This window comes from Xenopus laevis, chromosome 1L (assembly GCF_017654675.1).
Source record: "Xenopus laevis strain J_2021 chromosome 1L, Xenopus_laevis_v10.1, whole genome shotgun sequence".
In the NCBI taxonomy this organism is placed as follows: domain Eukaryota; kingdom Metazoa; phylum Chordata; class Amphibia; order Anura; family Pipidae; genus Xenopus; species Xenopus laevis.
The window spans coordinates 141,146,078-141,218,166 of record NC_054371.1 but is presented as its reverse complement, the minus strand read 5'-3'; the positions used below and the strand labels follow the sequence as shown (position 1 = coordinate 141,218,166).

The 72,089-nt window shown below is 38.9% G+C and overlaps 2 protein-coding genes across 3 annotated transcripts; one reads left to right on the top strand and one right to left on the bottom strand.

Moving 5' to 3' along the window:
* Positions 1 to 20,550: 20,550 nt before the first annotated feature.
* c9orf85.L (chromosome 9 open reading frame 85 L homeolog) lies at positions 20,551 to 44,523 on the bottom strand. Its single transcript, XM_018258796.2, has 4 exons — positions 44,147 to 44,523; positions 41,006 to 41,112; positions 24,025 to 24,138; positions 20,551 to 21,999 (listed from the first exon to the last, which is right to left on the bottom strand). Exons 1-4 carry the CDS (start codon positions 44,246 to 44,248, stop codon positions 21,798 to 21,800), a joined length of 525 nt encoding a protein of 174 aa, XP_018114285.1. The 5' UTR covers positions 44,249 to 44,523; the 3' UTR covers positions 20,551 to 21,797.
* Positions 44,463 to 69,667, top strand: abhd17b.L (abhydrolase domain containing 17B L homeolog). 2 transcript variants are annotated; one of them, XM_018247207.2, is made up of 5 exons: positions 44,463 to 44,546; positions 44,701 to 45,036; positions 58,575 to 59,049; positions 65,315 to 65,494; positions 67,458 to 69,667. In XM_018247207.2, the coding sequence occupies exons 3-5, from the start codon at positions 58,583 to 58,585 to the stop codon at positions 67,675 to 67,677; spliced, it is 867 nt and encodes a 288-aa protein (XP_018102696.1). In that variant the 5' UTR covers positions 44,463 to 44,546; positions 44,701 to 45,036; positions 58,575 to 58,582; the 3' UTR covers positions 67,678 to 69,667.
* Positions 69,668 to 72,089: the final 2,422 nt, after the last annotated feature.

Sequence of the window (72,089 nt, the reverse complement as noted above, 5' to 3'; positions counted from 1 at the left end):
TGTGGTAAAGTTAGAAACGGTAGAGGATGGGGTGTGCTGTGTAAGCCAGTCAACTACCTCTTCAGCATTTTGGGAGTTCAGGGTCATTGGCTTTTTAAAACTGGGCAATTTGCTAGGGCCACAGGATTGCATAGCAGCACGGCCCCTAGCACGGCCTCTGCGTGGCGGCCTGCCTTTGCCTGGCATTATTTTTAAAAAAACAACAACAACAAAAACTCAGTTGGTTTTTCTGGAAACGATAATACACACAGCTAGATGGCAGTTTGAAGAAAACAGTGTGCAAATAATGCCTACAAGATCAACGTATACACTACTACAGCGGTGGATACGGATTACGTAAAATATATGAATGCTGCTTGAAAAAAAGTAACTCAAGTGGTTTTTCTAGAGACGATAATATTATCAATATTTAGACAAAATGTGAACAAGCTCACACAGCTAGATGGCGGGTTGAAGAAAACACTGTGCAAATAATGCCTACAAGGTCAACGTATACACTACTACAGCGGTGGATACGGATTACGTAAAATATATGAATGCTGCTTGAAAAAAAGTAACTCAAGTGGTTTTTCTAGAGACGATAATATTATCAATATTTAGACAAAATGTGAACAAGCTCACACAGCTAGATGGCGGGTTGAAGAAAACACTGTGCAAATAATGCCTACAAGGTCAACGTATACACTACTACAGCGGTGGATACGGATTACGTAAAATATATGAATGCTGCTTGAAAAAAAGTAACTCAAGTGGTTTTTCTAGAGACGATAATATTATCAATATTTAGACAAAATGTGAACAAGCTCACACAGCTAGATGGCGGGTTGAAGAAAACACTGTGCAAATAATGCCTACAAGGTCAACGTATACACTACTACAGCGGTGGATACGGATTACGTAAAATATATGAATGCTGCTTGAAAAAAGTAACTCAAGTGGTTTTTCTAGAGACGATAATATTATCAATATTTAGACAAAATGTGAACAAGCTCACACAGCTAGATGGCGGGTTGAAGAAAACACTGTGCAAATAATGCCTACAAGGTCAACGTATACACTACTACAGCGGTGGATACGGATTACGTAAAATATATGAATGCTGCTTGAAAAAAAGTAACTCAAGTGGTTTTTCTAGAGACGATAATATTATCAATATTTAGACAAAATGTGAACAAGCTCACACAGCTAGATGGCGGGTTGAAGAAAACACTGTGCAAATAATGCCTACAAGGTCAACGTATACACTACTACAGCGGTGGATACGGATTACGTAAAATATATGAATGCTGCTTGAAAAAAAGTAACTCAAGTGGTTTTTCTAGAGACGATAATATTATCAATATTTAGACAAAATGTGAACAAGCTCACACAGCTAGATGGCGGGTTGAAGAAAACACTGTGCAAATACTGCCCACAAGATCAACGTATACACTACTACAGCGGTGGATACGGATCTCGTAAAATTTATTATGGCTGCTTGAAAAAAGTCACTCCGGTGTTTTTTCTGGAGACGGTAATATTATGGATATTTAGACAGAATGTGAACAAGGTCACACAGCTAGATGGCAGTTGGTTGAATAACACACTGGGCAAAAAATGCCTACAGGGCAAATAATGCCTAAAAGGTCAACTTATACACTACTACAGCGATGGATACGGATTACGTAAAATATATTATGGCTGCTTGAAAAAAAGTCACTCCGGTGTTTTTTCTGGAGACGGTAATATTATGGATATTTAGACAGAATGTGAACAAGGTCACACAGCTAGATGGCAGTTGGTTGAATAACACACTGGGCAAAAAATGCCTACAGGGCAAATAATGCCTAAAAGGTCAACTTATACACTACTACAGCGATGGATACGGATTACGTAAAATATATTATGGCTGCTTGAAAAAGTCACTCCGGTGTTTTTTCTGGAGACGGTAATATTATGGATATTTAGACAGAATGTGAACAAGGTCACACAGCTAGATGGCAGTTGGTTGAATAACACACTGGGCAAAAAATGCCTACAGGGCAAATAATGCCTAAAAGGTCAACTTATACACTACTACAGCGGTAGTAAAATAAAAAAAAGTAAAATAAAAAAAAAATGAATATTAAAAAAAAAAAATTAAAGTTGGTGCTGCTGAACTACTAGGAGCAGCAGATTAGCACACCAGTCCCACTCCCCAACACTGCTAGACTAATAGCACTGGGCTCTTATAGTAGTAGTAGTAGTAGTAGTAGTAAAACAACAAAAAAATAAATAAAAGCAGTCCTTACAAGGACTACTGTTATTGCAGCAGTCAGCAGATGAGATCAGAAGCAGGACAGCTGCCCACTGCAGCTACATACAGAGCACTGCAGTAGAAGGTAGATTACTAGCCAGCAAAGCTACCTAAGCTTAAATGTCCCTCAAACCCCTGCAGACTTCTGTCCCTCCAATAACAGAGCAGTATCAAAACGATTACTAGCCAGCAAACTTTCAACTGTCCCTGAAATCACTAACAGGCAGCAGCTCTCTCCCTACACTATCTCTTCAGCACACACAGGCAGAGTGAAAAAACGCTGCAGGGCTTCGGTTTTTATAGGGAAGGGGAGTGGTCCAGGGGAGAGCTTCCTGATTGGCTGCCATGTACCTGCTGGTCTGGGGTGAGAGGGCAAAAAAAAGCGCCAACAATGGCGAACCCAAAATGGCGAACGTCGCGCGACGTTCGCGAACTTCTGGCGAGCGCGAACACCCGATGTTCGCGCGAACAAGTTCGCCGGCGAACAGTTCGCGACATCTCTACCAGCTAGCTTGCTGCCTGCAGCACGATGCAGTTGACATCTGAATGTATAATGAATGTAATGTTTTAGTTCCCAACACTGCAGCTGATCTGTGGAAAGGTAAGGCCCAAGTACTGGACATTTTCCCCCGTTCACTGTTTTGCAGACCTAAGCAACTGGAAAAGTACAACGCTAATTTAAGAGAGGCAATTACAAAAGCACAAAGTTATTGCAACTTTAGGAATCTGACTTTCTAAAAATCCATCAATCATTACATAATTCACCAAGCATGAAATCTCATGAACGTTGAATATTCACTGTACTTATTTCACAGAATTATAAATTCAGGTTCACTTGTTTATGCACATTCGCATTACAGTTATAGAGCATCATCGGCAGAAAAATAAAGCACTCCTTTATTTGCATATTGTAAACCTGTTTATTAATAGAATTGCAACATGGTTTTATTTTACATCCTTGGATTAAATGATATAGATAAGAGTATGTGTCTGGGCATGAATGTGTAATGGGATGACATTATCTACAAACAGTGTGGATGGGAAGTGAATTGTAACTGTTCCACTCATGTAGCCACAAAGATATGGCTCCAGGTAGAGGCTATACAGGTAGACGCAGACAGCATAAAGAGTTCTGATAGGTGGATTGTCTGTGCTTGCCTATGGATTTGCTTAAAAGAGAACTAAACCCTAAAAATGAATATGGCTATAAATGCCATACTTTATATACTGGATTTATTACACCAGTGTAAAGTTTCAGCTTGTCAATAGCAGCAATGATCCAGGACTTCAAACTTATTACAGGGGGTCACATCTTGGAAAGTGTCTACGACACTCACATGCTTCTGTGGGCTCTGAGCAGATATTGATAGCAAATTATCAAGCAGATTATCAAGCAGAAAATCAAGTTTGTCTGTAATATAAGATGATGCTACAGGGTTGATTATTAAATTCTAATGCAAGTTGCACTGCTTTCTGTGCTGCCATGTAGTAATTAACTGAATTAATTACTAATCAGCCTTATATTGTAAAATTTATATTCTGTACTGTATATTATGAGTTGGTCCCTAAGTTCAGTTGTAAGGGGCCCTCCAGTCATTAAAGGCACAGTACACTAATTTCTTAAAAAGAATTTCAGTTTTATTTGACAGATGTCACAAATTACTCACCAACCAGCATACAGAACAGTTTCGCTTACAGATTTACAGGTGATTCACATTTCCCACATTGCACTGGACTTGCGAACCCCTACCAGTCAGGCAGTCCACCATTCTATGAGCCCTCCACTTCGCCCTGGTAGGATTTTCCGTTGTGCCACCTCCCTCCTTCAGCCAGTGGGCCACCACAGCAGCGCCCCCTAGCTTTTCCAGGTAGGATTTTCACCTCGGCCTGGGTTGTCCGCACTGTCCTGACTACCACTTTTCCCTATCTGTGGCTGAACCATGGCTACTAAGCCTCTTACTCATTGGTGGGGTGCCAGCTGGCTATGGCACCTAGTGCCCCATTTAAGATCTATATACCTATACCTCTCAGAACCGACTAACCACGCCCTGAGTGGAACCATCCCTTTTATACCTTTTATACCCTGTCTCACTGCTTCCCTCTAGTGGCCGTGCAGAAATTACATTTTACTTAACATTCTTATATAAACCTTATATAACTAATGAGAACCCATCTAGTGGCCAAATCCTGTAAATACACCTTTTAACTTTTCAACATCAAAAATCACAAATACACAAGAGAGGCATTTTCTTACAGTTACACCATCATTCACTGTACTTTTCGCATAACACCATTTTTATCCACCTTACACAGTAAGTGACAGCAGCACAGAGCATGTGCAGAGAATCAGCAGAAAAAAAGATGAGGAGCTATTGGGACTTCTTTGGAGGCACAGATCTTTAATGCTAAAGGACTGTGGTTGCCTTGGGCTGGTACAGAAGCTCAAAACATAATGTACAACATTTCTAGCTACTGCTTTAGTAAAGCTTTAGTTCTCCTTTAAATCAGGAGGTAGTGTGAGCAGTGGAATCACAAAAACAGATTTTATCCCCTGCTTGATTAACCTTATAATAAATAACAACAAGGTTTCGAAACATAGTCAATACTCTGAACAAAGAGACAACCCCCACATCATTGTCAGGTGTGCCTTGGCCATGCAGTGTTATACCCCCATACAACTTTGGGGGTGTGTGTGTGTATATATATGTATATGTATATATATATATATATATATATGTACTTTGTAGAAACGAAGATGCACACCAGGATTTAGCAAACAGGTTAAAATTACATTTTTATTAATTTACATTAAAAAAGAGCTGGTCAACGTTTCGGTCTAAATCTAAGACATTTATCAAGACCCTGTTCACAGTAAGCCCTCCATGATTAAATAACTAAAAACATGTCACTCACCAATTCGTGCACGCCCACATGATCATGTGCAGGGTTGGACTGGGGGGCCCAGGGCCCACCGGGACTTTCTGTCCCGGGCCCCCCTCCTGACCCCCTGGCCCCCCAAACATGACGGTGCACAAGCACGCAAGAAGTCGCACGTGCGCACAAGAAGCAGCATGGTGCGCATGCGCACATGGAGCTGCACGGTGCGCATGCCGCAAATTTTTTTTTTTTGGTTTTTTTAGGACCAGGAGATAGGGGGTCTGGCCCGGTGGGGGCCCATGAGGGCCGGGGCCACTGAGTTTTTTCCCGGTATCCCGCCGGGCCAGTCCGCGCTGATCATGTGACTGAGAAGAAACCCAACACCAGAGTATAGGAACAGATAGTATCTTGTTACTAGAATATATAAAAACAAAAATGTTACATATAAACATGTTAAATGAAACATCCAGAATCCTAGACATTGAAACATGCTAGTGCTGATTGGCAACATAGTATATATTGAAAAGTAACAGTTAACGTTGATTTAGAAAGCATAGATAAGAGCAGTATTCATTTAGAGCCAAAGGAGCAATAGTGTTTAATTTACCTATCCAAAACGTTTCACCTTGCAACAGTAATTTCGATCTGTCACCCCCCCCCCCCCCGCCTCAAAGGAGGGATGTGGTCTATGGCTATAAATCTAAACGTAGGTAATCTGTGCCCCTTTTCTAAAAAATGTTTGGCAACTGGTTTGTTAGTTGTGTTGTCTCTAAAGGCCGTACTGATTGCGGAGCGGTGCCCGTCCATCCGCAATCTTAATGTTTGGTCAGTTTTCCCAACATACGATAGCCCACAGGGGCATGTTATTAAATACACCACATGACTGGTGGTACAGGTAATGTGGTGTCTAATAGAAAATCGTTTACCTGTTTGGGGGTGGATAAACGATATTCCAGGTGTCATGTATCTACAAGATGTACAATTTGGGCATCTATAACACCCAGGTTTCCCTCCACTTAACCATCCTCTCAAAGTCTTAGAATAACATTTTACTGGATCACTTTTGACAACATCTCTCAAATTGGTCCCTCGCTTGTAACACATCATCGGGGGTCCCTTTAGAATTTTCCCCAAAGAATTGTCCGCCTCGACAATCTTCCAAAGGTCCCTAACACAATTGTTAGTAATCTTAGCACAGGTATTGAAGGTAGTGGTAAAAGTAAGTGTTGGTTCTCTTTTCACTTGTATAGCCCTCTCACTCACCCTACACGTGGCAGTCTCTAGAGCATTTAGTAAAACTGTTTCTGGGTATCCTCGCTTTTTAAAGCGGGACCACATCTCATTCAACTGATATTCTGCACATTTTTTATCAGAATTATTACAGAGTACCCTGCAAAATTGCGAGATGGGCAAGGATTTCCTCATTGGGTCTGGGTGACAACTATTAAAGTGCAGAAGCACATTTTTATCCATAGGTTTTCTGAATAGGGTATAATCCAGGCCCCCATTATGTAATACCAATTCAATATCCAAAAACTGGACTCTTTCAGGGTGAATCACATACGTGAATCTGACCGGACTATTCAATGTGTTAAGCTCATCAACCATTTCGATGAACTCCTCATATGTGCCCTGCCAAATAATAAGCATCGATATAGCGTTTAAAGAAAAACAGTTTATCGCTAAACTGGGGCATAATATGGCGTTGCTCGTATTGGTGCATAAAGAGGTTGGCATATGAGGGTGCCATGGCTGCCCCCATTGCTGTCCCTGAAATCTGTAAGTAAAAATTATTCTCAAACCGGAAATAGTTTAAAGTTAAGGCCAATTCTAATAACTCTAATACAAAGGAAATCAGTGGACCACTATATGACAAGGACTCTTGGAGGGATTAGTTAATAGCTTCTATACCCCCCAAATGTGGAATTGCAGTATACAGACTAACCATATCCATACTGGCCAAAAAATATGTTGTATCTAGTGCAAAAGGCAAGTCCTTAATACTATCTAATAGGTGTGATGTGTCACGTAAGTATGTAGGAGTCTCTCTCACTACAGGTTGCAATAGCGTATCTAGATATATGCCAATTGGATGCAGAAGTGAATCCCGGCCCGAAACAATCGGTCATCCTGGGGGCAAGGCTAAGCTTTTATGAACCTTAGGTAATGTATACAAGACCGGGCACCTAGGGAAATCTTGTTTCAAAAAATCATATAAGTCAGTATCAATAAAATTTGCATTTAGTGCCGCAGTAATCAATGCATCTAATTTAAATTTAAAGGTAGTTTTCACCTCACCAAATCTAGCCCTCGTTGCAAAAAGTTTGGGCACCCCTGCCCTACAGGTTGGAAATCCCCTGGTGTGGCCAGCTAAGAGTTCGGTCTAAATTGGATATGGGAGGGGAGTGAGAGCTTTTTCCCCAGTGAAGTGTGCCCTGTCAGTTCCAGATTTGGCCAGGAGGTGTCACTGTAACATAATTCTTTATAAAGGAGAGCTGCCATGTGCTCAGCCTCTTTTTCCTTCCACCCAGGAGGGATTGGATGCTGCTGGGGCTCATGCTGTCTATGAAATTAGAGTATTTATTAATTACCTCATTTTTGTAGAAGTCATTGTACCTCTGTTTTTTTTTTAAAGTTCACTGTTTGTTTGTGGATTCCATAACTGTCATTCTGGTTTCCACCTGCCTAATGGTTATGTTAAGGACTGTGAAAGAAATGGTATATGCAAAAGAACTGGCCAAAGAACTGTAACCCAACAGACATTTGCTCCTCCAACCACTGCCTGACCTAAATGCTGTACCTTCCCCCAAGGTCTCAGGCCTACTTTGCTAATCTCATAGATGTTGTACTACTTTGTCACAACCGTAACCTTTTATAGTAGAGCACAGGGTACACATTCATATACTGTAGAGTAACTAGAGGAAGCAGACCGTGGTCGCGGGTGGGTCCAAATCATGTGTTATGCAGAGAGCATCATTGTTATTATAACTGGGTTATTTCATTTAAAGGGCAAGTCAACCCCAAAATAAAATTTTGCCTAATAAAAGAAAACATAGTTCTAAACAACTTTCCAGTGTATATTAATTACAAATTGTCAGTGCTTTTGTTATTTGCTTTTTGTTATTTGTAGAAACAATTGCTGTTGAAAGCAGCTTTGGCTTAATTCCTGGTTGCTACTTTTTAAACAATATTGCACATTTCTTAGTTCACCCACATAGACAGGTCTGTTAATCAGCTGCCTTGTCTTACATTGTATCAACAGTCTGAGCCACCAGGACAGAGAATAGACAGGGACAGACAAACACTGCTTTCACTAGTAATACATATACAAACAACCATAGAAATTAGCATTTTTAATACTATGTGTGCATTTTACAATCTGTTATTTCCCTTTTTTCATTAGAGAAGTACAAACCCCAATTCTTGACAGATTATGAAAGTTTACCTATCTTGACTCAGAGTGCTATGGAAATCTACTGACACCTAGTGTCCAGAGTGTGCATTGTTAGGGGCTATCTTCCACGTACAGAATAGAACATTTAGGGGGAAATAAATAAAATTCACAAAGAGCAAAACTTTGCGGATAAAAGTTTGCATGTCGCAATGTAATATTTTTTATTAGGCTTTTATTGCATTGCGATTGCACATTGCGAACCTTTAACTCCTGCTCTGGAGTTTCGTTAAATATTTTGTCACAAACTGGCTAAAAGATATAAGGGTGTAAGGGGGTGTGAAGTGATGAAGAGTGTTGTGTGTGGGAATGTTGTAATCTTTTTGTGTAACAAAAATGTGCATGTATGTAAAATGTATATATGTTTAAATTAGTTGAATGTAATTTCTGGAAATCACCATTAGATGGCAGCAGAGTTCTTTCATTTAGATTAAAGGAACAGTAACACCAAAAAATTTAATTGTTTTAAAGTAATGAAAATATCATGTAGTGTTGCTCTGCACTGGTAAAATTGATGTTTGCTTCAGTAACACTACTATAGTTTATATAAACAAGTTGCTGGGGAGCAATGGCGGAAATTGAAAAATGGCTATATGGCACAGGATAACTAATGGATAAAAGATAACACCATTAGACAGACAGAGCTTATCTGCTGTGTAACCTGAGCCTTTTATTTTTTGACATTACTGTTCCTTTAAGAGTAATTTAAACCCCAGACACCAGAGGGTGCAGTGGGACAGAGTGGTCTATAAAAGGAGGTGCACCGCCCAAAAAACGGTTTGCGATTGCAAAATTATATGACATATATTGCGAACATTCAAAAACGCTAACATTTGCAATTGCTATCCTACTGTTGCATGGGGGCATAGTCTTCTCAAAGGCCACATTCTTCACTTTGCGACCATTTTTTTCGAACGGATGGCGAACTATTTTACATTAGTGACCGATATTACTTTTTCCCTTAAGGCTTTATCATCCCTTGTATTATCACTTAAATGAAACTTTTTAAGAAGAGTAGCACATTACATTAACTATGTTCCCATTACAGCATACAGTAAAGCATACACAATGTCTAAAAAGGTTACAGTATTAGTGCTTTTAGTTAAAAATCACAAAATGGAGTTTCCAAAGGACTCAGTTAAGTGTTAATTCAACTACTTCTGAAGGGTTAAAATAAGTGAATCCTTGATTTACAGTACATACAATTGTGTTATTAAAGCTGGTTGTTGGGAAACAATCCCTTCTGTACAGCTCATAAGAGCTTGTTGCTGTAAATGCATTCTCTATAATGCATAAACTGACTCTAAGAGCTTCATTTATCAAAATTCAGATTTTTTTTATACCACGAAGAAACTGACAATTTAAAAAAGCACGAATGTTGCCTTATGTATTAAAAAATTCAAACAGAAAAATCACTAATGAATAATATTGAGGAAAAAATTAACACACACAAGAATACAAATCCCTCAAATTTGTTGTTTACTAAGCTTTTTTTTGTGATTTTACAAGGGCTTAAAAAAAAAGAAAAACACTAAAACCTCAAATTAGATAAATATTTTACAAAATTTGCTAAGGACAGACCCCAATGACATATACGACCTCAGCAGCTTTGAAATGCCGAAGTTTATATTAGAGTTTTTCTTTCATAAATATAATGTGCTTTTAACATCATCATTTAAATGCAAGATTGATAAATCAGCCCCTTCTTCCATGATTTTATTCCTTTGTGATTTTTAAATTCCGATTTTTTTAATAAATAAGGTAACATTCGGGATTTTTTGTTAGTTTATTCATGGTAGGTTGAAACCTAAATGTCAGATCAGACAAATGTTCCACAAGGTGCAAAAATTCTCCCATAAAATACAATTGTTCTTGATAAATTTATCAGCATCTCATCACTATGGTAACCTTCTTCCCCATCATTATATGCAGCTGGATGTATTCATAGATATATAAATTTAGCATAGTTCTTACTGTTGAGGGCATCAATAAAAGACTATTTACAGTATGTGACTCCTGTCTCCATACCAAGAAATGGGCTAATTTAACGTGTTGAATAATGTGCCCTTTAATTGCCATTCCCATTGCATGGTTTTTAATTGGTAAATGATTTCTACAGTTGGAATGTTTCATTTATTTATAAATAGTTTTCAGTGTTGATTAGTTTTTTTAAGGTTTGTGTTGGATCAATTATTTATGAACGCACCAAGCTGCATATAAAGATGGCAAACATGGTTGCCATAGTACTGAAATGCTGCTCAATTTAACAAGAGAGATTTTGATATGTTCATTTCATAGTAACATATGAATGATTCTGATGCCCTGTTGTATGTTTTTTAAAGGGGTAGTTCAACCTAAAACAATTTATAGTCTTATTTTATTGATGATAATGCCTTCCTTATTAAGACACAGATTTGTCGGGGCTGCTGCATAGTTATAGTATGGATCTCGCAAAAATCTATCCTTGATGCCGAACGCACATGCCTTGATTTGCTTCTGACGTCTTTCTGTATATAGAATAAATGCCGCATGAACATAAATCTCAACACCAGGAAAACCAGGCTGCACCTGCATCGCTGTGCATTTGTGGAATCTGTAAAGCAGAATTTTTATATAAACATTTCTTTCACTCATATGTATCCCTGGATAAATATTATTCTACATATATCATCCTTTTTGGTTCTGTAAGAAGAAATGTATGCAGTTGAATACTTGCAGGGGAAAATGTTTATTCAAGTCTTATTGTCCAAATACAATGAATGATCAATAACAGCCCATTGTCTCTCCTCCCTTTTCTTGTTTAATTGTGTCTGTATGTGCCACTGAGACAGACAGCAAGTAAGGGTATGGTACAGGTATGGGACCTGTTATCCAGAATGCTCTGGACCTGGGCTTCTCCAGATAAGGGATCTTTCCATAATTTGGATCTTCATAACTTTAGTATACTAGAAAATCATGTACATACTAAATAAACCCAATAGGCTGGTTTTGTTTCCAGTAAGGATGTTATTATATCATAGTTTGGATCAAGTACAAGGTACTGTTTTATTATTACAGAGAAAAAGGAAATCAATTTTAAAAATTTGGATTATTTGGATAAAATGGTGTCAATGGGAGATGGCCTATTCTGGATAATGGGTTTCCAGATAACAGATCTGTTGTGTACCACTATAGGGAGCTGCTGATCAAAATGTTCTTTCTCTCTGCTAGTTTTTCTAGCTTCTTTTTCTCTTTTGTTCTCTATGGTTTGACATACTTCCTTCTTGAAATGCATGTACAAAGTTAGCCATGTTGGAGCTCTAATAAACCAGTTGTAAGCATAACTAGTGAGTCCTGCACAACTTCCACTGTGAATACAACAAGATCCCATACATGTTCCACTTAGAGGGGCTGGCTTTGGTTTCTATATCTGATTTGAGATGTACAGCAATACTTTACCAGTTTGTTATTCTTCACAAAATCAAGCTGAAACTTGAACCAAAGTGTAAAGTAAATTGTATTGATACCCTTTTGCCAGTCTAGACAGAAAGGTGGCTCTAATTCATTCATAAAGTAATAATTCCTTGTGCATCATAATAAATGGATATGTTTTCCAGATCCACACATGCTTTAGCAAACTGAAAATGCTGAAAGTGCAGATGGATTTTTATTAAACATAGTTATCATTTATTTGAAAGCCAGCAAAATATTTTGCAAGGTATGTATAATGACATAGGTTATTTACATAATTTCAGTATAGAACAGTTCTTGCTAAAGCATCTGTCTTCCTGTATAGTAACATTGTGTGCGTGAATATAAAGTTCATTCCAGGACAATGTGCACAGAATGCTCTAAATTGAATAATCAAGTCTTCCCAGCATGTGCAGCTACAGAGTAAAGACCTACAGGACATGATTCTGTGTGAGTGGATACATTAGGGTTTAAGTGGAATCAGAAGAAAGTAACATTAGCAATTTGTTCTGCATACAGACCAGTCTCTGTCCTGTTCTACTTCACCTTGAATCCTGAAAAAGTTCCCTGTTCTGCTCCTGTGCCTTTAATGTGTGCGTATCATGCCCCAAATTAGGTTGGCTACACAGAGATGCAGGTCAGGAGCTGAGATATCTGTGCAGGCAGGAGCAGCAGGTCTGGTATGCGTTTTGCCAAAAAATGTTTTTTTGCAGTGCGCCATTTTATTTGACTCGTGATGCCATACAAGTCTATGGGCGTCATTTTCCAGGCGAAACAAGGTTATTATAAGTTATATAAATTATATAAGAAGAAATGAATTAGCTATCTTTTAGATATTTATTTATTTAGCTTAGTACAAAATATTTTAAAAAGTGTTGTTTAAATTGCTTCCTGGAATCAGCACTCATATGTTGCATGGAGCTGTTTAGGAAGCAGTTTATCTCTAGGACTATGGATTATGGGAATACACAGTACTTGGGTTATTGTTATATATATGGTGTGAGGTGAGTGGGACCAAACATTTCATTTTGTTGTCTTTATTTTTGAAGATGGGGCGCTCACACTCTGTATTACCTTCATGTGCTGTGTGGAGCCTCTGACTTGGCTTGATAAGTTACAATTCCCTACAACTCCCGGTACAGCTTGTGTTAAATGTGACTCTTTTACTCAATTACAGAACTTGATCTCTCAGATAACGTGGACGTCAGTGATTCTCAAAACAAAATGATAACTCTTTATTTACTGGATGTCACACTCCACTCTCTTTGTGGGTTCTAATTGAATGGTACAATCATCATTAATCAATTCATACATGCTTCAAAGACTTTCATGCCTCGGACGGGTGTTCACAGCACCCCAAAGGTAGTACTCACAGGTCAGGGAACTAGTACCCATTGCATGTTAATGCTCACAGTGGTCCCTTACTCCATGAATCTCCTGTATCTGAGCCTAACCGCTAGAGTTCCTATACTGGAAGGTGACATTGCAGGGTACTAACCCTTACTAGTCTCCTTGTTGGAGCCTCTGTTCTGCTAACGGCGCTGATCCTACCTAAGTCCTAGAGCAAGTATGGAGTCTTTCTTTCTAAAGAATACTTTTTATTGTGTTATGTATAACGCAACAAATTATCATGATTATAAATTATCATGATTTATCCTCTACACTTAGCCTCCCTATTTACACAATAATATAATTGATAAACACCTGTTTTTGGGATTTTTCCATAGACAATTTTCCTACAAACCTGGCATTACCTTAACATTGTTATACTGTACATTGTACACCTGCTCAGCCAATACCATGCCTGTGCCCATGTCATGAAGTGAAAGCAGTGTGTATGTTTCTTATAACTACGCTAAAAGAAACTGTTGTGAAATTAATTTTAAGTTTTAAGTATATCTGGCGCCATATCAATTGAGGATCTGTGCAGGTGTGCTTCGCCAATGAGGCAAGTTGAGGCTGTCGCCTCAGGCGGCAGTGCCCCGCTAGGTACCAGGGGCAGCAAAAAAGCTGCTTCTGGTACTTTAAATAAGAGTGAATTTCTGGGGGAGGGGGGGCAGCAGCAACTGCTGCTGCCTCAGGCGGCGAGGGGGCCAGGATCGCCCCTGGATCTGTGAATGAAGTGAGTGTGTGTAATCAGTCAGAATCTCCTTCCACTATAACTTTAGTGAGTACCCATATGAAAGAGCAAGATAAGGAAAGAACTTCTTCATCAGGAAGCTATGGCCACATCCATAAGACCTTTAGGTATAATTCAGTGTTAGCATTAAGCATTCATCAGATAAAACTGTCAATCACAGAGAAAGCTTGCTATGCTAGTGAGACTAGGTATTTGCCCATGAAGGCAGGACACAAGTTCATTGACCCAAAATGTTCATACGATGATTTGTACAACTTGTCATACTTTCATATGATATGAAATCTTCCTTGTTTTCCTTTTCGACTCTTCCTTTATTTAGCAGTGTTATTGGCAGTTGCTGACCCAGAGCAGATGCAGAAGTTACAATGGGTTAAAGGTTGCTTCATTTGAAAATGATTCAAATGATTAACTGTGAGCTTGATTATCTTTCTCTCTAATATGCCAGTTACAGGAATTACATACACTTTGTGACAAGCTAAGCTGCCAGTACACGTAATTTTGGGGAAATTAGCAATGCTAGGCAGGTAAGTTTAGGATCAGGAGCATAAAGACAGGGACACCTCGTCTTCAGGGAAAATACAGGTTTATTTAGGCAAACTCTTCCCAGCATAAAGGCACAGGAACACAGTTCATCAGCATTTCAACAGCACACATTCAAACTTTTCCCCACTCTGGGGTTCTCACCATACAGGGTGGCTTCCACACTCTGAAATATTCTGGGCTTCTCACTAAGCCCCTTTTATCAGCTCACCAGCCTCTGGCCTGTCTCACCTTCTTGCTTTCCTCAATCACTTTTGAATCTCAGTCACCTGGTCATGTCTCCCTCTGATCCTTGCAGTGGCAAGCAGCACCCTCAGCCCCTCTGGGAGTTCCTAATTCAGACATGTAACCTTACTGTTCTGTGCCCTGCTCAGAGAGACCTTCCTAACACTCTCACTACAATTAAATACCAAAGTGAGCTCCAGCATGTGAACTGGACCACTGGAATGGATTGTCTGGAACACTATAGCTTCCAGGGCCAGACAGCAAAATTCTTTAAAGGACATGTAAACCCCTCACACAAAAATGTAATCACTCAAGAGCCTCTTTGAAATCTCTAAATACCTGCCACTCTGGTTGTTCAAAGGTTAATAATATGGCTGCAGCATCCCCTTAATTCCTTCTGCTCCTCTAACCCACTCAACCCCATTCCTCTGGAATTTCCTTTGGCTGTTGGCTAGTGAGCATGCTCAGTTCTTCTTAACTTCCCATAGAAACTCTATTCTAGCAGTCTCAATCTTAATCCTAACCTCCTGAGCTCATCGTAATCATTACAGTGCTTAAACCAAGCAGGATTTGTCATCATTGTAAATTCTGCCTGTGTTAGCCTGTATTATTCAACTGCGTGAACTTTACATCACATCTATATGCTGTTTACAGATATAAATGTGCTGCTGATGTGTTAGAGGGAAAATGGCCCCCGGGTGAAAGTTACTATTTGTTTTAGGGTAATGTGATGGCACTGGCAAATGGAGGGGTATATGCTGTACAAATAATGCCATTTGGGTGGGGGATATGTGCCCAATTTATAAACATGGATGGAAAATGTAGGCTTTACATGTTCTTTAAGTAGAGAAACCATTTTCTGTTTAGTAACATTTCCTTTGCAGCTTTCATCTTTTATTAGGGAGAAACTTTTTTGTGGTCAGGAAAAAAACATATGGCATAAATGAAATTATAGTGAATAATGTACCCCCTCTTTTATACAGGTCAGCTCCAAGGTGACTTTAAATATTCAAAATGATTCTGCACTACAATACAGCCAGCGATGTATTCATGTGGGCCGACACAGGTTTCTGTGCTCCAAAATGGCAATTTGTGAAGGGATGAACACAGTGTACAAAAAATGGCACTTTGTGTCCATTTTGTGCACTTTACATCCTGCCTTCTTGTTGGTAAATAATCCATATTTATCAAACCTTTGAGTCAGAGAGGAAATGAATTAGAACAATTTGCAACTAAGTTAAAAGAACAAGGGGTGGAGGAGCAGATGCTATACAGAAGGTTAGAGCACAGGAAGGAAATAAGAGGCAAGTGATGATTCCTGTCTAGTGCCAAACAAAGCACATGCCCTGTACACCTTGTTCTTATTGCTATTAAAGTTCACTTCTACGTAGATCATTTTGAAATGACACTTGACAGCATCCTTAATAAATGATCTCTATAGAAAAAAATCCTATTTACTTTCTATACATTGTTTTAAATACTGTATATCAGCTGACAAACATAATGTAAAATGTATAAATGGATATGAGATTTTAAAAAAAACAACAAAAAAAAAACACTTTTACATGGAAAATGAGTTTCAGTAGGACACGGAAAATGAAATATGAATCATGTAGCAATATCCTGCGTGTTGAAAGACAGGGCAAAGCAATAAAAATAAAGCAGCTCTGAAAAATACAAAAAGGTTTCCTGTTTTCTATATGCCTTCACGTCATCTATACATTGTGTCCAGCACTGGTTAGATATCACGAGAAGATTAAGTACTGTACTTTGTGTCACCACCCCGCTATTAGCAGAGATTTCAGCAAACGGGCCGGACGACGGGTATCAGTCGCAGACAGCTATGTGACATCACATCCTTCCTTTCAATTTTCTGATGTGCTCTATTATTTCCTCTTCTCCCTGTGGTATAAGGGCTAATCAGCAGCTATTGTATACCCAGACCTGCGCTTAGACGTGGTTTTGCAGATAATATCCCCTTGGCTGGTGCCAATTTCCAAACTTTCATTTCCCCTGGCAATGTATAGTGACACATTAAACGGCCCAGATCTGTGATAAAGCACAGTATGGAAAAAAAGGAAACAATGAGCAACTGCATGCAGACCAAGAAACTACAAGCATGTGTGTTGTATAGTATTAAGATGAAACCAATATAGATCTATCATTATCAAGATACTTTCTATTAATATTTGGATTGCAATGATACACATATACTGTTTTGGTTTTAAGAAAGGCATCTGTGTACAGATGTCACACGGCAGAGCAAATTTTAAAGATTGTTTGTTATAGTATATAGGACAAGCATAGGCTCTCTACTTCTGTTCTGTGTTATACAATGGAATGCAAGGGAACTGTGGCCCCTCTTACTTCAGGAACAAGGCCGGATTTGTGGGACCCAGGCCTAGGGCAACAAAGTTTTAGAGGTGGCATGCCCCTCCGCTACCTACTGATGAGTCCACAGTGCAGCTCCATTCTCCCTTTACTATGCAAAGAGGAGTGGGGGACAGGTTTGTGGAGAAACAAGTGGGATGATGTCTGCAACCAGCAAGGGGGGGGGGTGCTCATGGTCACGTGTTAGGGTTGAGGTGGGGTCACCTTCCTTTACTGGCCTATGGGTGCATCATTTTAAAATCTGGCCCCAGAAACAGCTAATAACAATAGCCAATGTGCTTTTAGTTTTACCCGGGGCCCACTGGGGCTGCTGTCTCAGGGCCCCCCACCGCAAAGCCTACTCTGGACTCCTGCAGTAGCCGCAACCTACCTTTAGCCCGCACACACATGCGTGTACCTTCTTTTGCCACAACCAGGGCTGGAGAAAGTGGTCGGGGGCAGCAAGAGCCGGGGTCCATCTGGTTTTTTACCGGTGTCCCGCCGGCACACTCCGACCCTGGTTTGGACACACCGTGATCTTATGGTATACCCTGTCAACACTGTCTGACAAGGAGCATGTGCCTGCACTGGAAGAGCCACCATCTTTACCATAGCTCTAAAGCAGGGACATTTTTTCCTGCCTGCAGTCTAATAACTCTCTACAGGGGTTATGTATTTATTTATTTATGGAGAAAGAGAGAAAGTTTGGTTCATTGATCCGTGACATCCAACCAGCAGTTCACTTCATCAAATGCATCTAATATAATATAAGCAAACATTTAATAGTTGTTGTTTGTTTTGGACTGGGGCACAAAGTGACTATGTCACTACATGACTCTCTGTACTACCTCAATGTTGTCCAATAATTTCCATGGCAGTTATTATAAAACATTGATGTCATACAAAGATGACTATGTAGATACTATGTAAATACCGTATCGGCATGGGGTGGGGATCACATATGGCCTGTGGGCTTCCTGTTAGACAGCTTTGCTTTACCTAATATTTTGTGAGGAATCAACTCATTTAAATAGAATAGAGAAGATTGTGGCAACATAGTGATTTGTATGAAAAATAAGATTTAGTAATTAGACAGAAAATAAGAGTAAAACAACACCATAGCACCTATTATGCAACAACACTTTGCACTAATACATTTTACCCCTCATTTTATATTGTGTTTTTGTGGTCCTGTCTATATATGATAACGAATACATTTCCTGATTTTTTATACATTTTTTTCTGAAAAATATAAAATGTGGGTTCTACTGTATTTGCTATATATGTAACTTTTCTTATAAAAGAAAATAACCCTTTCTATTAAAACTCTTTCAATAGCGTGTATTACATAAGACAGATATAACAAACCAATTTTTGAATGAATTATGTGTTTTTGACAGGATATTAAGTGCACCTATTTCAAAAAACATTTTCATTTGAAAACCTTACATTTGCCACTAGATGGCACTCACTACTTAGACTAAATGCATTCCATCCATGTCTTAGTATAAAATAACAGCCACATTAAGGGGCATATTTATCAAAGGTCGAAGTTAAGAATACTTCGAACTTCGAATTCAAAAAGACCAATCGAATGGTGGTCAAAGTTTTTTGAGGTCGAAGTGGGCCTAATACGATTCGAAGTAGCGCTACTTCGATTCGAAGTTTTTTTTACTTCGACCTTCGATCTCCCAAACTCCCCCAATTGCCTCCATACAGGTTCTAGGAGGTCCCCTATAGGCTAAAACAGAACTTCGACAGCTTTTAGGTGGCGAATGGTCGAAGTCGAATTTTTAGGAAACAGTACTTCAAAAAAAATTTGACCTTCGAATTTCAAAGTTTTTCAAATTCGAATCAAAGTTGGACTATTCCCTAGTCGAAGTACCCAAAAATTAGTTCGAAATGTTTACTTCTAAAATTCACTTTTAATAAATTTTTTTGATAAATCTGCCTCTAAGTGTAAAACTTCAGGTTTTTGATAAGTATCGTTTAAATCCTTTATTTGACTGTAAATGAGGAATAAATTATAGTTTGCTCAGAGATTCTTCGTTGGCTGAGAATTTGAGTTAACATGCATGAATAATGAGCAGCCTTGAGTTGCATTAGACAATTAAATAAAAAAATTTTTTTTTCTGGACTCTTGGTACATTCATTGGCTATTAATGTTAGTAAAATGCAACCTTTCATGACATTAAACAAAAAGGCAAGGTAGGGTGCGGCTTATATCAAAGGGATTTTCAGACAAGGAAATGGGAAATGAAACCTCCTTAAAAGAATACTCCTTTTATGTAAGCTGCACCCTACCCTGTTCAATTATTAACACAGGTGCTAAAGGTGCCAAAAACAAATATCTTTAAGCAGTGTACTACAAGTAAGAAAACGAAAGCAAAAGCACATTGGTTGATATGGTGCAATTTAGCCCATATGATTGTAAATCTGCCCTGTGGTATGTGTAATATATATTTGCCATCGTATTCTATGGTGTGAGGATATTTAGGGACTCACTGTGCACTCGTTCATGGTTCCGGCACTGGATCAACATGCTTTGACCAGTGCCGAGCCAAAAGGTACTGGCACCCAAGGCAAGTCCCTCCGCTTGCTCCCACGTGTCCCTGCCCATATTGCACTATTATTTGGCTGATCATTCCCATTCCATGTGACATCCTGAGCTGGCTATCGATTGCAAGATCTTGAGTGTGGTCTGATGTCATTGGTGGTCTGAAATGATTTAAAAAAAATAAAAAAAGCTAAACCAGTGGTCCCCAACCTTTTTTGGCCCAGGGACCAGATGAGGGGGGTTGGGTGCAGGGAGGGGTCTGCGTCCAATTCTGGAGCACCAGCATCCAGTTCCGGCACCCGGCGTCCAATTCGGTGTACCGCGTTAATTGTTCCCTAGGCTTGGCGGCCCAGACTTGGTACTGGCAGTTGGGGACCCCTGGGCTAACATAATATTATTGTACGTTTCCCCTGTACTAAATTCATGTTAAAGACTTAACTAACTAGGAATGCAAATTATTCAGCAATTAACAGCTCATTCTAGCCATGCTGTGCTCACCCTGACCATAACAATAAGCATTTTCCCCAAATATAAGACTAATTGTCCTCCAGGTTGGGCAACTTCATCCAGGGGTTTCAGTCCCAAATTTGAAAACCATTTATCAAGGGTAAAAGCAGGTAGTGAATCCACACAAGTGAGATTCGCACTCCACTAACTCACAGTGGTGAAATGAAAACAGCTTTATTTCAAAGGCACATTTCCTAAGAGCAGGTAGTGACTGCACTAAGAACATCACAGAGAAGGCTGCTATATTGGTGTATATTTATAACTGGGCAACACATATTTCCTTTATTTTGGTAGTTATTATAATCAATCAGCACTTTGGTTTTATTTAATAATTTGTAGTTGATCAAAACTATTTGCCCACTGGAATGCTCTTGGGCAATTTAACGCCTATGTTACCAGATCAGCCCGAGAGTTATCATTTATAATTATTAGGAACCAAATCTATAGAATCTGAACAATTTCAACTGAAATTCTCTGTCTGAGTTATTTATAGATTACGGAATGGCAATATATGGAGAGTCACAGGTTGATCATTGTTATGAAAAGGTGGTGACTTTTCAAATAAGCCAAGAGAAGACATAACAATGTGAAAAACTAAAAACAAAGTTGTGCAACTAAACTAGCTGGGTAACTTGTTAGATTATAGTTGATCGTCGGGTTTGAAATGTGGCAAGTATGAGAAAATTGTAAATTCCCGGTGTCAGTGAATTTCAAAATTACCTTTTGTCTCTCTAAGTATCTGGATTTCCCCAAATTTTATACTTGAAAGGAAGTTCAAGAGGTACCTGTGATTTGATGTACTAATGGAACTCTAGCATAACAGTAAGTTCCTTGTGTCCCAGAACAATTCTGTTTTCATAGTACAGGGGTAAGTTGTCTTTTTTTTGTATGTTCTATAAATAGTCAGTTTTTCATGCTAGCATAGAGGAATGTATTTCCTTGTACCTATATTGCTGTGTGTATTTCCTTCCAAGTATATTCTATTTCAGAGGCTCACTGGTGCTTGATCAGAGCTAGATAGAAAAATAAAAGGAGTAACAATTAAACAACAGAACCCTCTCCCCAACCATAGGCCAGCTTTATCAGAAAACTCTCTGCCCTTTACTGCCCATGTGTCCCCATCTTTGTACCTGCTATACAAAGGCAGACAAAAACACATTAATACACGCCCCAGAAGAGCTGCTGTACATATTTTTTAATTATAATTTTAACCTGTAGCCAGCACCATTCATAAGGGAGAGGGGAAATAAACCCAAGTACTTGGAATTTCTGAAAGAAGCATCACTTATACAACAGAGTACATAGGATTAAAATATTAAATTAAGTGATATTTTTGCTGATGGTAAATGTCCACAAAAAGAGCCATCTCGTCAGATCTTCTAAGCATCCCGGCTATTAAAAGATGCTAGCTTCCAGTTGCAGCCTTATTTTTAGATGGCCTTTTGCTTCTCTTCTTTTCTTCTTTGACTTCATCATCAGAAGCTTCCAAATCAATGTCAAAATCTAAATCACTGCCTGCTTCCTCTTCTTCTTCTTCATCACAACTTGAATTCTCCTGATTGTTAGTTGTACACGGACTGTTTGATGCCTCTGGCAATTTGCCAATTCTATATATGAAATAGAAAAAAATTGAAAATATAAATGCAATGCAATATATGTATGAATATGCCTTTATTCATATAGAGCTTATGTATAAGCAGTGCTGTACACATACTTTAAGTGAATGTTCTGTACAGAGTTAATTGTTTAGAGTGGTATTTATAAGCTGACAAAAATATGGCTTCTGACAGTGCATTTTACACAGCAATGTTATAAAGTTATAAAAGATTGAGAAAAAAATATGGAATTTAACAACTATGCAGGTTTACTCGATTTCAATAGACTTTTCCAGATTCCACTGAAGTGTATGATTTTGGTGTATTTTTCAGCCTTGCACTTTTATTAATAGTGCAGCAAGAGCCTTTTTACTTTACTAAAAGGAGATGTTTGGCTTTAGTACATATAGAACTATACAGCCATCACTGTAAAAAGTTATGTGATGAATTCCTTGGCTGTGACGATTTTGTGCCAATATAGTAGCTAGAAATACTTCTGACAGTATGAATGGGAGTTCTGGGTGCATAGGGTTCAATATAAAAAAAAAAAAATAGGAATTTATTAGTGAAAGAGATTTTCTTTGTAAATTACTTTTTCTACAATATTTAAGCCATACAATGGGAAACAAGTTCTGCACATGGCCTGTGTTCAAGAAGTGGATGGAACTATATCTTCACTTTGTATATAAGCTCATAAGCTTCTACAACTCACCTTCACCATACTCCAGATGCATGCAACTTACATCTTTCCAACTTGGAGTTGGAAGCTGCCCTCAACCAGGATAATTTAACAGCCTAATCCTCGGCCTGTACAAAGGCCCTTAAATCTTTGAGCTAGCAGTGTGAAATCAATAGCTCAGGACTAAATGTCTTGTCGGTTGCTTAACTCCATGAGACATTGTGCTCCATCTCACTTGCTGCCATCCACCATTGGAGGTTATCCACTTGGAGTTCCCCAACACTTCCTGTGCAATCCAATCATTTGGCCTGTGTGTCTAGCCACTAGATCAGTAATCCCCAACCAGTGGTTTATGAGCAACATGTTGCTCACCAACCCCTTGGATGTTGCCTTCAGTGGCCTCAAAGCAGGTGATTCTTTTTCAATTCCTGGCTTGGAGACAAGTTTTGGTAGCATAAAAACCAGAGCACCCTGCCAAATTAGAGCCAAATGTAGGCTGCCAGTCCACAAAGTGCTACCAAACAGCCAATTACATTTTATTTGGCACATTTTTTTCATGCTTGTGTTGCCTCCCATGTCATTTTACATTTGGACTTGGTAAAAATGGGTAAAAAAATGGTCGGGGACCCCTGCACTAGATAGATCACTCTCACTATAGAAGAGATATATATACTGCATAGCAGATAAAAAATTAGAGTGAGATACAACTACTCTCTGCCCAAAGACTTGCACCCTACAATGCAAGAGGTGGATGCATAGTGCAAAAACAAACAAACAAACAAACAAATCAGGGGGCTCTATAGTGGGCCTGAAAAAGCTGCTCCTACATGTAAGTTTATTTGTAAAATTGTGAATGACATAAGGTATTACTCTACTGGAAATTTTTGAAAGAATCACAAGAGTTCTGAAACCTGTGTTGAGATCATATGCAGATCATTAAACCCTACTATATATTGTTCGTTAGATTTCTTCAAAGAGTGCATTATCCCTTTTACGACATAAGCTGCTTATTTTGGGAAAGGCAAATAGTATAACATTTTATTGTTTCTCTGCACTATAATATACCCCCCATACTGTTGGTAATTATACTGCACCACTGTCTTTCAGTAAACCCAATGGGAATTCAGTGCACCTTGGACTTTTTCATGCCTCCTTCCTTTATTTATTTCATACTCTAGTTTTTGTTCAAGTTGTGCAATTTTTTTTGCCCTGTTTCTACCTTCCCTTTGCTTAACCATAGCAGAACATATTGAATCACTAACATCTTAAATAAGAGTATAGATCCAGATCAATCTGACTTTGAAACAGCATGCAGCTGCTGCCACAAAAGATATTTACAGCAGGTATCCTTTACTTACGGTAAAACAACCTCCTCCTTTTTTCCACATTTGGCACAAAGTTCGTGCTGCAAGGCACACGGCTTGCAGATAATATGATAGGCGTCCTTAACGGTCTTCTGCAGACATTTGACACTGTTAGAAATAAAGAAGGAATAATAATAAAAGATAACAATGAATGAGAATGTGTAACTTACATGTTACAAAGGTTAGGTTAATACATTATATCACCAAGCACCATGGTCAGGGTTGTTGCATAAGTTGAAAGAATTTGTCGGCTATTTGAAAAGTGTTCACTCTACAATTAAATTCACCTTCGAGTCTGATTCAGCTGTACTGCATTTTCCGGATCATAGTATGCAGGTGATAGGGACCACGTTGGTCACTTCGTTGTATAGTAAACCAACAGATAAAAACAATCTTCTTAGACCAACTAGTTTCCACCCACCGGGCCTTTTTAACCCTTTAAGTGCCACCCCACGTAGAATCTACGTTCTGTGGGAATGACACTTGAAATGCCACAGAACGTAGATTCTACGTTCTGCAGCATTTCAGGGTTAGGGAACGGAGGAGCGGCTTTTCAAGCCGCTTGCTCCGTTCCTTTTCGTTCCCCAGCCCCCAGGCAACGAGCAGGGGCTGGGAACGAGTGGCCCCTGAGGCGCGATCGCCCAGGGGCCCCAAGGCAGCAGCAGGCACGTGCAATATATGTGCCCTGCTGCTGCCTGCACTTTCAGAACGGAGGAGCGACTTGTAAAGTCACTCGCTCCGTTCTAAGTGCTATCCACCGGTTCCCCAGCCCCTAGGCAACGAGCCTAGGTGAAGAACAAGGGGCCCCTGGGTCGCGATCGCCCAGGGGCCCCTAGGCAGCAGCAGGCACGTGAAATCTACGTGCTCTGCTGCTGCCTGCACTCTGTGAACAGAGGAGCGGCTTGTAAAGCTGCTCGCTCTGTTCAGACTCATTCCCCAGCCCCCAGGCAACAAGCCTAGGCAGGGAATGAGTGGCCCCTGAGGCTCTATAGCCCAGGGGCCCCAAAGGCAGCAGCAGCACGTGGAATGGACGTGCTATGCTGCTGCCTGCACTTCCTGGCCGCTAAGCTCCGCCCCTTTTACCGGATCATCAGAAGAGGACGGTGCCAGCTCTGCCTGCAGCTCTGCTGGACGATCTGGACCCTACTACTCCCAGGTTAGTGCCCATCCACACACACAAACACACACAAACACACACAAACACACAAACACACACTTATTTTCCCATTACACACTTACATTCACACTTACACACAATCACATACATTTTTGGGGGATCAGGGGGGTCACACACATTCACAGCACCCCCACACGCTTGCACACGCACACAACATGCAATTGGTCAGTTCTACACACACATACACACTTACACTATGTTGTGTCTTTGTTTTTTTGTTTTTATCGCATCGTCTGTTTTTTTTTGCCTGAAAAAACTGTTTTATTGCCATTGCGAATAGCGTATTCGCTAATTGCACTGCGCAATACCTTTTGTATGTTATTTTGGTGATTATACTGCAATTCTGGTGATTTTTGTGCATTTTTAGCCATTTTATTGCTTGTTTAGCCATTTTATTACATTTTCAGCTGTGCGATGGTGTTGTTCCCCTGTTTCTGTCTGTAAAACTTATTTGGCCATGCTAAAATATTCAACCATTGATTCTGACTGCTGATTACAGTAGGCGGAAAAAAAAAAAGCATTGATTTTTGCGATTTTGTTGGATTTTAGTGATTTTATACCATTTCGCTTTGTTCTTTGTTACTTCATTTTGACCATGAAAATTTTGTCTGCTATATAACCATTTGGAGGTCTCTGTGTGCAAAATAGTTTGGTAAATCTTTTCATACCAGGCATCAAACTGTTCAGTACACCCCTGGCGTTCATATTTAGGATGACTTTTGCTGGTACGTTACAAAATGTGGGGTATATAATGGGGTAAAATGCTTGCTTTGTGACTATTTTCAGAAATTCCATAAAAACTGTTATGTTTAGCATTGCTTTGCGGTTTGGTAGTTTGCAGTAGAAAGATGTAATTACTTGCTTTAGATTCGTCTGAATGTGTACTTTCGGAAAATATATGGGTTTCTAGGGTCTTCATACTGTTAGGGGGTCTTATGGTGCATAATGCACATACCAGGTGCTAGTATTGTAGCAGTCAGTGTGTCATACGTGAAAATTCATATGTACTATTTTCATTTGGGCGTCTCTGTATGCCACCTAGTTTGGTAAATCTTTTCATATCAGGCATCAAACTGTTCAGTACACCCCTGGCGTTCATATTTAGGATGACTTTTACTGGTACGTTGCAAAATGTGGGGTATATAATGGGGTAAAATGCTTGCTTTGTGACTATTTGCAGAAATTTCTTAAAAAGCATTATGTTTAGGATTGCTTTGCGGTTTGGTAGTTTGCAGTAGAAAGATGTAATTACTTGCTTTAGATCCGTCTGAATGTGTACTTTCGGAAAATATATGGTTTTCTAGGGTCTCCATACTGTTAGGGGGTCTTATGGTGCATAATGCACATACCAGGTGCTTGTATTGTAGCAGTCAGTGTGTCATACGTGAAAATTCATATGTACTATTTTCATTTGGGCGTCTCTGTATGCCACCTAGTTTGGTAAATCTTTTCATATCAGGCATCAAACTGTTCAGTACACCCCTGGCGTTCATATTTAGGATGACTTTTGCTGGTACGTTGCAAAATGTGGGGTATATAATGGGGTAAAATGCTTGCTTTGTGACTATTTTCAGAAATTTCATAAAAAGCGTTATGTTTAGGATTGCTTTGCGGTTTGGTAGTTTGCAGTAGAAAGATGTAATTACTTGCTTTAGATTCGCCTGAATGTGTACTTTCAGAAACTATATAGTTTTCTAGGGTCTCCATACTGTTAGGGGGTCTTATGGTGCATAATGCACATACCAGGTGCTTGTATTGTAGCAATCAGTGTCATATGTGAAAATTCATTTGTACTATTTTCATTTGGGCATCTCTGTATGCCACCTAGTTTGGTAAATCTTTTCATATCAGGCATCAAACTGTTCAGTACACCCCTGGCGTTCATATTTAGGATGACTTTTGTTGGTACGTTACAAAATGTGGGGTATATAATGGGGTAAAATGCAAGCTTTGTGACTATTTTCAGAAAGTTAAAAAAAAAGCCTTATGTTTAGCATAGCTTTGTGGTTTGGTAGTTTGCAGTAGAAAGATGTAATTACTTGCTTTAGATTCGCCTGAATGTGTACTTTCAGAAACTATATAGTTTTCTAGGGTCTCCATACTGTTAGGGGGTCTTATGGTGCATAATGCACATACCAGGTGCTTGTATTGTAGCAATCAGTGTCATATGTGAAAATTCATTTGTACTATTTTCATTTGGGCGTCTCTGTACGCCACCTAGTTTGGTAAATCTTTTCATATCAGGGATCAAACTGTTCAGTACAGCCCTGGCGTTCATATTTACGATGACTTTTGCTGGTACGTTACAAAATATGGGGTATATAATGGGGTAAAATGCTTGCTTTGTGACTATTTTCAGAAATTTCATAAAAAGCGTTATGTTTAGCATTGCTTTGCGGTTTGATAGTTTGCAGTAGAAAGATGTCTTTACATGCTTTAGATTTGTCAGACTGTGTACTTTCGGAAAATATATGGTTTTCTAGGGTCTCCATATTGTTAGGGGCTCTCATTGGGTGCTTATGTTGTAGTAGCCAGAGTGTCATACGTGAAAATTCATATCCCCTATGTGGATTTGGGGGTCTCTGTATGCCACATAGTTTGGTAAATCTATGTTTATTGGGTATCAAACTGTTAAGTAGACCCCCGGCATTCATATTTAGGATGCTTTATGCTGGTAATGATACATGGACGATACAATGCTGGAAAGTTTAAGCTTTGAGGCAATTTTCAGGTATTTCACCAAAACTGCCATTTTTGGGAAAGCCTTGCGACTCAGTCGTTTGGAGCAGAAAGGCATGGGTACCCATTTTAGATTCGGTAGAATGTGTCCTTTCCAAAAATATATGGTTTTGGGGGGTAAACCAATATTTCTGTGTTTTTACCCCACAAAAAATGCAGTCAATGTGTTGATTTTTCATTAGCTGAAGTTACCCACAGGACTATTTGTATGAGCTAACTTCATTTTGGGGCCTCTAAATGCCAGATACTTTGGTAAAACTATGAACAATGGGCACCAAACTGTTTGGAGGAACCCTGGCAATCATATTTAGGGGGCTTTTTCTTGGCACCTAATGATACATGGGTGATATGGTGCTGGGAAGTTGAAGCTTTGAGGCAATTTTCAGATATTTCACCAAAACAGACAATTTTGGGAAAGCCTTGCGACTCAGTAGTATGGAGCAGAAAGGCATGGGTACCCATTTTAGATTCGGTAGAATGTGTCCTTTCCAAAAATATATGGTTTTGGGGGTAAAGCTATATTTCTGTGTTTTTACCCCACAAAAAATGCAGTCAATGTGTTGATTTTTCATTAGCTGAAGTTACCCACAGGACTATTTGTATGCGCTAGCTTCATTTTGGGGTCTCTAAATGCCAGATACTTTGGTAAAGCTATGAACAATGGGCACCAAACTGTTTGGAGGACCCCATGCAATCATATTTAGGGTGCTTTTTCTTGGTACCTAATGATACATGGGTGATATGGTGCTGGGAAGTTGAAGCTTTGAGGCAATTTTCAGATATTTCACCAAAACCGACAATTTTGGGAAAGCCTTGCGACTCAGTAGTATGGAGCAGAAAGGCATGGGTACCCATTTTAGATTCGGTAGAATGTGTCCTTTCCAAAAATATATGGTTTTGGGGGGTAAACCTATTTTTCTGTGTTTTTACCCCACAAAAAATGCAGTCAATGTGCTGATTTTTCATTAGCTGAAGTTACCCACAGGACTATTTGTATGTGCTAACTTCATTTTGGGGCCTCTAAATGCCATATACTTTGGTAAACCTATGAACAATGGGCACCAAACTGTTTGGAGGACCCCTGGCAATCATATTTAGGGTGCTTTTTCTTGGTACCTAATGATACATGGGTGATATGGTGCTGGGAAGTTGAAGGTTTGAGGCAATTTTCAGATATTTCACCAAAACCGACAATTTTGGGAAAGCCTTGCGACTCAGTAGTTTGGAGCAGAAAGGCATGGGTACCCATTTTAGATTCGGTAGAATGTGTCCTTTCCAAAAATATATGGTTTTGGGGGGTAAACCTATTTTTCTGTGTTTTTACCCCACAAAAAATGCAGTCAATGTGCTGATTTTTCATTAGCTGAAGTTACCCACAGGACTATTTGTATGTGCTAACTTCATTTTGGGGCCTCTAAATGCCATATACTTTGGTAAACCTATGAACAATGGGCACCAAACTGTTTGGAGGACCCCTGGCAATCATATTTAGGGTGCTTTTTCTTGGTACCTTATGATACATGGGTTATATGGTGCTGGGAAGTTGAAGGTTTGAGGCAATTTTCAGATATTTCACCAAAACCGACAATTTTGGGAAAGCCTTGCGACTCAGTAGTTTGGAGCAGAAAGGCATGGGTACCCATTTTAGATTCGGTAGAATGTGTCCTTTCCAAAAATATATGGTTTTGGGGGGTAAACCTATTTTTCTGTGTTTTTACCCCATAAAAAATGCAGTCAATGTGTTGATTTTTCATTAGCTGAAGTTACCCACAGGACTATTTGTATGTGCTAACTTCATTTTGGGGCCTCTAAATGCCATATACTTTTGTAAACCTATGAACAATGGGCACTAAACTGTTTGGAGGACCCCTGGCAATCATATTTAGGGTGCTTTTTCTTGGTACCTAATGATACATGGGTGATATGGTGCTGGGAAGTTGAAGGTTTGAGGCAATTTTCAGATATTTCACCAAAACCGACAATTTTGGGAAAGCCTTGCGACTCAGTAGTTTGGAGCAGAAAGGCATGGGTACCCATTTTAGATTCGGTAGAATGTGTCCTTTCCAAAAATATATGGTTTTGGGGGGTAAACCTATTTTTCTGTGTTTTTACCCCACAAAAAATGCAGTCAATGTGTTAATTTTTCAGTAGCTGAAGTAAAGTCCTGGACAATTTGGATGTGCTAACTTCATATTGGGGTCTCTAAATGCCAGGTACTTTGGTAAACCTATGCACAATGGGGATCAAACTGTTCAGTGGACCCCTGGCAATCATATTCAGGGTGCTTTTTCTTGGTATCTAATATAGTGTGTGATATGCGGAGCAGCAAAATAAAACCTTTGAAGTGATTTTTCAAAATTTTGATACATTTTTATAAAAACCGCTACGTTCAGACAAGCTTTGATGTTTGGTAGTTAGGAGTAGAAAGACATAGTTACCCATTTTGGAATCCGCAGAATGTGTACTTTCTAAAAATATATGGTTTTCTGGGGTAAACCTACAGTTTCAGGATTTTGTGGCCTTGGAATCTAAAGTATGCCGTTTTCTGCCTTCTGCTTTCAAAATTCGGTAATATACTGCCGGGAGTTTTTGCTGTACAGATGTCCTAAATCTGGCTAAAACTATACATATCTGGTATTGGCACGTTCGTGAAACACGAGGCTTTCCAAATCAGTTGGATTTTCATGCGTAAAATGAAATATTTTTCTGGTATAAATGCATATATTGTGAAAAATAGGATTTTTTCATTTTTTTTTTGTATTTAGAGCTATAAATCTTTTTGCAGAGGTGGAAATACATGACAACTCAGGCAGATTTAGAAAGCTCAGTTTCTCCCGAAAAAAACAATGTATAGTTTTCCTAGGTAAACTATAGGTTTCCCCTCAGAAAATGCCACTAAAGTGAGAGAGCACAAATGTTTCAAAAACGGCTGGCATTTCGCGTAACCAAAATGTGAAATTCTGCTGGCACTTAAAGGGTTAAGGGACTACCAAGAAGCCAACTAATGCGGGTTAAGTGTGTTACGTCCACACCTGAACTGTATGAATCCCTAAATATGGTACAAAGGTTTGTAGATAAGGGGTATAACCAATCAATTCTCATGAATACAAGAAAGAGGAATGAATCCCTAGGGATGATGCCCTTATTAGAAAATCAAAAGATAACCTTCAATCCCATAGAATTTCCTTTATAACTTCTTTCGACACAAATTCTAAGACTATCAGGAATACCATCTTAAAACACTGGAAAATTTTGAGTACAGACCATAAATATGGGCATTTGTTTGGGTTACCTCCTTTATTCTCCTATAGGAGGGGTAGAAATATAGGTGAACTTACTAAGAAAAAACCCATTACACAGAAAGGAATCCGCACAATCTTGGGGACCCAAAGTAGTGGCTTACCCCTGTATAAATTGTGGCCATTGCAATGCCATTATCCCTGGGTCTTACGCAACACACCCACATCAGGGTACCAAACATACAGTACACGGTTATTTTACATGTGACACTAAGGACCTAATTTATAGCCTCAAATGTCCATGTGGACTGGTATATGTAGGACAAACAAGTAGGGCTATGAAACTGAGGTTAAATGAGCACAAATCCACGATCCGCACCTACCATCCGTTAATTACGAGCTTAGAATCGTGGCAGGAAGGTGGATGAAAAGCTTGAAACATCAAAGAGCAAAACTTTATTGGCTAAAAATTTCCATTCCCACACCAATCAGCTTTCACAGCTACGTTGGCAGATATTAGCAAAAGTTTTTTCCAAACCTGCCATGGACAAAAAGAAACTACTATTACAGAGAGAGTGTTATTGGATCTGGCCTTTACAATCTCGCCACCCAAAAGGGTTAAATGAAGAATTTATATGAGCTGTTTTCTGTAATTTTCCCTCTTTACTAATCCGTACCACTTCTCTCTTTTAGATGAACAGCATGCCGTTATATGCCTCAGGGAAAGATTATCCTCTTCATATATGTAGGGTAAGATAGGAGTTCAATTAAGTTGTGACTGTAAAATAATATTGTAAAGCACTCTTCATTTCCAATGTTATGGATCTCTTGAATTTTGTTACTCTGAGGTCTATTTAAATTATCTGATAAATTTGCTGCTTTTTGATGGCCTTATAATCTTGCATTAGTAATGCAAATATCCTATTTGTATTCAATGATTTTATATTGCACAGGACACTTTAGCTCATTTTGTACTTTAGTTCAATTTGCACTACGAAATAATTGTTTTACTATTTAATTAAACTATTTATAATGTTTGCCACTGGATGGATATATTTGGAAAGGAAATGTTTTATTTGTTTCTACATTGCACGGTACACTTGAACTGTTGCTACAATTATTTTTTTTGTATACATCAAATATTCTGTGTATTTGTTTTTTTTCTTGGACTATTTAATATGCTTTTGTTATATAATTAATATTTGCACTGCTCACGTCTATCAATTTTGATCATGTGTTATGTCCATTAATTAAGTTTAATTGGTATACTTTTAAATTCTATGTGCACTAATATCCGGTATGCTTGACAAAGGGGTTACGCCCCGAAATGTTGCATTCGCAATAAACGAGCAAGGGTTCTCCCTGCTAGTTCTGTCAGTGATTTCCTGTTCCTTAATACATTATGTTACCATGCACAGAAGTATAAGGTACCTCTTAAGTTACGTATATCTTGACTAAAGCTATTCAATTCTATATACTTGGTATTCATCACCTGTACACGTCTCCACATTTCCCTTCCCTAGCCAACCCAAAAGCGATCTGGGCAAGACTGGCATGTTGACATTGCTGGAATGGGGGGGTTCAGCTCAAAGGCATCTCCCAACTGGGAGGGGCCATGCTTGATGCTTAACCCCCTGCACCTGTGGTGGTTTCTTAACCTGAAGTCACCCTACCTGCGAGGTTCATAAATATTCACTTAGTACTGTGAGCTACTGTGGAGAGAGACGGAGAGATCTTGTCTTGAAAAAAAAAAAAAAAAAAATTACAATGCCACTACCAGGCATTCCTAGTGGTTGAGTAGGGGTTACTTTGGGTCTGTCTTTTATTCTCTTTTTATAACACCTAAAACTTAAAGGGTTACACTGTTTACAATGCAAATAATTCTCTCTACCATATAAAATTTTAGCCCTGAACAAGTAAATATATTTTAGCTGTAATATTGGTGTGTAGGCAGCCATCTCAGTGCATTGTGTCTGATTCTGTGCTTTTAAAAAGAGTCAGCACCTCATGATGAAACTGCTTTCAGTTAAGCTATATGGAAGGAGTCGCATTGGGACTTGCAGTGCAGCAGTAAAGAGTGACTAAAGTTTATCAGAGCACACGTTACATGTCTGAGGGCACCTGGGAAACTAACAATATATCTAGCCCCATGTTGGATTCCAAAATTAAATATGAAAAAAATCTGTCTGCTCTATTGAAAAATGGATTTGCGAGCACAATTCTGCTGGAGCAGCACAATTAACAGATGCATTTAGAAAAAACATTTTACCCCTGACAGAATCCCTTTAACTTGTGATGCCTCCCTGCACATAAATATCAGATATAATGGTAATGGAGGATATGGAATCTTCCTATCTCCGTCCTTCTCTGTTCTGCATGTTCTCTTCAAAAACAGTAAAAAAATAAAGACTTACACTAGTAGATTATTATCCTAATAAAGAGAATACACCAATGTGATTAGGCCTTCTGAGACAGTGAGAGTTAGTATGCAGAACACATCATCAGTAATGTAGTAGTGCTTATGTCAAATATTTATCAGCGCTTTAATTAGCAGAGACAAGTGCAGTTTCCAAGGCAGAGGCATTAGAGAATGAAAAATAAAAGTAGCAGCAACAGACACTTTAATACTGTTAAATTAGCTAATCCTTACAAACAACATATTATTCACCCTCTGCAGATGCTGCTTCTGACAGTGCAAATGTTGTGTTTCTTGGATTAAAACATTGTAATGAAACTCCCTCTGAAGAATGGAGAGAACTAAATATGGATCATGCTGCAATCTTTCAAGATAAAAAGCAGGGATTTGGAAGCAGGGCATGCTTTAACAGTGATTTCATTATTGTTTTAGAAGAAAGAATTAAGTACAATGATTTGATTCATAATCTTACAGTGCCAGATGACAGTCCAATGACTATATACAGAAGCTAAAAAGCAGCCAGAGCTGCAGAGAAAGATTCAAATGTTTGACATAAATAGACCTGAATTTTAAAAAAAATCTTACGTTTTTAAAAATCTATTTGTTTTATATACGACACTGGGACTTGTGCTTATTTCATGGTAGCCTGGAATAAAGTGTATGTGCCTTCAGTTGTGCAATCACCTCGGACATCCATTAACTAGGTTATTCCCCTTTCCCCTCTGTTTAACCTTACTCCTCTTTGTGTTTCCTGGGTAGGTTTTTCAGTTCAAATATGTACATTATGTGGCATGTGTTACAGCAACCTTGAATTTGGCAAATTTGACACACAGGATGTAGGGTTATGGCACACAAAGTTATCGAAAGTTACACAAGTTTACATTGCCAACAAAATGCATCCTTCCAGTTGTTCACTTATCATGTAACTCTATAAGAAAGGGATTTCCTTTCTCTTGTCTATTTAAAACTTACCTCTAATCTTTAATGTAACTATACTTGCATTTACTTGTATTTATTATTGCATTGACCCCTGTTTAATGTATTATTCTGCTGTACAGTGTTGCATACATAAGAAGAGCTATATTAAAAGGACAAGGAAAGTTAAACTAAAGAAGTAGCTAGAAATGTTGTACATTATGATTTGGGCTTCTGTACCAGCCCAAGGCAACCACAGCCCTTTAGCAGGGAAGATTTGTGCCTCCAAAATAGCCCCAGCCCCCCCCCCCCATCATCTTCTTTTCTGCTGATTCACTGCACATGCTCTGTGCTGCTGTCACTTACTGAGCTTAGGGACTGACTCAAAATATACATTACACACCTGAAGAATCAGTTTATATGACAGGCCAACCTCATTTTCTGACTTGATCATTTACGACAACCCCTAAGCTTTGCTTTTCCACAGCTGCTCACTGAGCATGCTTTGAAGTCCTGGTTCATTGCTGCTATTGACAAGCTGAAACTTTGTGATGTTTGAAGTCCTGGTTCATTGCTGCTATTGACAAGCTGAAACTTTAGGCTGGTGAAATAATTTAGTATACAAAACATGACAGTTTTAGCCATTCATTTTTAGGGATTAGTTCTTCTTTAAAGTGATACTGACACTAAAAAACAACTTTTCAAAGTATTAATTTACACAAAATTCACCTTTAAATCCCTTTGCTTTTTTTTTCCACAGACAGGGCTGCTTTTGTTATTGTTAATTGAAGTTCCTAAACCCGACTGTTTTGCCAATCTAACTGTCCCTTCTTAACCTGTCAGTTACAGATTCTAGTTAAATGAAAACCATACCCCAAAATTAATACTTGAGCAGCAGACAGTTTATATCATATAAAGTGGCATATTAAAGAATATTATAAAACTGGAATATATATTTAAGTAAATATTTCCCTTTTACATCTCTTGCCTTGAGCCACCATTTCATGATGGTCTGTGTGCTGCCTCAGAGATCACCTGACCAGAAATACTTCAACTCTAACAGGAAGAAGTGTGGAAGCAAAAGACAGAACTCTGTCTGTTAATTGGCTCTTGTGACCTAACATGTATAATTTGTTTGGTATGTTTGTGTGCACCGTGAATCATACGATCCCAGGGAGCTGCTCTTATTTTTTTAAAATGGCAATTTTCTATTTATGATTACCCAATGGCACATTCTACTAAAAAAGTATATTATTATGAAAATGGTTTATTTACATGAAGCAGGGTTTTACATATGAGCCGTTTTATGCAATATAAACCGTTGTTTGAGGGGTATAGTTTTCCTGTCAGAGTGACATTCAAACACACTTGCTGCAGAATTGGACTATGCAGGGAGTTGGGGGGGGGCAACGTAGGTAGTGGATGGGGCTTTTCTTTTTGGAGAGGGGGTTTAGTTCTCCTTTAACCCTGTTCCCTCAAGAACTAATTCACTCCCAAGACCGGACTGTCCAGGCCAGTGGCAGGTAGCAAGCAAGAGAGCACATTTGCAAAGGCCAATTAGCTTTTTATATAGGCATACAGAATCTTCAAACAATCATCTGTTTGTGATAGTTCCTCTTGAAGCCACACTGAAGGATTCCAGTAAGGATGGAGAAGATTGTTTTCATTAATCCATAACATATTGCTATGAGTCACTGTTACATCACAATATGAGAATATAACATGTTTGTACTGCAGGGGCGTAACTGGAAAGAAATACAGAGCCACAAAATATGAACATTTCTCTGTGTTTAGAGGAAGGCAATAGCTATGCATATTGGAGTTTTAATGGTATTTCCATGCACAGACTATTAGAAAACATATAAATGTTTCCATGGGATATTCACTTCCTATTCAGCTTATCACACCCCAATAATATCAGAGCATGCCCCTTGGGATGCTAGCTATTCTCCTACTAGTTCAGTAGATCATTGCACATGAGGCTTATTCAGAAACAGGGCCTTTGCCTTTGGAGGAATTGTGATAGAAACATCCAATCCACATCTGTAAAACCTAAAATTGCATATACAGTAGGGGGCACATTTACTATGGGTCAATATCGAGGGTTAATTAACCCTCGATATTCGACCATCGAAGTTAAATCCTTTGCGGATTTACCGCAATTCGTTTGATCGAAGGAAAAATCGTATTTGAACTATTCGAAGGATTTAATCCATCGATCGAACGATTTTGCTTCGATCAGAAATTGCTAGGAAAGCCTATGGGGACCCTCCCCATAGACTAACATTGGTGCTCGGTAGGTTTTAGGTGGCGAAGTAGGTGGTCGAAGATCTTTCTGTAATTTGGATCTCCACGCAATTTAAAAAAAAATTAAACTCAAAAGGATTGTTTGGCCTCCAATAAGGATTAATTATATCTTAGTTGGCATCAACTACAGTACTGTTTTAATATGACAGAAAAAAAGAAAACCAATTTAAAAAATCTGAATTGAGAAAAACTGAGTTTATGGGAGATGGACTTCCCGTAATTTGGAGCTTTCTGGATAATGAATCCCATACCTGTACTTATAGTAACTCATTCATGGAAAACCTTAAGTGCAGTCAACTGCTATATCTTGATATATGTAGCTACATAAAATATTTATCTGCCAGAAATTTGATTTATATGCTCCTGTGTATTACCAAGACAGAGTTGTGGCCTTTTGTTCTGGCAAAAAGGGTAGAAAAATAAAACAATGGGTCATTTTGCACCTGGGCAGCAAGTAAAACAAAACTTTGGTCAGCTGCCATGGGTTACTTCCAAGATGAAAATTTGGCCAATTTTAGTAAATAAGCCCCAATGGAAACAACCTCACTACACCCTGCCAACCATCACATCAGGGAAAATAGCTTATATAAGGCAGCCCAAGCCCACTATCCAAGCAAAACATTGGCTATGTTGTGCGTAGATTTTTATTCAAAAGGACTGGAGGATTGCCTCCATCCCAGGTCAATATCAGGACAGAAAGGGAACTGCTTACCCATCATTCCCTGAACAATATTCTCCTAGTAAAACTCTGGCTATTCTCCCAAACTGATTCTCTCCAAATTTCTACTCTGGGTCTGTTTTGATTTCTGGTGAAGTTAAAGGTCCAATATATCACGGTCACAAGAAAAGAAGGTAACCTTCTACATGTATGGGACCTGTTATCCAGAATGGCTATGGCCTTGGGTTTTTCGGATAAAAAAATCTTTCTGTAATTTGGATCTTCATACCTTAAGTCTACTAGACTTTACTGTTGTTTTAACCAATGTTGTCATGCGGGCAACAATAGAACTGTACAACTGACTACAATTCATTATTATTAAAACTTATTATTATCAATTATTTATATAGCTCCAACATAATCCACAGTGCTTTACAAGAGATTATACTGTACATCTTTCACAGAAGTCCCATGTTCAAGTCCCTAGCACGTGAATGTTTTACAGGGTATCATTTTGGAACAGTGCATCTACAAGAAATGGGTTGCCTATTGTTCTTATTAACTAGTAAAGCAATACAGATAATTCTAAACCTTTCAAGTAATATTGTCATCATAATAAAAAATGTGTTCCTATACCCAACATCAGTGTGTAATTTTTGCCTTTGCAACAAAATAGGGACAAGCATGCCAATATTTCAATGGAAATTAAAATATATTACTGTTGGTTATGTGGCATTCAAAATGTTTAAGGAGGCTCCTGCCTCCTTTCCTCGGGTGCACATGCAACCATTCCCATTAACCTTCAGGAAAATGATACCAGTGCTTTATAGCAAAGTTTCTACTTAGGATCAAATCTCATAAAACACAGAAAATAATCAATATCTTGGACAGACATAATCAAAGGCTATTGTGATACTAAACCCTATAGTTAGGGGCTGATTCACTATGGGTCGAATATCGAGGGTTAATTAACCCTCGATATTCGACTAGGAATTGAAGGTCCCCATAGGCTTGCCTAAGTATTTTTGATCGAAGGATTATTCCTTCGATCGAACAATTAAATCCTTCGAATCGAATGATTCGAAGGATTTTAATCCAACGATCGAAGGAATATCCTTCGATCAAAAATACTTAGGCAAGCCTATGGGGACCTTCCCCATAGGCTAACATTGACTTCGGTAGCTTTTATCTGCCGAACTAGGGGGTCGAAGTTCTTTTTAAAGAGACAGTACTTCGACTATCGAATGGTCGAATAGTCGAACGATTTTTACTTCGAATCCTTCGATTCGAAGTCGTAGTCGAAGGTCGAAGTAGCCCAAAAGATACTTCGAAATTCGAAGTTTTTTTACTTCGAATCCTTCACTTGAATTTAGTGAATCGGCCCCTTAGTATAGGTATGGGTATATATAATCTATGTGAAAGTAGGGAGGGGTATTTGTATGGATGCTGGGTTTTCATTTGGAGGGGTTGAACTTGATGGACTTTGTCTTTTTTCAACCCAATTTAACTATGTAACTCTTAATCTGAAAATATAATTTACATTTAGTACACTGTGGCTAGTGTAGTATCTAATTAAGATATACGTGAGCTCTAAAACAGTATATGTAGTGGAAAATATAGAGCACAATCAAATAAATGGAATTATGAAAAGAAAACTAGTTGATAATGTGTTGACAGTTCTTCTTTAACTTTTTAACCTATAGCAAGTGGTAAATTCTGAAGATTTAATGAAAGGTGAGTCAGAAGGTGCTGGGAGAGACCAAGACTCATAGGAACAGCATGGAAAATAACCATCAGCCTATAAGCAGACATGATATTAATGAATTCCCTTTGTTTGCAGGTATGTGTTAACAGCTTGTTTTATATTGGGAAGCCAGTCCTAACACATCTCTGTCTATAATGTGCAATAAGCAGATTTCACCTGAATGACCTTATCAGGTTAATCCGCACTCATGCGATTTTGTGCAAAAGGCTTTCCCTACTGACACAATCACTTTACAGAAAGTTTATGTGGGTACTGGATTATACAGTTTGCACTATGCAAATCGGGTTTGCATTTCCATCTTTCCTTTTATAGCCATTAAACAAACAAAACTGGAAAATGCATCTACTCAATTTAGAATTAAGCATACATTTTTCATGGATAAAAAATGCACTGTTAAAGGGGTTGTTAACCTTCAAACAACTAGTTGGTTTCAGATAGATCACTAGAAATAATGACTTTTTCCAATGACTTTCTATTTTCTATGTGTGACGGTTTTTCTAATATTGAAGTGTAAAGTGTCATTTCTCTCCTTCTGAAGCAGCTCTGGGAGGGGGGGTCGCCGATCCTGTAAACTGTTCTAAATGGATACATTTAGTTGATACATTTCTTATCTTTGTCCCTGCTGAGCAGAATCTCTGGGTTTCATTACAGGCAGCTGATAGACTTGATACAATTGTTGCTAATACTCCAGAGATGCTGCTGAGAAATGTATCAACTAAATGTTGCAAAATTGTAACAGTTCAGAATCTGCACCTGAATTACTGAGCTGCCAGACTCACACCAGAGACACCAACATTCACCTTTAAACTTAGATTTTGGAAAAAATTTAAAAAATAAATAATGGAAAGTAATTGAAAAAAGTCTTTATTTCTGGGGAACAATCTAAAAACAACTGAATTTAAAAAAGTGTTTGGAAGGTGAACAACCCCTTTAACCATCAAAGCCATTTTTTTAAATTTACTAGAGTAAATGCAGATTGGAACCAAATGACCTGTTAATTAAAATCTGGGAATCTGTCCATTTGTGACCACCTTTACTTTAGCCATTCTAAAGGAAATAATGTTTTAACTCTTGTACAATATATGGGTATTAGAAAGAAGTCATGAAGAAGTTCCACAAACATACATGGTAAAGAGTAAAGTATCTATAAGGGGGGGTTTAAATATATTATAGAAGAGGGTACGATATTCTTAAGATGGGATGGCCATAGACGCAAAGATTTGATCATAGGAATCCTCGATTTGTGCAATTTTCGGAACATGTGTGGAGTGTCCCGACATTTATCTTGCCATGCCGATCGGACAGGTTATAGGATTTCTATCTCTGCATGTATTGGCGATCTGACCATCTTCAGTGGGACAAAAGCTTTGTCGGACAAAAACTTTCCTAAGATTACTGTGTGGCAGAACATTGTCTGATCTGTTCTTTAGTGCTTTGTTTGATTTGAATGGTCAGTGGCTGGTCGGGAGATGAGGACGTACGATTGTTCAGCCAATATTGCAGGGGAATCTTTGCATCTATGGCCAGCTTTATACTCAGGTTATACTTGGGTGTGGCACAGATGACATTACTAAACATCAACTTTAATTGGTTAAATCACTAGACCATTTATAACTATATATTTTCATGAACTTTGTTTTATTAAATAAACATACAGTATATTAAACGATTGTGTTCTTTTATGTACCGTTTGTAATAAAGTGTCCTTTTAATTATTCTGTTATTTGGTTTGAGGCTTTACAGTCTTGAAATAACTTACCATTTTTTAGGCTGAGAAAGGGGCTTGTACTTGCTGAATTTTACACGCCATTCTAGCACATCCTTGCAATGCTGGCAGACACCATCGTGTGGTTTTGTATTAATTTTCTAAAAGTAAAATAAAAGTATCAGTAATGTGAAACGCAACACAATGCTTAAAACTGAAGTGGGTTTAAGTAGTTCTGTCTGCTAAAGGTTTACACTTTATCTCCCATTTGCATTTTTTCCTGTATGGAGTGTGAGGGGGTATCCTTATTGCTCGAACAAGACTTATGTCTTTTCACATATATATGTAAAGAACAGTCAAATTAACTTTTTTCCTTTGGCTAGCCTCTTGAGCATTGTCGACAGACACACAAATCCATGTGCATGGAAAAATACAAGGAATTTTCAATATACTTTTTATATAAAAAAAAAAGTAATAGTAGTCACTAGTAAGGATAAAAATCAAAATATGTATTATGTTGTTGCACTTCTTTATAAATAAATGGTTTTGTTTACATTGCACTGGTACCTATATCCAGTACATACAGCCTTTTTTGGACATTTACATTTTCAAAATGTTTGTGTTATGCAATAAACAGTTATTTGTGTGCCAGCACAAATATGTGTATCACAGACCAAGGAAAAGGTGCAAATGCACATTATCGACTATGTGGTTTGCCTTTACACAGTTTCCTATTGAATTGTATAGCTGATTCATCTTTATTAGCGTTGCACTGATTCATGCAGATGAATCACGAGGACTGCTATTGGTTCTAAATGTACTGTCTACGGTTTCCAGTCTCGTATTGGAATATGCATCAGTGCTTTATAAACTTAGTGATAAAAAAGGTTAGGATTCTTAGATTGTAGGGCAGGGCCCTTCTTATCTCTTGTATTTATCATTTTTTTCTTGTATGTAATCTGTATGTCTGACGTATACACCCATCTATAGGACAGTGCATGGTAATAATTATATCAGACAGTGTTTTACTGTATTCTTACTTTCCAGGGAAATGTTTTTGGTACAAAAACTGAAAAAAACCACCACAGCAATTGTTTGCCATTTTAGTTTGAGGGCAGGGTTGGTAGTAGTCAAAAAATATAAATCATTTGGTTTTAGAACAATAGTCTTGCCCATGGTCGCTAAGACTGTTACATAGTTAAGTTGAGTTGAAAAAAAGGATAAAGTCAAGTTCAACCCCTCCAAATGAAACCCAGCCTCCATACATACATACATACATACATACTCATATCAAACCCTCCATACACTCACATAAACTATATATACCAATACCAGGAGTCCCCAACCTTTTCTACCTTTGAGCCACATTCAAATGTAAAAATATTTCAGGAGCAACAAAAGCTTGAAAAAAGTTTCTGGGGGTGCAAAATAAGGGCTCTGATTGGCTATTTGATAGGCCATACGTGCACTGGCAGCTTACAGGAGGCTCTGTTTGGCAGTACACCTTGTTTTTATGCAACTACAACTTTCTTCAAAGCCTGGAATTAAAAAATTAGCTCCTTCTTTGGGGCCACTGGGAGCGTTGCTTACGAGCCACTAGCTGGGGATCACTGATCTATACCAACAGTAGATTTTAGTATTACTATAGCCTTGGAAATTATGCTTGTCCAAGAAATCATCCAAGCCCCTCTTAAAGGAATTAACAGAATCAGCCTTCACAACATCACCTGGCCTGGCATTCCACAACCCCACTGTGAAGAGCCACCTACGTTGCTTCAAATGAAAGTTCTTTTCCTCTAGTCTAAAGGGGTGGCCTCTGGTGCGGATGCTTTTTATCGGAAAGAAGATCCCCTTGCTATCAATCTATAATGCCCTCTAATGTACTTGTAAAGCGTAATCATGTCCCTTTGCAAGCTTCTTTTTATCAAAGAAAACAACCCCAATTGGCTACTGACAAACACCATGTGGAGAAGGCACGTGTTACACCTTTACAATTAAAACATAAGTGATAGTCTTGAGCAGTAGAAGGCAAGAGTGTCCCTATTCTACATCTGCATAGGTTCCCAGACTGTGGAGCTGGCTACAGTGAATAGGGAAGGGTCACTATTTACATAGGAGAAGCTAATAAAGCAAATTATCTGTCCACAGATTAGAACTATGTATAAGGCTATGGTCACACTGGGCGATAAATCGCCCGCAATTTTTAAAAGAAAGTCGCGGCGACAAAGCGATCGCCTTTGTGCAGAAGGAAAGTTTAGAGCGACTTTTACCAGGAAGCGATTAACATCCCATAGTGCTGTGCGCTACGTCCATACGCCGTTTGTCTGTACTGGTGCGGCCTCTCGTAGCGTTGTTACGTAGCATCTTGACGTCAGTGCGAAAATGTCCATATTATCGCGGTTACTATTCTTTGTGTGTGTGTGTGTTTGATTGTGGGAGATTTCTGTGCTTCTCTATGTACATGCTATTTCTCAGCTATCGCTCCAAAAAGGGTCTCTGCGCGTTTTAAAGCTACAGGCGATCTCAAATCGCGCTGTGTACAAATTAGCTCGCGATTTGCATAAATCCTGTTGCGTCAACAAAACTAACAACTTGTCACCTGGACTTGCTTTTAAAAATCGCAGGTGACTTATCGCCCAGTGTGACCTTAGCCTAATGAGCTTCTCCTTATCTCAAGCAGCTGGGCTTGTGTATACAGAGCTCAATGTCTCCCTTTTAACAAACTACCCTGTCAATAAGGGGAGTGACTTCAGTCAAAACCAACACTATTTTCCTTTAGTGCTTTCTCCCTCATATGCAAGAAAAGGCTCAGGGACTGTAACCCATAGCTACCAATAAGAGATTTGCTTTGAAATAGATGGCCAGTAAATGCTACCTGCTGATTGGCTGCTATATGTGTTAAAACCTGGAGCAAATTGTGCAGCTTTTATAAACACACACTCATATAATAACAGCAAATCAATAAGAATGTATTTTTGTCTAGGCTTATTTGCTAAGCTCATGTTCAGCAATTCTGTTTTAATTGTAAAATAACATTAAAGTAATTGAAAATATTGACATTTTCAGGAGAACTCTTCCTTTGGGAAGGGTCAGCTGATAAAGTATAGTCTCAAACCATGTGTTAGCGAAACAACACTCAAACAGTAAAGGATTTTGCTGCTTTTTATAACCAGCGTCAGAAAGGCAGCCCCTCACCTTGGTTCGACTGCTGCTGTCATACTTGTCATTTTTATAAACCGTCCCGTTCTGGTGTTTCTGGGCCCGTGATCGACTCACATTGCCCCTCTGGGTACTCATCTTGAAAACGTGCGGCTTATTACGGCATCCGTATACGGTGTCCAGCCTCTTTTCCTCAATTGGTCATTGGTTTTCTCATCCTGTCTTCTGATAGGCTCTTGCGCCTTTTCATTAGCCATTGCTTAGGCCGGAACGACACATTGGCTTCCTCTGATTGGATAGGGAATATTTCCTTCCTCAACGGATTGGTTAGAAAAAATGAACGCCCCTCCTGCATTGCTTTTGTTCACATCCCCCAATGCCTGTTGTAAGGCTTGGGTATGTCAGTGACGTCACCACCGTTCCCATAATCTGATTGGTAATTAGAGACGCTAGTGTTTCTCGTTTCGTCGGGAGTAGAGTTTGAGCTCGTGACCACCTCCTCTCCGCACCGCCTTCCCCTCTGTCCCTGTGGGTCACTCGAAACTGCTTTTCAGCCCTGTCTGTGCTTTGTCCCTTGTTTGTCTCTGCAGTGCATCTTCTTCTTCCTGGATGGACTCCGGACCTGCCCTATAAACCGAAACCGGGAATTGAGTAAGATCGCAGCTGGTCGTTTGGAACTGTTTTCCATACGGTGTGGGGCCCGTTGGATGGTTGGAGCGCCGTGCATGTGTTCGATAAATGGAAAGCTGTCATTCGGGCTATGACGTTTGCTGACGCGAGGACTGAGAATCATTGCTGACGTCATTGCCCCGCACGTAGTGGCGTTACGTTTCTTGCCTAAGACCCCCCACGTACTGCGTGAGAAGCAGCTGAAGCCAGCCCACCCTACCCTTCTCTGTTGTTTTTCCTGTGACCCGGCTTCTCAGGTCAGTGATAGTATTAAGTACTCGTACACACGGATAGCTTTGCTTTTCTCCTGCTACATGTGCAAACATTCTGTGATTAGCACAGCCAGTAGCTGCCCTCTTATCCAACTGGGGATTCTTAAGCCTTGTATGGAGGCTGCTTGTTATAGGAACCAATCTGCTTATCTCTATTCATTCAGTGCCTTTTTGTTTTAAAGGGGAAATATACAGTGTCTCTTTTGGTTTTTTCATTAAACTGAACGTTTATGGGTAGATAACAGACCACAGCAACCCAGTATCACTCCTAAAATTTCCTGGAATTTCCTGTAGGCTAAAGCTCCCCCATTGGCTTTAACAGCACATCCAAGGCAGTCACTGATCAGCTCCCAAATCAAGACAGGTCTTGCCTTTATTGAGCCTTATCTGATCAGCAGCTGTCCTGACTGTCCTTTAAAATTCAATGGTGGTTTAGCCTATAGGGTATTCCATGAAATGAACATTTAAGAATGATATTGGACTTTCTTTCCAGGATACTTAGCATAAATTCATGTTGATGATAAACCAGCCTTTTTAGTTTGGTTGTATATTTAAATGTTTTAGTAAACTATATTACAGAAAGATTTAGCCAGAAATCCTCAGGCCCCAAGCGTAGATGCCATACTGTGTAATTGAATGTTTTACGTCTGGCTACAGGGAAATAACTAGAAGACATGCCAGTGTCTCATGACTCCAAGGGGGAATATTACAGCAAGTGGTTGGCATTACCTAGTCAAGTATGTATGTATTCTTACACGAGAGTATATCTTTGGTGTCAACCAGGGAGAAAATAAATGTGTGTTTTTTTTGTTTGTATAAACAAGTCCTGTTGAAACCGCAGCAGAAGGGAAGCAATGCTGGTTGTTGTTAAGACTAACTAGTATGTGCTGGTATTAGCACAGTTGGGAATTCATTACCATCCACTATAACCAACCTGCTTTATTTTGAACATCAGGAAGAACTTATGGGCACAGGCACTTACTGCGTAATAATCTTGATTTAGCATGTTAAATTAGGACTATGGGACTCAAATTCGAGCTCTTAATTAAAGAGTGCTTAATAGAGTATGTTTAATCGTGAGCAGTGTTCTCTTACAATCTGTTACCCTATCACACACGGTCACTATCATTCATGCACATGTGCACACACCAGGTTTATTTTAAACACGAACCGATGGTTAGCATTGCTAAATTGTAGTGCTGGGGTCCTAGGTTTTTAGGCAGGGCACCATGTGAATGGAGTTCCCCATTGCTTTTTTGGGTTTCTGTCAGATACGTGGATGTTTCCTGGTCTGCTGCCCCCCCTCTCCTGCTCCCCACTTACCACTTTAGCTTTGGAGCAGGTCACATCACTTATGCAGAGAGCACTATTGCAGTAGAAAAGTTGATTTTGGCTCTAAAAGTTACTTTTTGCCACCCCCAGTAACTGTCCCCCCACTGCAATGTGAGGCAAGGTTCTTATATTGCACCTTGAGGACACCCATGTGCACATGAGGAGATCATATAACCTCTTTGTAAAAAGTGCCTTGGTCAGAAATAAACCCATCACTGCATAGTAATAAAATTGACCATTGTGCTCTTTAAAGGACATGAAAACCCCCATGCAAAAATTAATCACTGACGAGCCTCTTTAAATACCAGCCACTCTGGTTGTTCAAAGCTTAATAGTAAGGATGCAGTACCCCCTTAATCACCTTCTGCTCTTCTAACCCCCTCAGCCCCCTCCCTTGGGCATTTCCTTTGGCTGTTGGCTCATGACCATGCTCAGTTCTTCTCAACTCAGATTTATAAACACACCCTCCAGTCTAGCAGCCCGTGAAGAGATGGCATTGCTGGTTTCTATAGAAACTCTGCTCTAGCTGTCTGATCCTTTTTTTAAATCCTAACCCCCTTCTCCTGAGCTCACAGTAACCATTACAATGCTCAATCCAAGCAGCACTTGTCGTCCTAATACATTCTGCCTGTTTTAGCCTGCATTCTTTATTTGCATGAACTTTACATCCAGTGTACTTTACATTCCACATACAGTGGAACCTCAATTTTACATCCCCTGGTTTTAAGTTTTCTCTCATTTTACATTGTTGTTTTGTGGTCCCACCTATACAGTATATTATGCATAATACATTTCCCTGATTTTAAATTTTCCTGGATTTTACACCATTTTTTCTGGTTCCCTGAAAAACCTAAAATGGGGGTTCTACTGTATATGCTGTTTGCCAATATAAATGCACTGATGATGTGTCAGAGGGAAAATGGCCCCTGGGTGAAAGCTGCTAATTCTCTTGGGTAAATGCAATGACGCTGGGGATGTATGCAGTATAAATAATGCCATTTGGGTGGGGGAGATGGGCCCTTACTTATATAAATGGTGGGAAAATGTAGGCTTTACATGTCCTTGTAGTACTATAAGGTGTTTTTTTTTATTTTTGACACATTTATAAAGCACCAACATATTCTGCAGTACTGTGCATGTACGGTGCAGTACGGTGCATAACATTACACTGTTATACTGACTGATACTGTAGCCAGCCATGAAAATGCCAAGCTAAATACAGTTAAACATGTACAATTGAAAGTCAACCATAAAAACAGGCTTCACCCTAAATGTGGCCATAGAAGATTTTTCTTCCAATTTTCGTGCGATCCGACAAATCCGTCATATTATCGCGAGGTTAGCGGGGCACGAATGATCATGCATCTAATGGTTTTTTGTCCGACATCGATCAGGTTTAGAACATTTTCATTGGTATCCATTGTTTGCAGCTACCCAAAGTTTCCTAGTTCAGCTAGATGATATCGCTTGAAATGGTTGTTTTTGTTGATGGACAAATCGCACATTTAAACAATTGTTTTGTGTCGTACGATAACTAAAAGATCTGAACATCTATGGCCCCCTTAAAGGAATTGTTCAGTGTAAACATAAAAACTGGGTAAATAGGCTGTGTAAAATAAAAAAAAATTTCAATATAGTTAGTCAAAAATGCAATCTATAAATGCTGCAGTTACTGGATGTCTAACATAATAGCCACAACACACTACTTCCTGCTTTTCAGCTCTTTTGGTTTCCACTGAGCCACTTCCTGTTTGCAGGATTCGGAAGCGTGTTTCCAGGAGGGAAACATTTTGGATCAGTCTGTTTAGTGTTCCTGAGTAATCCAAGCCCGATGGTGCTGCAGGCAGAACATTTCCTGTTCTCGTGAATTGGAAGCGGCTGCAGACATGAAAGAAATCTGGCGCAGCAGCATTGATCTCCTTCCATATGCTGCTGGTGTTGTGTTGGATTTCTTTATTAGCAGACTGTACTGTTTCCATTGCGGCAGCTTTTGGAGACAAGCTCTTTTTTCTGTACTGCTCAGGCCACCATATTCAGCCAGATTGGTATAGTAAGCAGGGCACATGTCTCCTGTAGCCAGGGGTATGCAATTTAATATCTTAAAGGGATACTGTCATGGGAAAAAAAACATTTTCAAAATGAACAAGTTAACAGTGCTGCTCCAGCAGAAATCTGCACTGAAATCCATTTCTCAAAAGAGCAAACTGATTTTTTTACATTCAATTTTGAAATCTGACAAGGGGCTAGACATTTTGTCAATTTCCCAGCTGCCCCTGGTCATGTGACTTGTGCCTGCACTTTAGGAGAGAAATGCTTTCTGGCAGGCTGCTGTTTTTCCTTCTGAATGTGGGACATGGGTTTTTACTATTGAGTGCTGTTCTTAGATCTACCAGGCAGCTGTTAGGGAGCTGTTATCTGTTTACCTTTCCATTGTTCTTTTGTTTGGCTGCTGGGGGGGAGGGAAGGGGGTGATATCACTCCAACTTGCAGTACAGCAGTAAAGAGTGATCGAAGTCAGAGCACAAGTCACATGACTTGGGGCAGCTGGGAAATTGACAATGTCTAGCCCCATGTCAGATTTCAAAATTGAATATAAAAAAATCTGTTTGCTCTTTTGAGAAATGGATTTCAGTGCAGAATTCTGCTGGAGCAGCACGGTTAACTGATTCATTTTGAAAAAGAAATTTTTTTTCCCATGACCGTATCTCTTTAAACATTCAAGAATTTGTATGTTTTTATGATTAAAAAATGTATGTTTATACATTTATAATATCATAAAATTGATTTATAATATCTTAAAATAAAATTGGTTAGTCCTTTGAGGAGTTTCTTTTTTTTTTTATAAAAGTAGCTTTTCTTGAGCATGTGTTTGCAGCTGGGATTAATTCCCAGCCAGACACTAGGAAACATTTCTGCCCCAGGCAGTGGAAAAACATAGAAGATAGTTTGTTCCTGTAGCATAGAAAAGCCACACTGTCAATGCCTCTTCGTGTTACTCTGCATCTTGCTATAAGATATTCTCTTTCATTTGTTTTAGCTCAATCTCCCTTATTCTTTTTGCCATTATCAACCACACAGGGACCCTAGGCACAGCAACTTGCACAAGAATAATCTTACCTCTTAAAGTAATCTTTATAACATACGAGTGCTGGTTATTTTCCAAATCTCCCACTGAGCCACTGTTCTCACATGGGAGGGACTGAAGAAGCTGTTACTTTCATGTGATCAGTGGCATCTATTCAATACACTCTTTTGTTTTCAGGTTGGGTCAGGTCAGGTCAACCTTTTTTGTATATATTGAAATTCAGAATTTATTGTTACGTTGTCACTTTAAATAACCAAATATTTAATGTCTGCATACAATTGCACTACAGATGCCTGCACCGAGTGCTTGCAAAATATTGATGCCTATGTTTTTATGTAGTATTGATGAAGTATGTTCACCCTTCCCCCCCACCCTGCTTTCAGGCATTATTATCCATGGGTTGTGGGGGTAGCAGGCTGATCCAACCTCTCCTCTGTCTGGCTTATAGCTTGCAGCAGAAGGATGCCAGTAAGAAGCTGCTCCTTTAAAACCAGTATTGTAGCTTGTGTGGAATGTGTAAGCCACTTAAAGTGGCACCTTTAAGTGTTTCAAAATATACACTTCTTTACTGGTTTAAATCTACTTCCCTCTAGTCTATATAATTCCCTTAAATGCCTGAAATAAGTGCAGTTTAAATCCTGCTATAGGACTGTCTAAATACTGACACTAGGAATCTTATTAAACAAGCAACCGCATTAAAAGCCAGTCAAAGCCATGTTCCAAAGGGCTGTGCTGAATGTCCTTTCCCTGTGTAGATCATTTTTATTAATTCTTAACTCTTTGTATACTCCTATAGGATTTCTATGTCCAGAAAGACTGAACAGCAATTTTGTTGATGGTAAAAAAATGGCATGCTGAATATCTGTGCAACCATTATTAGTTGTACACACACAACTTTTGACCTGTGCCGCTTTATAGTGTAGTACAGGGGGAACCAAGTTATGTCCTGAATATTTAGAATCCCTTGTGTACCACTCTTTAATTGTAGTAAGGAATTCATTGTTTTAAAGTGGACAGAACATACACCCTCTGTTCTGTTCATAACTCATTTCCAGTGCCCTTGTTTCCTGGATATGCACACTGTAGCAGAGGTGGGTCAGTTAGCAACGCCTGTAAATCTGTTTAAATTACCCATCTGCTATAGCTAGCTATACAGCTGCCAAGCAATCGGAACAATTGGCCAGGGGTCCAAATAGACAAATACCGTGTGAGTAGCTGTATCCATATATGACTATTTATATAGTTGCTTTAATCAAGGCCGGCCAGGGAAATTTTCCCTCAGGACCAATGATTCAATATAAGTACAGGATTCAGTTAGACTGCTCCCCTGACTGGCAATACATGCAAGATGGTTGGGCAGTAAGGTTGAAATCCACCATACTGCCCAACTAAATCTGGGGCATGTATGTCCAGCTTTAGGGTCTGGCTTCACGAGGAAACTTTGGGCGGCTTCGGAAAACGAAGCACTCCGCGTGCCTGCCCCCAGGTGATTTACATTTTAACCAGGGGAAGGCAGATCGGGAGATTAGTCACCGTGAAGAAGAGATTTGTCGCCTGGCAACTAATGTCCCCGAATCTGCCCGTGTGGCCAGACCCTTAGGGTCCTTCCTCCTAAAATAGATTAATATATCCTATTTTGCTCTGTGGGTCCATATTCCCTTGGATGAATAAATATGCTGATCAAGATCAAGGTTCTCTCAGCACATATTCCACAAAATAGTGGCTAAACTGTTCTATTTTACATGCATATTCAGTGATCACTTTTAATAAGGAGTTGCAGGCAGTGGATTTTCATTTCAGATGCCTTGGGGCCCCGAAAAGGGTAAGCGTTGTTCTTTCTATAGCTGAGTAGAAGAGCAGGACAAACTTAACTTTTTAGAAGTCAATTATTCTGTGAGAATTTTAAGGCTTAAAAATAGTTTCTGTGCATTCCCTATGAGACTGTGATCTCTCAACAAATAGGTTTCTCCACAGTGGAAGGATGAAGAATGCTGGGATAATAGTTGTCATTGCAACCTGGTACAAATTCCAGAGATAATGTGTAGCTATGGAAAACAATCCCTGTCATTTAGCTTGTCTACTCAGGCATTGAGAGCTTATGCAGCAGGTTTTTTTTTCTGCCTGCTAGTATAATTCTCTTGTTCAAGATATTATCCAACATGCTTATGCATTTGACAATAACACGCTTGCATTGGCTTTCTTGCTGAGTAAAACTTTCTTTTGGACAGGGCTATCATTGCCTCCTGTTTCATTCTGTATTTGTATAAAATCTGCATGTTTGATACAAACATCTTCCTTCTTACTGCATTGACGAATATTTTGGTACTTTATAAATACTTGTTGATGGGGACATATTCTGGGAAAGTATTTGCCACTTAGAATCTGAAAATATTATTGGATGAAAGACCTCTGTGGTCGCCTCACTATTTTAAATAGAGTAGTTTATAACTAGATTATCTTGAACATACTTCATCTTTGCTTTTCCTTGTTTTTCCTAGCTTCTGTGTATAGTTAAGAAAGAAAACTTATTGCCAAGAATATCTAATCTCCTAATATAGTCTTCCTATAGTTTTATACAGGTTAGTGTAGCTTGACATCATTAAGGGTGTGACCACACCAAAGCAGATACTATCCTTTATGTTTTGATTATACCTCAAAATACATAAATAGTATCAAGATACCATTCTTTATCATTTAATAACATAACATTTCGACATAGACAGGATTGCTCATTCCATTGGTCAACTCATTAAGGCTAAATCCAGTGACATAACCCCAGACACTGCTAGCTGATCAACCCTTCAGTTAAAGGAAAACTATACCCCCAAAATGAACACTTAAGCAACAGATAGTTTTCATCATATTAAGTGCCATATTAAAGAATCTTACCAAACTGGTATATATATTTAAGTAAATCTTGCCCTTTTACATCTCTTGCCTTGAGCCACCATTTCGTGATGGGTCTGTGTGCTGCCTCAGATCACCTGACCAGAAATACTACAACTCTTAACTGTAACAGGAAGAAGTGTGGAACCAAAAGCCAGATCTCTGTCTGTTAATTGGCTCATGTGACCTAAGAAGTATAGTTTGTTTGATTTGTTGTGAGTACAGTGAATCCTATGATCCCAGGGGGCGGCCCTTAAAATGGCAATTTTCTATTTATGATTACCCAATGGCACAAACTACTAGAAAAGTATATTATTATGAAAATGGTTTATTTACATGAAGCAGGATTTTACATATGAGCTGTTTTATGCAATATCTTTTTATAGAGACATACATTGTTTGGGGGTATAGTTTTCCTTTAAACATTACCAACTGTTTTACACTGAACAATTAACTTTAAACGCTGGAATGGTCTGTTCCAACACTAAAAATAAATGAATATTCTCTACAGTTAGGTCCATAAATCTTTGGACAGAGACAACTTTTTTTCTAATTTTGGTTCTGTACATTACCTCAATGAATTTTAAACAAAACAACTCAGATGCAGTTGAACTGCAGACTTTCAGCTTTAATTCAGTGGGTTGAACAAAAAGATTGCATAAAAATGTGAGAAACCAAAGCCTTTTTTAAAACAATCACTTTATTTCAGGTGCTCAAAAGTAATTGGACAAATTAAAAAACTGAAAATAAAATGTTAATTTCTAATACTTGGTTGAAAATCCTTTGCAGGCAATAACAGCCTGAAGTCTTGAACTCATGGATTTCACCAGATTCTGGGTTTCCTCCTTTTAAGGGTCAGACCACACGGGCAGATTTGGGGAGATTAGTCGCCAGGCGGCAAATCTCCTCTTCTTCGCGACGACTAATCTCCCCGATCTGCCTTCCACCAGCTAAAAGGAAAATCACCTTGGGGCAGGCACACGGAGCGCTTCGTTTCTCCAAAGTCGCCCAAAGTTTCCTCGTGAGGCAATTACGGCGAATTCGGAAAACAAAGCACTCAGTGTGCCTGCCCCCAGGCGATTTTCATTTTAGCCAGGGGAAGGCAGATCGGGGGGATTAGTCGCCGTGAAGAAGAGGAGAGTCCAGTTGGCTATTTTTATGTAATTTCCTAAATTTAATGAGTTGCATAACTTTTACTATTAAAAGTTGAGCATTGCGTTTATATGTTTTCACTCATATCCTGCACACTTTCCCACATAACAAGACAAGTTTTAAGTATTGTAGCCCCGTAATGTTTTAAATCTGCTTCTTCAGTTGTGTTTATAATATTCCATTTGATATGCAAATCCTGAAATGACTGTTTATATATCAACTTTTGCGCTCTGTTTTGGAATACGGAATCAGATCTTGCATCCTAGAGACTGGAGTTATGCACATGGTAATTGCACAGAGACTAAATAGTGTCAGCAGATTTATCCGGCTTTTCACGCTATGAATAGGTAGAGAAAGCCTTGAGAACACATATCCACTGCATTAATCTAACAATTGTTTTTAATGTTTCTCTTTGAATTGTTCTCACATATCCTCTTTTGCATCTCACTTATCGCAGGTTCATGTAAGAGATCAGTTTAGGAGCAGTTTACACAATTGTACTGCTGATTTTTGGTGGATGTTGTAGGACATATGCTTGCAGAGCTGAATTTTAAAAATGGTGTGCTCCTAGACGCGGGCCTTTGTGGACATTTCCGGGCCTGTATGCTTGTATTTTGACTGCGTGGCTTTTCTTCAGCAAAAATTGTACTTCTCTGGGCAATTTCCATTGCATGTTTTTGCATCTAAAAGGCATGTAAAAATCAGGAATGTATACATTTTGAATGGGTAGTGATGGCTTTCTTGTGCTATTCTTATAGGAAACTACAATTGTTTATAAAAGGGACTGATGTGTCACATTTTAATTTTTTGTTAAGACTTTTACTGGGAGCAGATGGTGAAGTGATTGTATCTCAAGTAACACAGCAATTGTGCTTATTACAAGAGATTGTATGGTATCTCTTGTTACAGACTAAAGCTGGCCATAGATGCAAAGATCCGATCGTTCGCCTTCCGCATCTCCCGACCTGCCATTAACCATTCAGATCAAATAAAGTAGAAAAGATCAGACTATGTTCTACCCCTGGCAGCAATCGTACGAAAGTTATGTCCGACCAAAGCTAGTGACAGTCTCCCTCTGAAAATCGTACTATAGGCAATACATGCAAAGACATTACCGGCAGCCGACAGAAATCTTTTAACCGATCTCCGCTGGACGAAAAATCGTACTAATCCAGAATTCGTATGATTGAATCTTTGCGTCTATGGCCAGTTTAGGAGAATATATGGAGTTGTTCCATTCCCCAGAAAAAGGTTATGTCCTTTGACTTTTTCTAATAGGATTATAACCGATAATAGGAGAAAAGTGGAAGGTGATAAGGAGTTTAGGGACAGTCTGCCAACAGCCAATGTCAACAGGAGGAAAAATTGATGATATAGTGGTCATTTATACTGGGTATTCAGTCAAGCAAAGTTCTTCTGTAAACGCTGTACACTTTGCTCAAGTATTCTGCTGTTAACGTGTTGTCTGACCTTGTTCATAAAAGATTTCTTTCTATATACACTGTAAGTGGTTTCACTTCGGGCCACTGCACGCAAATGCCTTTTCATTTATGCTTCACAAACCAGCTAATATATCAATATAACCATTCAGCATCTCTGGAAACTGCACTGTCTACAAAGATTTTCTCTCTTTTCATTGCCTTTGGTGCTGCATTTTTCAGTTTCTTTTGTATTCACTGGTTTAGAGAGTAGTTACTTGTTTGTTATATGAAATGGTACTTCAGATGGATTGACACAAACAGTACAGAATAATTCCCGAAATTGAGATCAACATTCAGTCCAAGTTCTTCCTGTTTGGTGTAGTGTAAGGATATTTGCCCATTCTATTAAGAACAAGCTTCATGTTTCAGAGTCGTCCTGCTTCAACAAGCTACTAGTGGCTTTCTCCATTAAATAATTTGCTATTTTGAGAATGGTTATTCCAGAAATCTATTTGGTCATCCACTTGGCTTACTAGGAGCAGCCGTAATATCCATTTTTAAGGGTTTTGGTTTCTAACTCCATGAAACCATACCTATGTTTTTCCCCTGTGCAGCTCAAAGATAAAGACCTGCAGATATGTAGATATTGCCATTAGCTATTCAGTACTTTATGGTGGGTTTGACATGGCAGGGCACCCAGAACATTGTATTTAGGTAATTTGTTTCTTTGTTTTGTTTATATATGATTGAAAAATAATCATTTTAGTGCAGTGACCACAGAAATATTTTTGGAAGAATGAGCCCCTTATACATGAATATATATTAGAGTGTTGCACCTTACTAATATAAAAACAGAAAATGAATGTCGCATCTCTAAAGCTGGCCATAGACGCAAAGATCCGATTGTACGAATCGAGGATTTGTACGATATTCGGACCGTGTGTGAAGAGTCCCGACATTTTTCGTCCAGTGGAGATCGGTCGTTTGGACAGGTTAGAAAATTTCTGTCGGCTGCGGGTAATATCTCTGCGTGTATTGCCGATCGTACGATTTTCAGAGGGAGACTGTCACTAGCTTTTATCGTACAATTGCTGTCAGGGGCAGAACATCGAATGATCTGTTCTTACAACTTTATATTTGATCTGAACGGTAAGACTTTGATCTTTTTAGTAAGTGGCAGGTCGGGAGATGGAAAAGTCCGATTGTACATTGATTCGTACGATCGGATCTTTGCGTCTGTGGCCAGCTTAAGGATCAAACTGACAGAGCAATGCAACTTCAAACTGACAGAGCAATGCAACTTCATATTATAGTTTTAAAAATAAATAATACCAGTTGCTGCAGGCTTTTAGTGCCTATTTAGAACCTGTTGGCAACAATGATTAACGTCTCTTTGTGAAATACATCTGCTCGATGGTTAATTTGTGACACAGCACATCCATTCTAAGAAACTTTTTTCTGCTTGATGAAAGTTTTCAATAATTTAGTGACAAGTCTGGCCTTTGGTACAATAGAGTTTGCCTAAAGGCAGCAGAATATCATTCTTTTTTTTGTTTTGTTTCCACCAGCTGTATAATTCCATCTGTTTAATGTTTAAAAAATAATAAAAGTAAAATCCCAAGTAGTCATGGTAACCAGCCCTCTGGTGAGCTGAGCTTACACTGTATACAAAGATTCTACATAAAAATTGTGGCTTGTACGAGAGTGTTTGCGCACAGACATAAGTTTCTGTATTAATTTGCTATTTAATAGAACAACACACGTGTGTCTGAAAAAGATGCGTATGTATTTGGATGTTGGATAAGTATTTTGTCCCAATAATCGCTAACCTTTTTTACTTTTCTTTTATATCCTTGGGATTAGTCACTGTACAACTGGAACTTGCCACCTATATGCAAAAAACAATTGACAACTGAAATGCGATCCTTAAAGTGGTAGTTCAACTTACAAATTTTAATTTGTTTTCAGATAGTACACAGCAATATTTATATGTTACTCTGAGGAAATTCACTGGCCCCAGGAATTTTCCTCGGGTATCCCTTCCATAGCCTTAATCTGTCGTCTATGCAAAAAGACTAAATTGGTTAGACTTCAGCCAAGACAGAAACATTTTAAAAGTGTATCTGGGCTCGATTTCAGCACCAACACGCTGGGCCAAATCAGGCGGATAATCTAATGGGACCCATTGGATGGTGTGCCCACATGGCATTTTCAAACCTGCCTGATTGATATCAGACTGATAGGTAGGGTAGGAAATAAATTTGCCTTTATAATTCCATAAGGGTGTCTAACAAATTGGCACCCGCAGAGAATTTAGTGTTCCTGAACTGTAATTTCCTCTCTGGTATTTCAGACTAGCAGCTGTTACCCACACTCTCTAAATTGTTACATTTGTGCTATATTACTTGATTCTCTAGCAGCATCAGAGAAATATCAGCAGGAAATGTATTGTAATAGTTAGCTTTATTTAAGCTCAGGGAGTATGCTCTGTAGGAGTATCAAATTCTATGGCAACCCCGGCTTACCTGAGCTGCTTTACGGATAAAATAAACTCTGATCTTATAAAAATGGTCAAAAATAGTATAAATAAAGAGCAATTTGAAAACAAACAAAAAAACATTATTGTGTATTATTTGACAGTTGAATTAAAAAAACATTTTCGAAAGGGGAACTACCCCTTTAAAGTTCCCTTTAGAAACAACCAAACACCGTTTTCTATAATGTTCGTTTATTCAAGTCCTTGATCTGCATTCCAAATTACACAACTGCAGGACTGAAGGTTATATACTTATTTAGTTCATACTGTAACAGAGTGCACATTCTTTCTAATAGAAACACCTGCTGACTGTTGGAAATGCATTGCACAAAAAACATAGTAACCAGGTTATCTGGTTAAGGGAAAGTACAGATAAAAATGCAGTGTAGATTTAAAGTGGAACTCCGGCTTCCAAACCAAAATTTAATAAAGAGGCCCACATAACACAGAAACCCCTAATATACCCATCACATGTTTCTTCAAAAAGTATAAGTAAATGCCATTTTCTATGCTGAAATCCAGTTGTTTAACCATTCTTCTCTTTCTGCATCATTTGAAATCCAGGCAGGGAAGGAGGGACTAAACACTGATGTTACAAATTGCAACAACTTCTCCACAGTTTACAGACAGCATGCAGGAACTACATAAACCACAATGCATTGCACTGTGATGTTCCTTTCCTTAAATCACATGTGCAGGGAATTGTGGGGTTTGGAGGATGCAGGCTGAGGACAGATGGCTGTTGATATAAAGTAACAGTAGTCAGCCAGCTCAGCAAAGTAGTCAGAAAGATCAGCAGGAGAGCAGGGGGCATGGGGAACTGTCAGAAACCATTAAAAATCATGAAAAGTCTGCATATTTTTTAATTGATGTATATTGCAAAGTTGCTTGAAATTATGTTTTTCTTTTTAAAAAGCTTAAGTTATGTTTTTGTGGCGTTCCCCCTTAAAAAATGTTCCGTTTATTTAAGCAGAAAAAAAATTTCCACTGTGTTTTGATTATTATTTAGATACTGTGACCAGATACACTAACACTGCGGTTGAACGTGAGATGAAACCATGAACTGAAGTACATGTATTTTTATTAATTTATATATTTTTTTTTCCCCCAGAAACCAAGATGAATAATCTGTCTTTCAGTGAGTTGTGTTGCCTTTTCTGTTGCCCTCCTTGCCCAGGGAAGATCGCCTCCAAGCTGGCCTTTTTACCTCCTGATCCAACCTACACCCTTATATGTGATGAGAGTGGCAGCCGCTGGACTCTTCATCTTTCAGAAAGAGCAGATTGGCAGTACTCTTCCCGGGAAAAAGATGCTATTGAATGTTTCATGACTAGAACAAGTCGAGGAAACCGCATTGCTTGCATGTTTGTGCGTTGTTGTCCCAGTGCCAAGTACACACTGCTGTTTTCTCATGGCAATGCTGTTGACCTGGGTCAGATGAGCAGCTTTTACATAGGCCTGGGCTCTCGGATTAATTGCAACATTTTTTCGTACGATTATTCTGGATATGGGTCAAGTTCGGGGAAACCATCAGAGAAGAATTTATATGCTGATATTGATGCTGCTTGGATTGCTCTTAGAACACGGTAAGGATGCAGTTTGTTAAACAGAATTCATATTGTATCATCTTTCACTGAGGGAAAAGGTTGAGCGACTGTAGGCTAGAAGGCACTGTGATCTGGGATGTGAGTTGTATAGTAATTACGCAACCTTTCATGTTAGGGAAATGTCTCACCACATGTCCTCGTTGTATTGCATTCTTTATCATATCATGTCAGCAACTACATATGATGCTTTGTGAATTAGTAAGCCAGGAGTTTCCTTCGTTCTCTTTGGAATGCACTCTTGCAGCTTTGATATATCATGGCGCAATTTGCTGTGTTTCATCAGGCACACCCCAGGTTGGCTGGCTCGCAACTGTAATTATTTCTCCCAAGCAAAGCTTGAGGCTGTGGGCTAGAGAATCACCTTAAGGCAGGGGTCCCCAAACTTTTTTTTTACTGTGGGCCACATTCAAATGTAAATAGAGTTGGGGAGCAACACAAATGGAAAAGTCCCTTTGGGTGCCAAATAAGGGCTGTGATTGGCTATTTGGTAGCCCCTATGTGGACTGGCATCCAACAAGAGGCTCTACTTGACACTATACTTAGTTTTTATCCAATTAAAACTTGCTTCCAAGCTGGGAATTCAAAAATAAGCACCTGCTTTGAGGACACTGAAAGCAACATCCAAAGGGTTGAAGAGCAACATGTTGCTCACGAGCTACTGGTTGGGGATCACTGCCTTAAGGGTACTGGTACATGATGTTACTTCAGACACTTCAGTAGCTCAAAAATACAGTACCATACCATCCAAAACTGCTTCCCGTAGGCTTGAAAGGAATTTGTCTGACATGTGTAGCCTGGAAAAAAAAAAATGATGACGCATTTACAGGCTACAGTTGCCTGACAAGTCCTGACACAAGTGCTTGTCTGACATTTTGCATTCAAGTTTGTGTATTTGGGTGGGGGTTAAAGTACAAATTGATCACTGTTGGAAAACTGGCATTTGCTTGCTTATAACTATTAATTCCCTGCAACCCAAATTGACTTAGAATCCAATTTTGTAAGATTTCCTGCCATTACCCAGAGCACAGAGGGGCACGCACACAGTTTCAATTACACAGAATCTAGAAGCTGTAGTAAAGTACATAGATCCTATAACTTTAACAGATTTAATCCGATGTTGACAACCAGCTTTGTGCGTTTTTGTGCTTGCATAATCCCTGTTGGACCTCACTAGCATCTGCCACTGGTAGAGCATTTTCCTTTCCTTTAAAAGGGTAGTGGTCAGACAGGGACACAGGCATTTTTATCACCACAGATGTAACCAATCTCAAGGGCAACTAGAAGTTGAATTTTAGCTTCAATTAGTGCTCCCTTTTCAGCAAACCTTTAACCTTCTCTACAGTATGGTTAAACAATGTTTTTGTTTTTAAAAATGGAAATCTAAGCTTTATGTTCAAGACAGAACTGGAATTCAGGAAGATATTCAAGTGTTCCTTCCAGCAGGCATCCTGTTTTTACCATGGAAACTAAAGTGGTTGTATCAGCTATTCTTACCTAATAAATTGCATCATCAAGCATGATCATTGATGAACTGAACTAGCATGCACAAGACAATCCCCATTCCTGAAAAAGCTTTGCCAGTGTTTGTAGTCCTATGTATAGCAGTTAGCAAGTGCTTGAAGTAGTGGCAGCATGCTTACTGGATTTTTAAACCAGCTGGATAAGAATCCAGTTAGGGAAATGCCCACAACATGGCACCAGAATAGGAAAAAAATTGTGTTTGTATGTGTAGGACAACAGTCCTAACTTACTGTACTGGCTGATTTACATTTTGTATTACATTCCATAACCGTAATTCCTGAATCATCAGTTCCTGTCTATCAGTCTTACTAGTCATATCTGTTAATCTGATTGCCCTAAGGCACTTCTCCTCAGACATACAGGTACAGGTGTAAACCTTAAATAAACGCCTATCCTCATGAAAACTTCACATTCCTCTCTTTCCTTACCTTGTGCGTCTTTAAGGGAGCTAGCACACTGGCAGATTCGGTTAGATTTAGTCGCCTGGCGTCTAATCGCCTCTTCTGCGGTGTGATAATCTCCCCCAACTGCCTTCCGCCTGCTATAATGAGAAAACGACAGTTTTGATTTGACAACTTTGATTTCCGAAGTTGCCCAGAGTTTTCTGGTGAGTCAACTTTGGGCGACTTTGAAATCGAAGCGGCGCAAGTGCATTGGTGCTGACGTTTTCTCATTATAGCTGGGGGTAGGCAGTTCGGGAGATTGTCGCCCCACAGAAGAGACTATTAGGCGACTAAATCTTCCTGAATCTATCTGCCCATGTGCTAAAGTTTTAAACCTTTACATCAAGTGTCTCAACACTGTTTCTTGCACTTGTGTGCTTTTGATTTGTCATTTCATAGTAGGCTAATGGGATCTTTTATCCAGAAGAATTTTTCCCACATCTTAAGGCATGTAAAAACACCACTGAGCACAATGCAGATCACATCTATGTGTCAGTAGAATCGATCAAAATTCAGGAAGAGGTATTTTCTCTTTGCATTACACTATTGCACTTGCAAGCAGACAGTGCTTCTTATTGTTTTCAGTTTAATTTTGTAGCTCCCACGGGAGACTTTTTTTCATAATCTGCATATTAAGAATTCTGCATGTTTCTACAATAGCAAATATATCTTGTGCTTATATAAACTAAAACCTTTCACTGGCCTAAAACAAAATGTTTGTGGTATCTGTTTGATTCGTAAATAATGTTATAACTGGTTTGTCTACATTTCACTTCTTACAAGAAAATAGGCTTATTGTAAGTGAGTATTTGCACTGCACTAATGTACTGAAAGGAATGTTAAGGGTGGTGGCATACGTAGGGTTCCAGGGAGATTAGTCGCCCAGCAACAAATCTTCTCTTCTTCAGGCTACTAATCTCCTGAAATGCCTTCCCACCAGCTAGAATGTGAATCGCTTCACAAGGAAACTTCTGATGACTTCGGAAAACTGAATTGATCCGAATGCCATCCCGCCGGCGATTCGCTTTCTAGCCAGCGGGAAGGTATTTCGGGGAGATTAGTCGCCCAAAAAAGAGGAGCAAATTTGTTGCTGGGCGACTAATCTTCCCATTACGTTACATGTGCCATCACCCTTAAGGGACACTGACACATTTGATGTTTTCACTAAAATAAAGCCAACCCTTTTTCCTATGTTTCCAGATAGTTTAGTCCAGTGATATGTTCTGAGTTCTAGCCTCCAGCTCTTTTTGTGCTTCATGAAGCACCGACAACTGGGCAGTTCAAAGCTCTTATTCACATTTGTACTCTAGTCTATTGCATAATTACAGCACATGAAGCAGGAACAAGTTTTATAACAATATTCTTGTAATGACTTTGAGGGCACTGCTAGAAACGGTGCATTTGATATAAATAAGCTGCTGTGTAGCAATGGCAGAAATTGAAAAAGGCTATATGGCAACAGGTTAATACTAGATAACACCATTATGTTCTACAGAGTTTATCTCCTATCTGCTGTGTAACCTGAGTGCCCCCTTTGCTACACTTCAGCTTATTTATATAAACAATAGTAGTGTTTCTGAAGCAAACACAGCAGTTTTACCAGTGCAGGGCATTATATTTTCATTACTTTAAAACCCTCATTTTTTGATGTTACAGTTCATTTAAAGGGGAGGTTCACCTGTAAGTTAACTTTTTGTATGTTCTACAATGGTCATATTCATTTTTAGGGGTTAGTTCTCCTTTAAAGGAACAAAGTACATGCAAGAAGGAATTTGTAGAACTAATAACAATTAATGGGGGTTGGACATTGTATGAGGTAATTACGTTTTAGACTTATGCAAGACCAGGTATTGCCAGACAGGCATTTCCTGCACAGGAGCAGCATTCATCTTGGAGCTGTGGTTTAAAACTGATTTTGAAAAGTATAGCAAAGGGCTTTTCCCAGTTCTGTATATGTTAACAGGCCACTTAAAGCAGTAGGGAATTGTGTCAATCAGGCAAGTCTGGTTTAGTGTGGATTTCAACAGCATTCTAATACATGAGTCAGGTGTAAAGAGAAGTCAAGTTGCTTTTTTTTTTATACTGTGTTGCAAAGTCTCCACCCCCCTTTACTACTGGCAGGACATAACAGAAATTGCCTAATAGGGCTAATTTAGTAACATATCTTGAATTGCACCAGTTGCAGTTACCCATAGCAATCCCTCAGATAATGTTTTAACTAATAGTTGACTTATTTCTGATTGGTTGCCAACAATAATTGCGCAGGTGCATTTTAGTACATAGGTTTGTAAACAGATCTCCATCTCCCGCATGTACTACAGTTACTGCTTTGATAATATTTACATATTCATATTTACAAATTGCATCAACAATACAAGTTCATTAAGCATTGGCAGCTTTCTTCCAGTCCATACACAGGTATCGGATACATTTATCGGAAACCCGTTATCCCAAAAGCTCCAAATTACAGAAAGGACATCTCCCATAGACCACATTTTATCAAAGTGTTCCAAATTTTTAAACATGATTTAATTTTTCTCTAGCTTTTTCTCTTAATTTTTACTAGCTTTCTCAGATTTAGCATGTGAAGTGTTAAGGAAGGGCACAGTCAATTATATTTGTCAGCTTTCAGATTCTTCATTTTGTTTTATGAGCGCTTGTTTTAAGTCAATGTCCAAATTTTTACCTGAAAAGTAACCGATCATAACCAATCATATTTTTGCTGTTGTTGGTCACCCTGCAGTGCGTTTGAAATAAATGTTTTTCCTGTAGCTTACCGCCTGGGTGCAAATTTGCCAATTGTTGATACATGTGCTAGAGTATTTAAAATATGCTTCACTGAAGATGCTGCTTGGATGAAAAGCAAAATATTTTCAGGATTATTCAGGCAGTCCAGTTGTTTTTGACTAACCAATACTAGATACCATAAATAAGGACATGGATAAATCAACATCTTTAATGTGTCTGCAATTTGGACACAAGGATGCATTCTGGCAAGAAGCACTTATTAAATTATTGGTTATTTCTGATTGGTCACAATGGGAGACAACTAGTGGATAGTTTTAGGGGGGGTTTTTTTATACTACACTACCTATTTTTTTTTTTATAGCAATAATTCAGGAAAATATGCATTTTTTGCATACCTAATGTTTGCAAGAATGACCCCTATATTTCAAATAAACGCCACAGTCCAAGAAGAATTCCTCATTGTGTTTATATGGCTTATGAAATTTCCCAAAAGCTCTTGTAGGATGCCTCTATTAAGTCTCCGCTGAGGCAAGTACTTGCATGTCATCAGTGGAATACTGAGGGGTTGATGTCCATTCCATTTTATCATGGAGCCTCTATCAATGGGAGTATTGCTTCAATTTCTGTAGTGATATAATGGAGGCACACCTTCTGGTCATTCCTTAGCTGCCGTAAAGTGTTGGTTATGCATTACATGTTTAGGGGGCAGATTCATTAAGGGTCGAATTTCGAAGTTAAAAATACTTCGAAATTCGACCCTCGAATTGAAATCCTTCGACTTCGAATATCGAAGTCGAAGGATTTAGCGCTAATCCTGCGATCGATCGAAGGATTTTTCGTTCGATTGAACGATTAAATCCTTCGAATCGAACGATTCGAACGATTTTAATCCAACGATCGAAGGAAAATCCTTCGATCAAAAAAAGGTTAGCAAACCTATGGGGACCTTCCCCATAGGCTAACATTGACTTCGGTAGGTTTTATCTGCCGAAGTAGGGGGTCGAAGTTTTTTTTAAAGGGAAAGTACTTCGACTATCGAATGGTCGAATAGTCGAACGATTTTTACTTCGAATCGTTCGAATTCGAACTAATTTAACCAATTCGATGGTCGAAGTACCCAAAAAATACTTCGAAATTCGAATTTTTTTCATTCGAATCCTTCACTCGAAGTTAGTGAATCTGCCCCTAAGTTTCAGTGACTTTTTTTTCCCCATTAAATCTGAGTCGATTTATAAGGCTTTTAATAGATTCCAAGGCAATCTGGTCTAATGCTGGGAAAGGGATTAAGTTGACCACTGCATGAAATGAATTACACAGTGAAGGCTCTGTCTCTAAATAGAGGTTTGCTGCATTCACGCAAATCAGATGCCTTTTCATTTGCATTTATTTCTTCTTGTTGTTTTTGATTGTGATATTTTTTTTTCTTCATCAAAATAATAAACTGAAAAGGTTACCAAGAGCATCATGAAATTGCTACATGGTAAACCTATTTTTAATACATTCTGTAAACCTTAAATTTCATATGTTAACAGGTATGGAATTCGTCCAGAACATGTCATTATATATGGACAGAGCATAGGGACGGTGCCATCTGTGGATCTTGCTGCTCGCTATGAAAGTGCTGCTGTTATTCTACACTCTCCTCTTACCTCAGGGATGCGGGTAGCTTTCCCAGACACCAAGAAAACCTATTGTTTTGATGCATTCCCAAAGTAAGTACTTTCTATTTTTTGTTTGGTTTGTTTTTGTGCAGACTGCCCCAGTATTGCACTGATGCTTTGACAGAAACCTAATGCAAATACATACATATATTTCCACTTGGCAATATATCAATTTGTGAAAATGCAGCTATCCTATCATAAGCAGAGACTAGTGTGCACCTAATGAATACAGTGTTGCCTTTGTTTGGTAGTACTGTATTGATGAGGGGCAGGCAAAGAAAGTCACCTACATCTCCCCCTTCCTGCAGTAACCCATAACAACCAATAAGATGTTTGCTTTAAAAAAAAAAGGTGACCAGTAAGTGCTACCTGCTGATTGGTTGTTATAGGTTACTGCTCCTGGGCAAACTCCGTGCCTTTTATTACATAACCCCCTTAGTGTTCTAGCATCAGTGTCTGGGGTGTGTGTAAATGACCCCTAAAGTGGCCACAGTTTTTGTGCTGCCATTTTGTCTTACGTAGCACCCAAGTTGGGGTCAGTAAAGGGCTTACACTTTCAAGTACAAGTCATTTAAATGATTTAGGGATGGTTGGCTGCTCTCGGTAGTCCCAGAATTCACCACTTCAACACGGGGAAGGAGTTGAATGATATTGCCAGCTAAGGGGTGACAGGTAAACCGGTGCTTGCAAGTAATCAGGCTATCCTGGTTTTAACTGATTCTGAGGAGTCGTGTATGTTTGTGTGAAAATAAATATATATTTGTTTATTGGCAACTCCAATAATATTTATACATCTTTTCTACATAAGCCCAACAAAATGAGCTTATCTCAAAAAAAATGGGGGGGGGGGTTTTTTGAAAAAATTAGCTATTATGAGCCAATACTGTATATAGACTTAATGCCATAAGTTGTACAGTGATTTGGATGTAAAGCATCATATCTACTTACAGTATCTGACATATCATTCTAGTGTAGTTGTAATTTTAACCGGAAGCTGCATTCTTCTTAGCCTTAAGGTGGCCATACATGATACAATTCCGATCTTTCAAGGAAAGATCGTTTCAGTACACATGTGTAGAGCTGAATTGTCAGATATACATATAGAAACAATAGAATTCTACCTGTATCTGACGATTCAGCACTAAAGCTGGCCATAGACGCATTCGTACGATCTCCCGACCTGCCACTAACCATTCAGATCAAATAAAGTAGTTAAAGAACAGATCAGCTGATGTTCTGCCCCTGACAGCAATCGTACGAAAGTTATGTCCGACCAAAGCAAGTGACAGTCTCCTTCTGAAAAGCGTACGATCGGCAATACACGCAGAGATATTATCGGCAGCCGACAGAAGTCTTTTAACCTGTCCGATCGACCAAACGACCGATCTCCCTGCCAGACGACTCTCCAGACACGGTTAGAAAATCATACAATCAGATCTTTGCGTCTATGGCAAGCTTAACAATGGCCGATGTTCGGGTGTCTTCAAAGACACCCCAACAAATTTTTCCATCCAGCCCGATCCACAAGCCTGTCGATATCCGTTGGCCAGTCTCCCACTGTACACACACCGAATATCGTATGAATATTTGTTTGTACAATATTATTGGTGCCTCTATGGCCACCTTAAAGGAGAAGTCAACCGTAAAGTAAAAAAACCTACCCCCCCCCACCCTACATAGACCCCTCCTCCCCCTCAGCCTAGCTGCAACCACGGGCAAATGGCCCTAACTCTTAATCTGCACCGAGAGGTAAGTAAAGAGTTATGGGCATTTTCCCGGGTAGCAGCTAGGCTGGGGGGGGAGAAGGGAGGGTAGGGTTTTTTGTACTTTAGGGTTGAATTCTCCTTTAAGGAAGAGGCAGACTGGATACTTCTGATTTTCAACTACAACTGCAGATTGCTAAAACATGTTATTTCAGTAATGTGTAAACTCTGAAGCTTTGGTGTTCTAACTGATCCCTTGCATTGAAGGCTTGTGCCATTTTTCATAGTTTTCTCCTTTTTTGTTCTTGTAGCATTGACAAGATCTCGAAGATCACTTCCCCCGTTCTGATCATACATGGCACAGAGGATGAAGTCATAGACTTTTCTCATGGTTTGGCACTATTTGAGCGCTGCCAGAGGCCAGTGGAGCCACTATGGGTAGAAGGCGCCGGACACAATGATGTGGAACTTTATGGACAATACCTTGAGCGATTAAAACAGTTTGTCGCACAAGAGCTAGTAAACTTGTAAACAACTTTGCAACACATTTCCCAACAATGGATTGCAGCTCTCCATAGTCTCAAAAGGGTTTAGCAGACCATTTCTCTCTTATACTTCATTTGCTGGACTGTGAGCCATAGAAAAGTACTTTAAAGCCTGAAGGTCTGTTTGCAAATCAGATTGGTTGCCTTAACAGATGGACAGGTAATGATCTGTTAACATCGGTAATGAAGTTTTTATACCAGTATTACTATCTGGAATAACACTTGTGCAGTCAGCCTTCTTTAATTTACCTAATTGTGTGACACTTTACTACTTAATTTTTTCAGGCCACTATGGGGATCTTGGCATCAACAACCCACAATATTCACAGGATATGTCAGAACATATCAAGGGTGTGCAATATTTAAATAACTGCAAAGAGATCGGCAGAAAGAATTGCCCGTGACTTCACTAAATCCGTAAATCTCTATGTATTTCTACATATCATCCCCCAAATCAATTTAGGATTTTAACACCTTTTGACGGTAGATGAAACCGATAACAGCTGTAAAAGAAATTTTCGTGTTTTTTTTTTTTTTTTTTTTAACCTGTGAAATATGAACTATATCAAGTGTAAAACTTGCACATGTTGCCAAATGTTTAAGAAATGGGAAAATTGCATGTTTTTTTAATTTGTTTTCAGGGTTAGCCGGGCCCTTAACATAAATATAAGCAACATCTCAAGATATATTGTAATTTCATCTACTGACCTGTTCAGCTGTATAAAGGAAACATACCACTGATGCTGTGCTTAATAATGGTAGCTAAATCATTTTGTATACATCATGAATTCAGTTTACAGAAGTTAATACTATTTTTTTTTTTTTTTTAAAATGCAGGTGATAATAGTTAAAATGTCATTAATTGCACTTTTTACTGCTGGACAAAAAACATTTTCATTTAAGAAAAATCCTGCCTGGTTAGGGTTTCATTTTATGTATTGTTTGTCCTCATTTAAACTGTGCAGGCTAGTCTTTCTGGTACATATATAAATCAACATTTTTATGTTCAGAATTATGGTTCGCCTCTATGGAAAGGATTTGGTACATTGTATAGTTGTTTTGTGCTTCACCCCCTTATTGCCACTGGTGCTAGCATCACATTAATGAGTCTGAACCATGGTGCCATGTTAAGTATAGGGGATGGAGGATTCTACTGCATAGTCATTCCCGTTGCTGAGCAACAACACGACGGGCTCTAAGATTCTTCATCACTTGCCCCTGTTAAATGAAGTAATTGGCTCAAATTTCTCACTGAGGACAGCGGGGAGATTTTTTGCACTGGGCTGCATTCCCCAGACGTCTACAAATGGGCCCTTTATCTGTAAAACTGACTAGAAAAGTTGCCAATTTTTTTTTTTTTTTTAAGCTGAAGTAGCTAGATTGAGATGGAAATTAAGTCTGTTTTAATTGTATTTGCACTGATAGCCACAGTGTAATAAGTAGCTGCTTTTGAATGTTGGGAACGAATAAAAACCTCAGAAGAAACAGGTCTGGCTTCTTTTCAGTGCATGATAACCAATCAATGTGCATTACAGGGCACACTAAACTAGAGCTTATATTGGCCATTTTTTTCCCCTCTGGAGACCTACTTTCCTTTCTTTCTTTTGTTCATTTGCTCGCTCGTATCAGATGGCACAGGAAGGATTAATTAGATTGTTTTTCTATTGATCTAGTTCAGGCTTCTTCCTTTTTTTTTTTTTTTTTTTTTTTTTTTTTATAATTAAATTTCTTTCTCAACTTGCTTTTTCCCTTAGCGAATTTGCTTAAATAAACCTGTCAACGATGAATGCAACTCAGAATTACAGATACCTAGTTTTCATTTGTGAATGAATACAAGACACACTGTGGTTATATATAAAGGCCTTATTTAGTGTATCAAAGTGTTGTGGATGTCTGGGATTGTATACAGTTTATTAATATCTAATATTCAAATTTGCCTTGGTTCGAATGTTACCCAGTAAACTATTACAAATGTATGTGGCCGTGTTCTTTTCTCTTGTATTGGCATGGGTGAAGGAGAAATAACCCTTCTTTTCCAGCAGTGTTCAAAATCTTTTGTATGTGTGAAATAATTGGGAGCATATTAAAATTGGGTTGTGATTTCTGGGAGCTGATCTATAAATACAAGCAGCCATGGTTACGCCTAGAGAGTGGCTTTTCGACGTTTTTTCAGTTCAAGCCCCTTTTGGAAGTTCAACATGTTGTTCTTAAAAAGGTTAAACATGCCAGAAGATATTAGTTATTACTGTACAGTAGCAATCATTCAGCACAAATATCTGGGACAACTGATAGTTTTTCAGCACCAATACCTACATTATTCTGTTTGTTTCATGGCACGGTCAGTTTTTTTTCTTTGGCAACAAACCTTATGGAAGCCTGCCAGTGTTTCATCAGTCTATGCGAATAGTTGAGGCACAATTGTATCTTGAAAATGCACCCTTCTTTGTCAGCAGTATCTGTTTTATTCTGTTTGCTTTTGGCCACAAAAGGAAGAAAGATTTGAAAGCCTTTTTAGACTGGCTCTATTTCTATTAATAAAATGGTGAAGGACTGATCTGATCGGTACTCACCTTATCTGTAGGAATATTTAGAACGCTACATCCCTCTGCCAGGTTTATACGATTTCCCCTTCCTAGTGGCCTAATTTTATGCACTAATCTATTATCTTGAACAGTGTCAAGGGCTTTACTGTAATCTCAATATGCTTTATAAACCAAGCATTCTCACTTGCAAACACTGAATTAAATAATAGTTAGAATGTATGGCAGTGTCTTTATTAAATAAAGTTTTTGTAAAAGCATTTTACAATCCAATGTCACAGGTATAGCTATGTCATGTGGTTCAAACCCACCTTTACAGTCTATAGTTTGTTCACAGCCCCAACCCCCTTAGCTCTTTGCCTTTTTTAAACAGGTTTAGATACATGAAAGCCCTACTCTAGTAGTCATCTATAACTTTCAGAATATCCAACACTGTGAATAAGTATTCAAGTTTAATTATTCTTTAGGCTGTGATTTAGGTAATATCTCAACACCTATGTGGCCTTTAGTCCAGTCTATGCTCCAAGCCACCCTAGGGTGACTAGTCCCACATTCTAGGCACTACTGTGACCGTAAATGTGCTTTTTTAAAAAATATCTGTAAATAAAAATGTGTTTTATGTGATTATGAAGCTTCCTATAGGTATGGTGCCTGTTATAAAAATACACCATTGCCACTTCCCATGGGCATCCGTTTAAGCAAACAATTCTTAAAATAATTGGATTTTAATTAGCTTTTCTCTAAGAAAGTAACTTGAAATTAACATTGGCTAAGTCAGCTTATATTCTTGTATTGGGTTTATTAATGGTTAAGTGTAAAGGCACGGTACTACACACTACAGAAAACCCTCCCACGCTTTCTGAATAAATTCCATAACTTAATATTCCTTTTTCCTTTTAATGTACTTATGTACTCAGATCAACTAAGCTCATAAAGGTTATGGAAAATGTCCATTTTGAGGAAAGGCTGGCCAGGCTGGGGTTGTGTGCAATGTAGTAGAGGTGCTTATGTGCCACATGATCACTAGACTGTAGGTGAGAACTATACAATAATCTTTCTGATCGAGTTGGCAACTTATTGGCACATGTATGGGGCCAGAGGCATAACTATAGAGGAAGCAGACCCCGCAGTCTTCGGGGGGCCTGGGGAAAAGGGGAGCCCGGACTTCAGGGTCTGCTTCCTCTATAGTCAACAAGATACAGTGAAAGCTGTGAAGTTTTGGAATACTTTCCTTAAAGGGATACTGACACAAAAAAAATATATATTTTTAAAATATGAATGTACATTAAGTTACCTATAGGTCATGTTGCTTTTGTAAGTAAATGTCACTTGAAGTTTCTAAACCCGACTGTTTTGTTAACTTGACTGTCCCATCTCAGCTGGTCAGAGTTTCTAATGTTAACGGACTCCTGCTGCACAAATATGGCAGCCTCGTCATAGAGGAACATGGGGTAAGAAAGGTAATCTAAAAGCATCAGGCAAATACTTTAATGGAAAAATTATAAATAGCATTCAAAGACAATGTTATAATAGATAATAAAAAGGTTATTTTCTGATGTCAGTATCTCTTTAAGGGTGCCGGACACGAGGAGATTAGTCACCCAGCGACAAATCTTATCTACTGCGGGTGCTCATCTCCCCGAACTGCCTTCCTGCCAGCAAGAATATGATTCGCCAGCGAGATGGCGTATGTATCGTTTCGGTTTTCCAAAGTTACTTCATGAGGCAACTTTGGGTGACTTTGGAAAATGAAGTGATACTGTATGTAGTCGCCCGCTGTAGAGAAGATTTGTCGGTCGGCGACTAATGTTGCAGTGTGCCACCACCCTGAATCATCTGAACTGGCAGATATGTTTGA

What these genes read in the sequence shown, in the direction of transcription:
- c9orf85.L (XM_018258796.2), bottom strand. Translation starts at nt 44,248, where the DNA reads ATGAGTACCCAGAGGGGCAATGTGAGTCGATCACGGGCCCAGAAACAC. An exon ending in ACAGCAGCAGTCGAACCAAG is followed by an intron (nt 41,113 to 44,146) that starts GTGAGGGGCTGC and finishes TTTTACTTTTAG; the next exon opens with AAAATTAATACAAAACCACA. An exon ending in AAGGAGGAGGTTGTTTTACC is followed by an intron (nt 22,000 to 24,024) that starts GTAAGTAAAGGA and finishes TTTCATATATAG; the next exon opens with AATTGGCAAATTGCCAGAGG.
- abhd17b.L (XM_018247207.2), top strand. Translation starts at nt 58,583, where the DNA reads ATGAATAATCTGTCTTTCAGTGAGTTGTGTTGCCTTTTCTGTTGCCCT. An exon ending in TGGATTGCTCTTAGAACACG is followed by an intron (nt 59,050 to 65,314) that starts GTAAGGATGCAG and finishes ATATGTTAACAG; the next exon opens with GTATGGAATTCGTCCAGAAC. An exon ending in TGTTTTGATGCATTCCCAAA is followed by an intron (nt 65,495 to 67,457) that starts GTAAGTACTTTC and finishes TTGTTCTTGTAG; the next exon opens with CATTGACAAGATCTCGAAGA.